We start from the raw sequence: 72,089 nt of genomic DNA, 5'->3' as shown, positions 1-72,089 counted from the left end.
TTAGCATGGAGCAGTGTGTGCAGTCACTGTGATGATTATATAGCAGGGAAAGCACCAGCGGTCACAGCCCCTGTATGACACCAGTAATATGTTAGCATGGAACAGTGTGTGCAGTCAGTGTGATGATTATATAGCAGGGAAAGCACCAGCGGTCACAGCCCCTGAATGACACCAGTAATATGTTAGCATGGAGCAGTGTGTGCAGTCAGTGTGATGATTATATAGCAGGGAAAGCACCAGCGGTCACAGCCCCTGTATGACACCAGTAATATGTTAGCATGGAGCAGTGTGTATAGTCAGTGTGATGATTATCTAGCAGGGAAAGCAGTAGTGAATGTATGTTTCAATAAGAAACAATAAATACAGTATATATTCACATAAATTCAATATATACTGATATTTCATAAACTTGTATATTTACAAGTCGTGAAAATTCATATATACATATATTCATATACTGATATATCATACAGAGCACATATATACATTAGTCAGTATTAGAACCACCCGTCAGCCGTGATGCTGCAGCAGAACTTAGCTATCATGCTCACTGTAAGCACGATATTACCTAACTTGTTTTTCTCAATGTAGGGAGTATAAAGAATACAATAAGATCTTTCCTATTACGCACTGTCTGAGCTATTTACCAAATATAGAGATACAGCCCACAGAGCAAGGATGTTAGCAGGACACGTAGCCTCGTCCATAGTATTCCAAGGACGGGACGGAGGATTCTAATAATATGAATAAGAATAAACTATATCTTCATATTATTATAAATGTGTTATCAAATTATGCCAGAAGTCATCCAGTGCTTGCATGCCATAGAAGGTAGAAGGTATACAAATTCACTCGCTCTGGGGCTCACAACAAAAGGGGCGGCTGTCGTTGTTGATTGACAGCTCGCCCTGTTTTGTAGGCGGGGAGGGGGGGTGGCCGGACAAACGGATGCATTCCTGAAGGAACGCTTGCTGTTTGGGGGTTGCCTTTACTGACATCAGCAGTGATGTCAGTAGGTAGCTTCCTGCTCTGTTAAAACAGGAAGCTACCTGGGGCTTGCGGGAGACGAGACCCTACCCCAAGGGTCTCGTCACAAGCCCTGATGGTCTTGACCATCACATGATCACTTGCTAAAGCTGTGGGTGGTCACAGCTTTTAAAGAAGCTGCCGCCCTCATTGAGTGAGTGCTCGCATTTTGCGAGCGGCTCTGAATGAGGTCCTTAATCTCTTCTTGGAGCACAGTGTAGAGAAAAACATTTGCAGTGTTTACATAATTGGTATCATCACTCTACACCAGGGATGGGGAACCTCAGGCTCGGGGGCCGCATAAGGCCAGTGGAATCATTTGGTCTGGCCCTCTGAGATCTTTTCTGCTAGACTCATCTGGCTAGCTGTGTACCTAGAATGGCACCCTACAGCCAGAATCTATGCAGCAGTGCCACCTGGAGCATCCTTAGGATGCATCAGACGGTCACACCGCTGCCCTTACAGCTCCCTGGAGCATCCTCAGGATGCTCCAGGCATTGCTGTAATCACCGGTAATTGTGGTTCGCCCCCGTGTGACATCACACAGAGGGGGCGTGGCCTGAATAGATCACGCAAATAATGTTATATATATCAAAATGGCCCTCAGCAGAAAAAGTGTCCCTCTCCTCTGCTAAGTGCAGACTGCAAAGGGGGTTGTTCAGCCCACAGTTCCAGTGCGAGATAACACCTTATACCCTATGCTCCCACAGAATACTTGTCCTCCTGCATATTGTCCATTGTTCCCTGACTATATCACTGGTATATCAGATGAACAGTGGCATGATGAATTACAGATGGCAGGAATTACATGTATGGTGGTAAATTCCCTGAGACAAGTACCAGTAATTGCCTCACAGCCTGTATCTGCCTCAGCTCCATTGGTTTATGTAGAAGGAGCACGTCTGTAAATACCTAAGTCAGCACCAGTTGACTCAGATCCGAGTGATTATACTGAGGAATTAATATCAATTGATTATGAAGATGATATTGAACAATCTGTTGGGGAAACAAAGGTTAAAACTGCTTATGAGCTTAAAAAAGAAAAAGCAGCTAAGTTACAATGTGAGGCAATGATTACTAAGGAAACCTTGAGAAGTGCAGGACAAGATAAGGACTATAAGACAGTGACACTACAGCCTGTGCGTGTATATACAGTGCCAGGAGAGCAGGGAGGGAAAGATAAGGACTCTAAGACAGTGACATTACAGCCTGTGCATGTATATACAGTGCCAGGAGAGCAGGGAGGAAAAGATAAGGACTATAAGACAGTGACACTACAGCCTGTGCGTGTATATACAGTGCCAGGAGAGCAGGGAGGGAAAGATAAGGACTCTAAGACAGTGACCTTACAGCCTGTGCGTGTATATACAGTGCCAGGAGAGCAGGGAGGGAAAGATAAGGACTATAAGACAGTGACACTACAGCCTGTGCGTGTATATACAGTGCCAGGAGAGCAGGGAGGGAAAGATAAGGACTCTAAGACAGTGACCTTACAGCCTGTGCATGTATATACAGTGCCAGGAGAGCAGGGAGGGAAAGATAAGGACTATAAGACAGTGACACTACAGCCTGTGCGTGTATATACAGTGCCAGGAGAGCAGGGAGGGAAAGATAAGGACTCTAAGACAGTGACCTTACAGCCTGTGCGTGTATATACAGTGCCAGGAGAGCAGGGAGGGAAAGATAAGGACTATAAGACAGTGACCTTACAGCCTGTGCATGTATATACAGAGCCAGGAGAGCAGGGAGGGAAAGATAAGGACTATAAGACAGTGACACTACAGCCTGTGCGTGTATATACAGTGCCAGGAGAGCAGGGAGGGAAAGATAAGGACTATAAGACAGTGACACTACAGCCTGTGCGTGTATATACAGTGCCAGGAGAGCAGGGAGGGAAAGATAAGGACTCTAAGACAGTGACATTACAGCCTGTGCGTGTATATACAGTGCCAGGAGAGCAGGGAGGGAAAGATAAGGACTCTAAGACAGTGACCTTACAGCCTGTGCGTGTATATACAGTGCCAGGAGAGCAGGGAGGGAAAGATAAGGACTATAAGACAGTGACACTACAGCCTGTGCGTGTATATACAGTGCCAGGAGAGCAGGGAGGGAAAGATAAGGACTCTAAGACAGTGACCTTACAGCCTGTGCGTGTATATACAGTGCCAGGAGAGCAGGGAGGGAAAGATAAGGACTCTAAGACAGTGACCTTACAGCCTGTGCGTGTATATACAGTGCCAGGAGAGCAGGGAGGGAAAGATAAGGACTCTAAGACAGTGACCTTACAGCCTGTGCATGTATATACAGAGCCAGGAGAGCAGGGAGGGAAAGATAAGGACTATAAGACAGTGACACTACAGCCTGTGCGTGTATATACAGTGCCAGGAGAGCAGGGAGGGAAAGATAAGGACTATAAGACAGTGACACTACAGCCTGTGCGTGTATATACAGTGCCAGGAGAGCAGGGAGGGAAAGATAAGGACTATAAGACAGTGACATTACAGCCTGTGCGTGTATATACAGTGCCAGGAGAGCAGGGAGGGAAAGATAAGGACTCTAAGACAGTGACCTTACAGCCTGTGCGTGTATATACAGAGCCAGGAGAGCAGGGAGGGAAAGATAAGGACTATAAGACAGTGACATTACAGCCTGTGCGTGTATATACAGTGCCAGGAGAGCAGGGAGGGAAAGATAAGGACTATAAGACAGTGACATTACAGCCTGTGCGTGTATATACAGTGCCAGGAGAGCAGGGAGGGAAAGATAAGGACTATAAGACAGTGACATTACAGCCTGTGCGTGTATATACAGTGCCAGGAGAGCAGGGAGGGAAAGATAAGGACTATAAGACAGTGACATTACAGCCTGTGCGTGTATATACAGAGCCAGGAGAGCAGGGAGGGAAAGATAAGGACTATAAGACAGTGACATTACAGCCTGTGCGTGTATATACAGAGCCAGGAGAGCAGGGAGGGAAAGATAAGGACTATAAGACAGTGACATTACAGCCTGTGCGTGTATATACAGAGCCAGGAGAGCAGGGAGGGAAAGATAAGGACTATAAGACAGTGACATTACAGCCTGTGCGTGTATATACAGTGCCAGGAGAGCAGGGAGGGAAAGATAAGGACTATAAGACAGTGACATTACAGCCTGTGCGTGTATATACAGTGCCAGGAGAGCAGGGAGGGAAAGATAAGGACTATAAGACAGTGACCTTACAGCCTGTGCGTGTATATACAGTGCCAGGAGAGCAGGGAGGGAAAGATAAGGACTATAAGACAGTGACATTACAGCCTGTGCGTGTATATACAGAGCCAGGAGAGCAGGGAGGGAAAGATAAGGACTCTAAGACAGTGACATTACAGCCTGTGCGTGTATATACAGTGCCAGGAGAGCAGGAAGGGAAAGATAAGGACTCTAAGACAGTGACATTACAGCCTGTGCGTGTATATACAGTGCCAGGAGAGCAGGAAGGGAAAGATAAGGACTCTAAGACAGTGACATTACAACCTGTGCGTGTATATACAGTGCCAGGAGAGCAGGAAGGGAAAGATAAGGACTCTAAGACAGTGACATTACAGCCTGTGCGTGTATATACAGTGCCAGGAGAGCAGGAAGGGAAAGATAAGGACTCTAAGACAGTGACATTACAGCTTGTGCGTGTATATACAGTGCCAGGAGAGCAGGGAGGGAAAGATAAGGACTCTAAGACAGTGACATTACAGCCTGTGCGTGTATATACAGAGCCAGGAGAGCAGGGAGGGAAAGATAAGGACTCTAAGACAGTGACATTACAGCCTGTGCGTGTAAATACAGTGCCAGGAGAGCAGGGAGGGAAAGATAAGGACTCTAAGACAGTGACATTACAGCCTGTGCGTGTATATACAGTGCCAGGAGAGCAGGAAGGGAAAGATAAGGACTCTAAGACAGTGACATTACAGCCTGTGCGTGTATATACAGTGCCAGGAGAGCAGGAAGGGAAAGATAAGGACTATAAGACAGTGACCTTACAGCCTGTGCGTGTATATACAGTGCCAGGAGAGCAGGGAGGGAAAGATAAGGACTATAAGACAGTGACATTACAGCCTGTGCGTGTATATACAGTGCCAGGAGAGCAGGAAGGGAAAGATAAGGACTCTAAGACAGTGACATTACAGCCTGTGCGTGTATATACAGTGCCAGGAGAGCAGGGAGGGAAAGATAAGGACTCTAAGACAGTGACATTACAGCCTGTGCGTGTATATACAGTGCCAGGAGAGCAGGGAGGGAAAGATAAGGACTCTAAGACAGTGACATTACAACCTGTGCGTGTATATACAGTGCCAGGAGAGCAGGGAGGGAAAGATAAGGACTATAAGACAGTGACATTACAGCCTGTGCGTGTATATACAGTGCCAGGAGAGCAGGAAGGGAAAGATAAGGACTCTAAGACAGTGACATTACAGCCTGTGCGTGTATATACAGTGCCAGGAGAGCAGGAAGGGAAAGATAAGGACTATAAGACAGTGACCTTACAGCCTGTGCGTGTATATACAGTGCCAGGAGAGCAGGGAGGGAAAGATAAGGACTATAAGACAGTGACATTACAGCCTGTGCGTGTATATACAGTGCCAGGAGAGCAGGAAGGGAAAGATAAGGACTCTAAGACAGTGACATTACAGCCTGTGCGTGTATATACAGTGCCAGGAGAGCAGGGAGGGAAAGATAAGGACTCTAAGACAGTGACATTACAGCCTGTGCGTGTATATACAGTGCCAGGAGAGCAGGGAGGGAAAGATAAGGACTCTAAGACAGTGACATTACAACCTGTGCGTGTATATACAGTGCCAGGAGAGCAGGGAGGGAAAGATAAGGACTCTAAGACAGTGACATTACAGCCTGTGCGTGTATATACAGTGCCAGGAGAGCAGGGAGGGAAAGATAAGGACTCTAAGACAGTGACATTACAGCCTGTGCGTGTATATACAGAGCCAGGAGAGCAGGGAGGGAAAGATAAGGACTCTAAGACAGTGACATTACAGCCTGTGCGTGTATATACAGAGCCAGGAGAGCAGGGAGGGAAAGATAAGGACTCTAAGACAGTGACATTACAGCCTGTGCGTGTATATACAGTGCCAGGAGAGCAGGGAGGGAAAGATAAGGACTCTAAGACAGTGACATTACAGCCTGTGCGTGTATATAGTGCCAGGAGAGCAGGGAGGGAAAGATAAGGACTATAAGACAGTGACATTACAGCCTGTGCGTGTATATACAGTGCCAGGAGAGCATAGTGACATTACAGCCTGTGCGTGTATATACAGAGCCAGGAGAGCAGGGAGGGAAAGATAAGGACTCTAAGACAGTGACATTACAGCCTGTGCGTGTGTATACAGTGCCAGGAGAGCAGAGAGGGAAAGATAAGGACTCTAAAACAGTGACATTACAGCCTGTGCGTGTGTATACAGTGCCAGGAGAGCAGGGAGGGAAAGATAAGGACTCTAAGACAGTGACATTACAGCCTGTGCGTGTATATACAGTGCCAGGAGAGCAGGAAGGGAAAGATAAGGACTATAAGACAGTGACATTACAGCCTGTGCGTGTATATACAGTGCCAGGAGAGCAGGGAGGGAAAGATAAGGACTATAAGACAGTGACATTACAGCCTGTGCGTGTATATACAGAGCCAGGAGAGCAGGGAGGGATAGATAAGGACTATAAGACAGTGACATTATAGCCTGTGCGTGTATATACAGTGCCTGGAGAGCAGGAAGGGAAAGATAAGGACTATAAGACAGTGACCTTACAGCCTGTGCGTGTATATACAGTGCCAGGAGAGCAGGGAGGGAAAGATAAGGACTATAAGACAGTGACATTACAGCCTGTGCGTGTATATACAGTGCCAGGAGAGCAGGAAGGGAAAGATAAGGACTCTAAGACAGTGACATTACAGCCTGTGCGTGTATATACAGTGCCAGGAGAGCAGGGAGGGAAAGATAAGGACTCTAAGACAGTGACATTACAGCCTGTGCGTGTATATACAGTGCCAGGAGAGCAGGGAGGGAAAGATAAGGACTCTAAGACAGTGACATTACAACCTGTGCGTGTATATACAGTGCCAGGAGAGCAGGGAGGGAAAGATAAGGACTCTAAGACAGTGACATTACAGCCTGTGCGTGTATATACAGTGCCAGGAGAGCAGGGAGGGAAAGATAAGGACTCTAAGACAGTGACATTACAGCCTGTGCGTGTATATACAGAGCCAGGAGAGCAGGGAGGGAAAGATAAGGACTCTAAGACAGTGACATTACAGCCTGTGCGTGTATATACAGAGCCAGGAGAGCAGGGAGGGAAAGATAAGGACTCTAAGACAGTGACATTACAGCCTGTGCGTGTATATACAGTGCCAGGAGAGCAGGGAGGGAAAGATAAGGACTCTAAGACAGTGACATTACAGCCTGTGCGTGTATATACAGTGCCAGGAGAGCAGGGAGGGAAAGATAAGGACTATAAGACAGTGACATTACAGCCTGTGCGTGTATATACAGTGCCAGGAGAGCATAGTGACATTACAGCCTGTGCGTGTATATACAGAGCCAGGAGAGCAGGGAGGGAAAGATAAGGACTCTAAGACAGTGACATTACAGCCTGTGCGTGTGTATACAGTGCCAGGAGAGCAGAGAGGGAAAGATAAGGACTCTAAAACAGTGACATTACAGCCTGTGCGTGTGTATACAGTGCCAGGAGAGCAGGGAGGGAAAGATAAGGACTCTAAGACAGTGACATTACAGCCTGTGCGTGTATATACAGTGCCAGGAGAGCAGGAAGGGAAAGATAAGGACTATAAGACAGTGACATTACAGCCTGTGCGTGTATATACAGTGCCAGGAGAGCAGGGAGGGAAAGATAAGGACTATAAGACAGTGACATTACAGCCTGTGCGTGTATATACAGAGCCAGGAGAGCAGGGAGGGAAAGATAAGGACTATAAGACAGTGACATTATAGCCTGTGCGTGTATATACAGTGCCTGGAGAGCAGGAAGGGAAAGATAAGAACTCTAAGACAGTGACATTACAGCCTGTGCGTGTATATACAGTGCCAGGAGAGCAGAGAGGGAAAGATAAGGACTATAAGACAGTGACATTACAGCCTGTGCGTGTATATACAGAGCCAGGAGAGCAGGGAGGGAAAGATAAGGACTCTAAGACAGTGACATTACAGTGCGTGTATATACAGAGCCAGGAGAGCAGGGAGGGAAAGATAAGGACTCTAAGACAGTGACGTTACAGCCTGTGCGTGTATATACAGAGCCTGGAGAGCAGGGAGGGAAAGATAAGGACTCTAAGACAGTGACATTACAGCCTGTGCGTGTATATACAGAGCCAGGAGAGCAGGGAGGGAAAGTTAAGGACTATAAGACAGTGACATTACAGCCTGTGCGTGTATATACAGTGCTAGGAGAGCAGGAAGGGAAAGATAAGGACTCTAAGACAGTGACATTACAGCCTGTGCGTGTATATACAGAGCCAGGAGAGCAGGGAGGGAAAGATAAGGACTGTAAGACAGTGACATTACAGCCTGTGCGTGTATATACAGAGCCAGGAGAGCAGGAAGGGAAAGATAGATTGGTTCCGCTGTGGGCTCCATGGAGACAGACAGATTTGCAGCCTTAGTGCAGAATTTACCTGACCCGAAAAAGAATTTGCAGAAAAGTTGTAAATATGTTGAAACTTTATCATTATTACATGAGCCCACAGGGAAAGATTGGAAGCAGCTTATGTTGGCTATGTGGCCAGAGAACAGTGTAAAATCTGAAGATATCATTACTGAGGTTATGCTTAATGCTACGCAGCTAACAGCAGAGGAACAGAGAACAGTTGTTAAATAAGTTGAGGAACAGTTGATGCTACGTAGTGTTTCCACAGCAGATTGTATGGTCTAATTGTATCAGACTAACAGGATCTCTTTGAGGAACAGCTGAAGCTACGTAGTGTTTCCACAGCAGATTGCATGGTCTAATTGTATCAGACTAAACAGGAACTCTCTGATGAACAGCTGAAGCTACGTAGTGTTTCCACAGCAGATTGTATGGTCTAATTGTATCAGACTAAACTGGATCTCTCTGAGGAACAGTTGAAGCTACGTAGTGTTTCCACAGCAGATTGTATGGTCTAATTGTATCAGACTAAACAGGAACTCTCTGAGGGACAGTTGAAGCTACGTAGTGTTTCCACAGCAGATTGTATGGTCTAATTGTATCAGACTAACAGGATCTCTTTGAGGAACAGCTGAAGCTACGTAGTGTTTCCACAGCAGATTGTATGGTCTAATTGTATCAGACTAAACAGGAACTCTCTGAGGAACAGCTGAAGCTACGTAGTGTTTCCACAGCAGATTGTATGGTCTAATTGTATCAGACTAAACAGGATCTCTCTGAGGAACAGTTGAAGCTACGTAGTGTTTCCACAGCAGATTGTATGGTCTATTTGTATCAGACTAACAGGATCTCTTTGAGGAACAGCTGAAGCTACGTAATGTTTCCACAGCAGATTGTATGGTCTAATTGTATCAGACTAAACAGGAACTCTCTAAGGAACAGCTGAAGCTACGTAGTGTTTCCACAGCAGATTGTATGGTCTAATTGTATCAGACTAAACAGGAACTCTCTGAGGAACAGTTGAAGCAACGCAGTGTTTCCACAGCAGATTGTTTGTTCTAATTGTATCAGACTAAACAGGAACTCTCTGAGGGACAGTTGAAGCTACGTAGTGTTTCCACAGCAGATTGTATGGTCTAATTGTATCAGACTAACAGGATCTCTTTGAGGAACAGCTGAAGCTACGTAGTGTTTCCACAGAAGATTGTATGGTCTAATTGTATCAGACTAAACAGGAACTCTCTGAGGGACAGTTGAAGCTACGTAGTTTTTCCACAGCAGATTGTATGGTCTAATTGTATCAGACTAACAGGATCTCTTTGAGGAACAGCTGAAGCTACGTAGTGTTTCCACAGCAGATTGTATGGCCTAATTCTATCAGACTAACAGGATCTCTTTGAGGAACAGCTGAAGCTACGTAGTGTTTCCACAGAAGATTGTATGGTCTAATTGTATCAGACTAAACAGGAACTCTCTGAGGAACAGTTGAAGCTACGTAGTGTTTCCACAGCAGATTGTATGGTCTAATTGTATCAGACTAAACGGGAACTCTCTGAGGAACAGTTGAAGCTATGTAGTGTTTCCACAGCAGATTGTATGGTCTAACTGTATCAGACTAAACAGGAACTTTCTGAGGAACAGTTGAAGCTACGTAGTGTTTCCACAGCAGATTGTATGGTCTAAACTGTATCAGACTAACAGGATCTCTCTGAGGAACAGTTGAAGCTACGTAGTGTTTCCACAGAAGATTGTATGGCCTAATTCTATCAGACTAACAGGATCTCTTTGAGGAACAGCTGAAGCTACGTAGTGTTTCCACAGAAGATTGTATGGTCTAATTGTATCAGACTAAACAGGAACTCTCTGAGGAACAGTTGAAGCTACGTAGTGTTTCCACAGCAGATTGTATGGTCTAATTGTATCAGACTAAACGGGAACTCTCTGAGGAACAGTTGAAGCTATGTAGTGTTTCCACAGCATATTGTATGGTCTAACTGTATCAGACTAAACAGGAACTTTCTGAGGAACAGTTGAAGCTACGTAGTGTTTCCACAGCAGATTGTATGGTCTAAACTGTATCAGACTAACAGGATCTCTCTGAGGAACAGTTGAAGCTACGTAGTGTTTCCACAGCAGATTGTATGGTCTAAACTGTATCAGACTAAACAGGATCTCTCTGAGGCAGTTTCTGATTATCATAAGAGGTTAATGGACAACGTAAAAGATTTTGGTGGTATTACGGATGAGAATGTACAGGTTGTATATATGGTAGGGATGAGCAGGTTCGGTTCTACTCGGTTCCATTCGGATTTAAAAAAATGAATCTTATTGGCTATCAGCTGTCACAAGTTTTGGATAGCCAATAAGATTCGGTTTTTAAATCCGAACGAAACCGAGTAGAACCGAACCCGCTCACCCCTAATATATGGTAAAGGGATTGTTTATGGAAGGACTTAATGAGGCATTACGTGAGAGGGTAACAATTCAGTATCCAGAATGGAAAGAGCAGACTTTGAGCTTTTTGGTGACTGCTGCTAAAAGACATGAGGAACATTTTGCAGAGAAAATCAAAAACAAAAGAGAAATTAATGACATTACAGATTAGGAATCTCAAAAATACTGTGCAAGATAATCGTAATAGAAATTGTTTTTCATGTGGAGTTTGGTCACTTTCAAAGGCAGTGCCCGATGTTACTGCTACAACAGAGAAGACCATCCCCAATGTGTCCCCTTCCCAGACTTGTGGGCAGAAACGGGGAGTTCGTTCCTGGATCTAGACCAAGTTTTCACCCTCTTCCTTTCACTAGGTTTTACAGACCAGGTTTTCGCCCCCCTCTTCCTGCTGGGTTTTACACTCCTCGGTTTAAGCTTTACATGCAGAATCCAAACACACGGCCTTTTGTTCCTAGGGAAGGGGTGAATACGTTAGCTCGCCCATAGGATGAGGCGTGCACTCGTATGCTTGCATTACAGGTATCTAGAGTGCCTGAACCCACCATACAAATGCAAGTAAGTGTTGATATTTATCCCTTTACCATAGATACGGGTGCTCAGCGTAGCATCCTAAGGGATTAAGGAATTATTGAAAAAACATTACAGACAGTTCAAGCAGTGGGAATTACTGGTGAAATGATGACTCTCCCAGTTTCTACAAAACAAGACATTACACTAGGACCGATTTCTACAACACAATAATTTATTCCTTCAACAAAAGCTCCATCAAATTTGTTACTGAGAGATTTGCTGTGTAAACTACAATGTACAATTTACTGTACTCCGGATGGAGTTTTTTTTTACAGATTCCAGAAAAACACACAGAGGATGTGCAGGCGTACTTGGATATGGCACACATTCCTACACCTATATATCCGGTGATTCTTACTCCAGAGACTGAACAAATGTTAGAAGTTCCAGAACAGCTCTGGACAACAGATTCACAGGATGTTGGGTTGATGAATGATGCCCCGCCAGTATATGCTGAGTTGTTGCCAGGTGAGTCTCTACCACACGTACCTTAGTACCCATTAAAACCAGTAGCAGAGGTGGGTATAGAACCAGTTATCCAATCTCTCCTAACTAAAGGAATATTGGTGAAATGTATGAGTCCAGCTAATACTTCAGTATATCCAATTCCAAAGCGAAATATAAATACTACTACAGGTAAAAATGTGGATTGGTGTCTATTACAGGATGTAAGAGCTTTAAACAAAGTGGTAAAATCACATTTTCCGGTAGTTCCAAATCCTGCTACTGTTCTGATGCAGATACCTCAGGATACAACTCATTTTTCAGTCATAGATTTATGCAGTGCTTTCTTTTCAGTACTGATACATGGTATCTTTTTGCCGTTACATTTAAAGGTATTCAATATACCTGGACTAGGCTTAGTCATGGGTTTGTGGATTCACCAAGTATTTTTTCCCAGTACTTGCAAAATAACTTACAATCTTAGTTCCAACAGGTGGTTCAGTTCTAATCCAATACGTGGATGATCTGCTATTGTGTTCCAAGTCTTTCCAGACGTCGCTAGAAGATACTAAACAACTACTGTTTTCTTTCAGAAGTAGGTCACAAAGTTTCAAGAGGGAAGATTCAGCTCTGTTCTGAAAAGGTTAAATACCTAGGTCATTGCTTGGCACCAGGCCAGACACCTAGATCCACAAAGGATTGCTTTAATTGATAAGCATCCTTTGCCTAAGACACAAAAGGAGGTGCGTGCATTTCTAGGAATGACTAAATGTTGCAGACAATGGATACCAGGATTATCTTCCGTAGCATTACTTTTACAGAAATTGATTTCTCATGATCAACCTCAACTTGTACAACATACACCTGAGACAATTGAATCATTGAAGAAAATTAAGGAACTTCTGGCTGCATCCCCGGCACTGGGTCTCCCACATTACAAATTGCCCTTTCAACTTTTTTGTACAGATGACAAGAACTCGGACATAGGCGTGTTAGCTCAAATTCATGGGGACATGCATAGACCAATTGGATATTTCATTGCACAGCTCGACGCAGTTGCAAGAGTTCTACCGACTTGTCTCAGAGCAGTGTCGGCTGTGGCTTTACTCGTAGATAAGACACAAGACATTGTGCTCCAGCATGAATTACATTTATACGTTCCACATGCTGTAGCTCAGTTACTACACAACTCTCAGACCAGACATGTCGGCAGCTAGATTTTCACATTGGGAGATTGATCCTTTAACCCCTACTAATGTACATATACACAAGTGTAACACTCTCAATCCTGCTACATTGTTACCCGTATTTTCCTCAAAGCGGGGAGAGGAGAGATTTGAGGAAAAGGGGGTAGATGAGCATTATGGCATGAAATACATGAGACAAAACTTTTCTGTAAGACCAGGCATTTCTGAAGTTCCTTTAGAAAATCCTGAATTGTTTTTGTCACTGATGGCAGCTGTCACAGACAAACACATGATGGCTCTTTGGTGACAGGGTATGCAGTGACTACACAGGATGAGATAGTGGAAGTTAACCCATTGGGTCCACCACATTCAGCACAGGTGGCAGAACTTACAGCATTAATAAGAGCATGCCAGCTAGCTGAAGGTAAAAGAGTTAACATCTATACTGACTCCATATACGGGTTGGGGTTGTTCAGGATTTTGGTGCTATTTGGAGGCATAGGGGTTATCTCACAGCTTCAGGAACCCCAATTGCTCATAACATACAGTCAAAGAACTGATTGAAGCAATACAACTATCAAAAGAAGTCACAGTGATTAAGTGTCAGGCACATACTAAACAGAATGACATAATTTCCTTGGGCAAAAGATTAGCTGACACAGCAGCAAGAGAGTATAAACAAAAAGAAGAAAAAGAAACTTTTGGGTGAGCACTCTTGATCAATATAGACAAAGGGGCAACTAAAACATATATTTGCCCCTAAAATATAACTTTTAATAAGAGCAATTAAAACGATAGGTCATCTATTAATCATTGACCATATCTTACCCAACAGAGATACTAAAATTATAACATACAAAAACACATACAACATATAACAAAATGACACTTGCATCAAATATTGCAATGGTCTCTAATGGAGACAAAGACGCAAGTGTAATACCCTCCTCAGTGGCGAAATATAAAAAAATGTAATACAGTCAATTTTTCAATAAAGAATTAATAAATCTACTGCATATTAGTTTGTGCCCTTTTTGTTACATCATTCATCTGACTTCTGTGTATGAAATCAAAATAGCAAAAGTCAGAGCATAGGGCTGCTACTCCTCATTCTACTTCTCTTCACCTCTGCTAAAAGCTATCTATGAAGAGTGAGAGATTAGCGGAGAGCAGGTTGCCCTTAGAAACAACAGGTAAACGGGGACTTTACTCACATTTCATTTCTGCTTTTGGATGTCATACTAACGCATTGGACACCCAATGAGAGAACTACTCTAATGAGATTGCCCGCAGTTTAATAGAGTGAAAGAAGCAATAACAAACAGTAATATTTATATGTGAAATTCAATAATAGAAAATTAATTAATAAAACACCCTATATAGCTCTCAGGTATCTTTGATAATTGATAAACATACTATGGGAAATTCTGTATGTATATCTCTGTTATTTATGTATACATCTTATAAAGAATCATCTGTGAATACAGAGTAATACCAACAAGGAAATATAAGCACAATTATTGTCCTACTAACTACCTATTTAGGCAGCCAATAGTATTATAACATGAGTTTTGCGGGTTAGTACAATCGTATACGAACACAGAAAAAGCACACACATAACATTATTCATCTCACGGACACGGTGAGAAACCATAAGGCATATAATTATCTTTTGCCGTCGTGTGGCCACTAAATTGAAGGCACAAAGTCTTATATCTGGAAGTATTATAACACAGTGGCTCTTATCTACGTATCACCAAGACATATATAGCTATACCTATAGATTAACTGATCTCATACAAAAGCCCATGGACTATTCAGATGAGATTGTCCGTAGTTTGATGAAGTGGAAGAAACAATAACAGACAGAAATACACATATATAAAATTCAATAAAGAATACTACTGAAACACCCTATATTGCTCTCAGATCTCTCTAATAATCACATAACACAATATGGAAAATGCTGTGTGTATATATCTCTGTCACTTATGCATGCATCTTATCAATATTCATCTGTGAATGCTGCTAGCTACCTATTTACCTCGTGTTATTGAAAGTGACAGGGGAACTCATTTTCCAGGAAAAGTGTTTTAGAAAATGTGTGAAATGATGGGAATAGAATCAAAATTGCATACTCCGTATTATCCAAAGCGTCAGCCAAAGCTGAGAGACAGAATGGGGTTATAAAAAATAGGCTAGCCAAACTTACAAGAGACAGGAATGGCATGGCCCGAAGCCCTACCTTTGGTGCTTCGTAGCATACGAACCACACCTAAACCCCGCTCACTCTATCACCTTATGAGTTACTTTTTGGACTGCAACCATGATACGTTACTAACCCAAAAATGTACCTAAAAATGCAACATGATTTGACTGTTCATTATATCATACAATTGTCTAAACAGTTGCAAGATCGGCGAAAACCTCAACAAGATGTTCAACCAGCATCTGCAATTGGTCCAGCACATGAGATACAGCCTGGAGACTATGTTATGATAAGAAGTTTTTCATGGTCTGGTTCCCTTACAGATCGATGGGATGAACCTTGGCAAGTTCTGCTGACAACAGACATAGCTGTAAAGGTTGCTGAGGACACCTGGATTCACGGCTCTCACTGCAAAAAGGTCAAAGATCTGAGCTTAAAGGGACCAAAAGACTCTGACTCAAGTGCTGAAATCGAGACCGAATTATATCTGAAATAACTATTCAAGCAAGATGGAAGTGATTGCTTACCACAGACTGCAGGCCTATAGACTGATGCAAAAGAGAACTTTTAACATTGTGGTCTGTGTGTTGGGTTTCTTCCAAGTTATTTCAGTAGTGGGACTGATTTTTGCTGGAGAGCGAGCGACCGAGGGTTCATGGTCTGGTTACTACACATCCAGTAATTTGGATGGAGTTTATTCTAATATTTCCTTTTCTAAGCAGGACAAGAGCTAAATGACCGGTGTCAGGAGACTAATTTACCATCCACTGAAAAGTGTATTTGTGACTATTGTACTAAATCACCAGAGGAAAGATGCATATTGTGGTGTATGGACAATATTGGTTATTATTCAGAGGAATATCCCATTCAGCAATATCAAGCATTGGGAGGTATTCAATTACAGGTGAAATCGTCCATCCGATTGGCCGATATCGCGGACGATTTTCGCCAACGACGGCAGGCGAAAATATTAGCAAAATCTCTTTTTGGGTAAAAATGTGGGGATTTCTTACAGAACACTTTGGACAGCCCCCCCTAATGATACTTTAGCGAAAAAAAAATTGTAAGTTGCGGCGCACTTTGGCAAAAAACGACCGCTGAAATTTCAGTTAAAATTTTTTTTTTCCATGAAAAATGCATTTAACGTATTGGGGCTGGTATTTCAGAAGGCCATAAGGATGCGCCAATTGTTTTAAACACCGCACGTGGTTTTTTATAACCACTAAAAAAACGCCTGCGCCAGCCACGTGCGATGCTTAGAACACTTAACGCATCATTATGGCCCTCCGAAAAACCAGCCCCCTTATATTAAATGGATTTTTCATGGAAAAAAAAAATTACCGAAATTTCAGCGGTCGTTTTTCGCCAAAGTGCGCAACTTACGATGGAGAAAACTTTTCTCCAGTTTTTTTCTCCAATTGCGTTTTCACCTGTTTTTTGGTGAGAATGCGTCCGTTTTCGCCGCTAATTGAATACGGTCCATTGTTGGGCAAAATATTAAATGTTACTAACTATTGGATGTGCACCAGAACTCCATTATTAAGTGGAAATATGCCACTGACACCGGTACCAGCTTTTCACACTGAAATTACTAAGATACATACCATAGAGACTTGTGAGGATTGTTTTGCTAAAAGGTCTGGTCAAAAGGTTACTGATACTTATAATCTGACAAATCCTCCAGTGATTACATTAGCTACACATGTAAGTGAATATATTCCTTTTTGTTTTAATAAAACAATTTATGAAATGCAACAAGTTACACCTCAGATTTGGACAACTGCAGGATTGTATACTATTCCTAGGCCAGAACACCCAATACAGCTAGGAAAGGCTGAGACAGGTTACTGCAATAGGATCATTACTATGCACAAGCCCTATGCTCCTCAATGTGAAAAATTCTGTAAGGTCTTCTGAAACCTGATTGTGTAACATGTAGCACCGATTTTTATAATGAATCATTTGATTATAGATTTCCTGTGAGGAAACCCAGGAATACAGAGGATAATGAGAAAGAGACAGGCAGTAAGGTAGAAGGTCAGGTAAACGGTGAGGAAGATACTAGGACAGAAAATGGGCCAGAACAGGAGATATTTCACACGTCACCTGGGAATGATAGTTGCTACTATGGTATAAGGATTTGATGTTCCTTTCCTTTTGTCAAATGATCTCTATTACATATGTGGAAAATATGCTTACAAATGGTTACCAATCAATTCCTAAGGTATTTGTAATTTAGGTCGAGTGATTCCACAATTTTATGCCATAACTCATGATGATTTGCAAAAAGTTCTTTTCTCAGCATCATTAACGGGCCAACAGAGACGGTATGATTGCTCATGCAAAGTCAGCCCTGCTCTGATACCCGCTTATCTTGACTGGAGAAACCGGCTTACATTACATATTGCGGAGCTGTACTGCCTGACACCGATCACGGACAGGATCAACCATAAGGACACCTTGAAAAAGCTGCCCGGATGCAGCAAAACGCGTAGGTCTGCAAACCCTAATACTGCACTGGACATTTACCACTGGATTACAATTTAAACAGGCACTGGTTCATTTGGATTTATTCCATGGCATTTGGACTTTGAGCGCTATACTCCCAGCACATCTACCATCATAAAGTCTTGTTCCTCTGCGTTGGAAGTTCCTCAGTGTGGGACCATCGCTAATGAAGGTTATCCTTGGAACATTTCATCAAAGTGGGTAATTGCACTCTACCTATCAAATGCTGGACTTATACCAGGTGCTCTACTTACCAGTGTTTTGAGTCACTTTATATTGACCAGTGTTTCAGGGTATTACAATCCTTATTGTCTATATATTGCTTTTATTCATTCATGTTTTATATTGTATGTTCAATTCTATGTGATTATATAAAGTTGTTATATTTTAATATTCTCTAGCACTGCTTTTTCTGTATTTTTTTACAATCTGTAGGGAAATAGGTGTTGATACACAAAGATAGGTGCTACATATTGCAAATTGGTCCAGCCCGATTGCAGATGTTCTTGGTGGGCTGTATGATCCAATCACACTGGAAAGTTGGCCGAGGGTTAGGAGGAAGTTAAATTGAAGAAGGAGAAGATGTGATGGGTGTTTACTATGAGAAGAGAGTTAGATAGGGATGCTATAAAAAGGTTAGGTGGGCGGTCCTGGAATCTGATAAGCTTGTCTGAAGAAGTGAGTTTTCAGAGAACGCTTAAATGTTTGGAAACTAGTGGAAAGTCTTATTGTGCGTGGTAAGGCATTCTACAGGGTTGGTGCAGCCCAAAAAAAGTCCTTTAACCGTGCATGGGAACAAGTAATGTGCGGGGATGAGAGACGCAGATCTTGTGCAGAGCGGAGATGTCGGGTTGGAAGATATTTTGAGATAAGTGAAGAGATGTATGTTGGTGTGGTATGGTTAATAGCTTTATGCGTGAGTGTAAGTATTTTAAATTGAATACGGTAGAAGACCGGCAGCCAATGGAGGGACTGACAGAGTGGATCAGCAGACGCTGAACGTTTGGTGAGAAAGGTCAACCTCGCAGCTGCATTCAAAATGGATTGTAGTGGGGAGAGCCTTTTTTTGTGAAGACCAATAAGCAGACTATTGCAATAATCAATGTGGGAAATAATGAGTGCATGTATTAGAGTTTTTGCAGTGTCTTGCGTAAGATATGGTTGAATTTTGACTATGTTTTTTAGATGTATGTAACAGGATTTAGAGACAGATTGAATGTGGGGAACAAAAGACAGTTCAGACTCAAGGATGACACCTATGCAGCGAGCTTGTGGGGTGGGGTTGATTGTCAAGTTGTCAACAGTGATAGAGATATCAGGTTGGTAATGACTATTGGCCGGTGGAAATATAATTAATTCTGTTTTGGATATATTAAGTTTGAGGTGGCGAGATGACATCCAAGATGAAATGGCAGAGAGACAGTCAGTGACACGGACCAGTACAGATGGTGATAAATCTGGGGAGGATAAGAAAATTTGAGTATCGTCCGCATACAGATGATACTGAAAACCAGAGCTAATTAGTTTGCCAAGAGAGGTGGTATAGATTGAGAAAAGCAGAGGACCTAATACTGAGCCTTGTGGTACTCCCACTGAGGTAGCGAAGTGGAGGTAGAATCAGAGAAGTGAACAGTGTAAGAGTGATTAGTTAGAATGAGAACCAAGAAAGGGCTGTGTCTTGAAGACCTAGGGAAGCGAGTAGTCAACAGTGTCAAAGGCAGCAGAGATCTAGAAGAATTAGGAGTAATGGCCTTTAGCCTTGGCAGTGACCAGATCATTTACTACCTTAGTGCTGTCTCTGTGGAGTGTTGGGAACGAAAGCCTGACTGAAGTGGGTCCAATAAGTTGTGGGTGTTAAGAAAGTGTGTGAGGCGAGTGTAGGCAAGTCTCTCCAGTAGCTTGGAAGGGCAAGGTAGCTGGGAGATAGGACGGTAATTTGAGAGTGTTAGGGTCAGAATATTGTTTTTTCAAAATAGGAGTGATCACTGCATGCTTGAACAGTGATGGAAAGATACCAGTAGAGAAAGCGAGATTACAGATTTTAGTTAAGTGTGGGATGAGCACAGGAGACAGAGCTTTACTGATTTGTGAAGGCATAGGATCAAGAGGAGAGGTAGTAGAGTAGGAGGATGAGAAGAGTGTAGATAGTTCATCTTCATTAGTGGGGTCAAATGATGAGAACATGTCACTGGGTTCAGGTAGTGAATTGAACAAGTCTGTGGCTGAGGAAGTGCATACCATTTCATTTTGGATATTATCTATCTTGTTCTTGAAATAGGAAGCAAGATCTTGTGCACTGATAGTAGCAGGCGGGTTGGGTGACGGAGGGATAAGTAGCGATTTAAATGTATTAAAAAGTCGCTTGGGCTTAGAGGCTTGGGCAGAGATGACAGATTGGAAATATGTCTGTTTGGCTTTATCCAGTGCATTACGATAAGAGTGGTAGATAGTCTTACATTATGATGCATTATGATATTCAGAAAACAACTCATGGTGGTCCTGGTTAGATCATAGTAAATGGGTTTCAGGATTTGGAAAATGGTTTACCGATTTGTGTCATGCTATGACAAAGTTTATTCTTGCTATTGTGATCTTGGTTCTTCTCATCTATGCAGTCTACCGATGTGGCCTATGCTGTATTCAAGGGCTACACAGAGAGGTAGCAACAGGACGAGGGAAACAGCAACACAGGACAATAAAGAGACACCTGGGATAGATATGTAGGAGCTTTATGTTCCAGTGTAATCTATAAATATGTCACATGTACAACACAGACACCAGTGATAGATATGGAGGAGCTTTATGTTCCAGTGTAATCTATAAATATGTCACATGTACAACACAGACACCTGGGATAGATATGGAGGAGCTTTATGTTCCAGTGTAATCTATACATATGTCACATCTACAATAAAGAGACACCTGGGATAGATATGGAGGAGCTTTATGTTCCAGTGTAATCTATAAATATGACATATGTACAATAAAGAGACACCTGGGATAGATATGGAGGAGCTTTATGTTCCAGTGTAATCTATACATATGACATATGTACAATAACGAGACACCTGCGATAGATATGGAGGAGGTTTATGTTCCAGTGTAATCTATAAATATGACACATGTACAATACAGAGACACCTGGGATAGATATGGAGGAGCTTTATGTTCCAGTGTAATCTATAAATATCACATATGTACAAAACAGAGACACCTGGGATAGATATGGAGGAGCTTTATGTTCCAGTGTAATCTATAAATATGTCACATGTACAACACAGACACCTGGGATAGATATGGAGGAGCTTTATGTTCCAGTGTAATCTATACATATGTCACATCTACAATAAAGAGACACCTGGGATAGATATGGAGGATCTTTATGTTCCAGTGTAATCTATACATATGACACATGTACAATAAAGAGACACCTGGGATAGATATGGAGGAGCTTTATGTTCCAGTGTAGTCTATACATGTCACATGTACAATAGACACCTGGGATAGATATGGAGGAGCTTTATGTTCCAGTGTAATCTATAAATATGTCACATGTACAATACAGAGACACCTGGGATAGATATGGAGGAGCTTTATGTTCCAGTGTAATCTATAAATATGACACATGTACAATACAGAGACACCTGGGATAGATATGGAGGAGCTTTATGTTCCAGTGTAATCTATACATATGACACATGTACAATACAGAGACACATGGGATAGATATGGAGGAGCTTTATGTTCCAGTGTAATCTATACATGTCACATGTACAATACAGAGACACCTGGGATAGATATGGAGGAGCTTTATGTTCCAGTGTAATCTATACAAATGACACATGTACAATACATAGACACCTGGGATAGATATGGAGGAGCTTTATGTTCCAGTGTAATCTATAAATATGACATATGTACAATAAAGAGACACCTGGGATAGATATGGAGGAGCTTTATGTTCCAGTGTAATCTATAAATATGTCACATGTACAATACAGACACACCTGGGATAGATATGGAGGAGCTTTATGTTCCAGTGTAATCTATAAATATCACATATGTACAATACAGAGACACCTGGGATAGATATGGAGGAGCTTTATGTTCCAGTGTAATCTATACATGTCACAAGTACAATAGACACCTGGGATAGGGAGGAGCTTTATGTTCCAGTGTAATCTATAAATATGTCACATGTACAATACAGAGACACCTGGGATTGATATGGAGGAGCTTTATGTTCCAGTGTAATCTATAAATATGACACATGTACAATACAGAGACACCTGGGATAGATATGGAGGAGCTTTATGTTCCAGTGTAATCTATACATATGACACATGTACAATACAGAGACACCTGGGATAGATATGGAGGAGATTTATGTTCCAATGTAATCTATAAATATGTCACATGTACAACACAGACACCTGGGATAGATATGGAGGAGCTTTATGTTCCAGTGTAATCTATACATATATCACATCTACAATAAAGAGACACCTGGGATAGATATGGAGGAGCTTTATGTTTCAGTGTAATCTATACATATGACACATGTACAATAAAGAGACACCTGGGATAGATATGGAGGAGCTTTATGTTCCAGTGTAGTCTATACATGTCACATGTACAATAGACACCTGGGATATGGAGGAGCTTTATGTTCCAGTGTAATCTATAAATATGACACATGTACAATACAGAGACACCTGGGATAGATATGGAGGAGCTTTATGTTCCAGTGTAATCTATACATATGACACATGTACAATACAGAGACACCTGGGATAGATATGGAGGAGCTTTATGTTCCAGTGTAATCTACAAATATGACATATGTACAATAAAGAGACACCTGGGATAGATATGGAGGAGCTTTATGTTCCAGTGTAATCTATAAATATGTCACATGTACAATACAGAGACACATGGGATAGATATGGAGGAGCTTTATGTTCCAGTGTAATCTATACATGTCACATGTACAATACAGAGACACCTGGGATAGATATGGAGGAGCTTTATGTTCCAGTGTAATCTATACAAATGACACATGTACAATACATAGACACCTGGGATAGATATGGAGGAGCTTTATGTTCCAGTGTAATCTATAAATATGACATATGTACAATAAAGAGACACCTGGGATAGATATGGAGGAGCTTTATGTTCCAGTGTAATCTATAAATATGTCACATGTACAATACAGACACACCTGGGATAGATATGGAGGAGCTTTATGTTCCAGTGTAATCTATAAATATCACATATGTACAATACAGAGACACCTGGGATAGATATGGAGGAGCTTTATGTTCCAGTGTAATCTATACATGTCACAAGTACAATAGACACCTGGGATAGGGAGGAGCTTTATGTTCCAGTGTAATCTATAAATATGTCACATGTACAATACAGAGACACCTGGGATAGATATGGAGGAGCTTTATGTTCCAGTGTAATCTATAAATATGACACATGTACAATACAGAGACACCTGGGATAGATATGGAGGAGCTTTATGTTCCAGTGTAATCTATACATATGACACATGTACAATACAGAGACACCTGGGATAGATATGGAGGAGATTTATGTTCCAATGTAATCTATAAATATGTCACATGTACAACACAGACACATGGGATAGATATGGAGGAGCTTTATGTTCCAGTGTAATCTATACTTATATCACATCTACAATAAAGAGACACCTGGGATAGATATGGAGGAGCTTTATGTTTCAGTGTAATCTATACATATGACACATGTACAATAAAGAGACACCTGGGATAGATATGGAGGAGCTTTATGTTCCAGTGTAGTCTATACATGTCACATGTACAATAGACACCTGGGATAGGGAGGAGCTTTATGTTCCAGTGTAATCTATAAATATGTCACATGTACAATACAGAGACACCTGGGATAGATATGAGGGAGCTTTATGTTCCAGTGTAATCTATACATATGACACATGTACAATACAGAGACACCTGGGATAGATATGGAGGAGCTTTATGTTCCAGTGTAATCTATAAATATGACATATGTACAATAAAGAGACACCTGGGATAGATATGGAGGAGCTTTATGTTCCAGTGTAATCTATAAATATGTCACATGTACAATAAAGAGACACCTGGGATAGATATGGAGGAGCTTTTTGTTCCAGTGTAATCTATACATGTCACATGTACAATACAGAGACACCTGGGATAGATATGGAGGAGTTTTATGTTCCAGTGTAATCTATACAAATGACACATGTACAATACATAGACACCTGGGATAGATATGGAGGAGCTTTATGTTCCAGTATAATCTATAAATATGACATATGTACAATAAAGAGACACCTGGGATAGATATGGAGGAGCTTTATGTTCCAGTGTAATCTATAAATATGTCACATGTACAATACAGACACACCTGGGATAGATATGGAGGAGCTTTATGTTCCAGTGTAATCTATAAATATCACATATGTACAATACAGAGACACCTGGGATAGATATGGAGGAGCTTTATGTTCCTGTGTAATCTATACATGTCACATGTACAATAGACACCTGGGATAGGGAGGAGCTTTATGTTCCAGTGTAATCTATAAATATGTCACATGTACAATACAGAGACACCTGGGATAGATATGGAGGAGCTTTATGTTCCAGTGTAATCTATAAATATGACACATGTACAATACAGAGACACCTGGGATAGATATGGAGGAGCTCTATGTTCCAGTGTAATCTATACATATGACACATGTACAATACAGAGACACCTGGGATAAATATGGAGGAGCTTTATGTTCCAGTGTAATCTATAAATATGACATATGTACAATAAAGAGACACCTGGGATAGATATGGAGGAGCTTTATGTTCCAGAGCAATCTATACATGTCACATGTACAATAGACACCTGGGATAGGGAGGAGCTTTATGTTCCAGTGTAATCTATAAATATGTCACATGTACAGTACAGAGACACCTGGGATAGATATGGAGGAGCTTTATGTTCCAGTGTAATCTATAAATATGAAACATGTACAATACAGAGACACCTGGGATAGATATTGAGGAGCTTTATGTTCCAGTGTAATCTATACATATGACACATGTACAATACAGAGACACCTGGGGTAGATATGGAGGAGCTTTATGTTCCAGTGTAATCTATACATGTCACATGTACAATAGAAACCTGGGATAGGGAGAAGCTTTATGTTCCAGGGTAATCTATAAATATCACATATGTACAATACAGAGACACCTGGGATAGATATGGAGGAGCTTTATGTTCCAGTGTAATCTATACATATGACACATGTACAATACAGAGACACCTGGGATAGATATGGAGGAGCTTTATGTTCCAGTGTAATCTATAAATATGACATATGTACAATAAAGAGACACCTGGGATAGATATGGAGGAGCTTTATGTTCCAGTGTAATCTATAAATATGTCACATGTACAATACAGAGACACCTGGGATAGATATGGAGGAGCATTATGTTCCAGTGTAATCTATACATTTCACATGTACAATACAGAGACATCTGGGATAGATATGGAGGAGATTTATGTTCCAGTGTAATCTATACAAATAAAACATGTACAATACAGAGACACCTGGGATAGATATGGAGGAGCTTTATGTTCCAGTGTAATCTATAAATATGACATATGTACAATAAAGAGACACCTGGGATAGATATGGAGGAGCTTTATGTTCCAGTGTAATCTATAAATATGTCACATGTACAATAAAGACACACCTGTGGTAGATATGGAGGAGCTTTATGTTCCAGTGTAATCTATACATATGACACATGTACAATACAGAGACACCTGGGGTAGATATGGAGGAGCTTTATGTTCCAGTGTAATCTGTACATGTGACATGTACAATAGAAACCTGGGATAGGGAGGAGCTTTATGTTCCAGTGTAATCTATAAATATGTCACATGTACAATACAGAGACACCTGGGATAGATATGGAGGAGCTTTATGTTCCAGTGTAATCTATACATGTCACATGTACAATACAGAGACATCTGGGATAGATATGGAGGAGCTTTATGTTCCAGTGTAATCTATACAAATGACACATGTACAATACAGAGACACCTGGGATAGATATGGAGGAGCTTTATGTTCCAGTGTAATCTATAAATATGACATATGTACAATAAAGAGACACCTGAGATAGATATGGAGGAGCTTTATGTTCCAGTGTAATCTATAAATATGTCACATGTACAATACAGACACACCTCTGATAGATATGGAGGAGCTTTATGTTCCAGTGTAATCTATAAATATGACATATGTACAATAAAGAGACACCTGGGATAGATATGGAGGAGCTTTATGTTCCAGTGTAATCTATACATGTCACATGTACAATAGACACCTGGGATAGGGAGGAGCTTTAAGTTCCAGTGTAATCTATAAATATGTCACATGTACAATACAGACACACCTGGGATAGATATGGAGGAGCTTTATGTTCCAGTGTAATCTTAAAATATGACACATGTGCAATACAGAGACACCAGGGATAGATATGGAGGAGCTTTATGTTCCAGTGTAATCTATACATATGACACATGTACAATACAGAGACACCTGGGATAGATATGGAGGAGCTTTATGTTCCAGTGTAATCTATAAATATGACATATGTACAATAAAGAAACACCTGGGATAGTTATGGAGGAGCTTTATGTTCCATTGTAATCTATAAATATGTCACATGTACAATACAGAGACACCTGGGATAGATATGGAGGAGCTTTATGTTCCATTGTAATCTATACATGTCACATGTACAATACAGAGACACCTGGGATAGATATGTTGGAGCTTTATATTCCAGTGTAATCTATACATATGACACTTGTACAATACAGAGACACCTGGGATATATATGGAGGAGCTTTATGTTCCAGTGTAATCTATAAATATGACACATGTACAATACAGACACACCTGGGATAGATATGGAGGAGCTTTATGTTCCAGTGTAATCTATACATATGACATATGTACAATAACGAGACACCTGCGATAGATATGGAGGAGGTTTATGTTCCAGTGTAATCTATAAATATGACACATGTACAATACAGAGACACCTGGGATAGATATGGAGGAGCTTTATGTTCCAGTGTAATCTATAAATATCACATATGTACAAAACAGAGACACCTGGGATAGATATGGAGGAGCTTTATGTTCCAGTGTAATCTATAAATATGTCACATGTACAACACAGACACCTGGCATAGATATGGAGGAGCTTTATGTTCCAGTGTAATCTATACATATGTCACATCTACAATAAAGAGACACCTGGGATAGATATGGAGGATCTTTATGTTCCAGTGTAATCTATACATATGACACATGTACAATAAAGAGACACCTGGGATAGATATGGAGGAGCTTTATGTTCCAGTGTAGTCTATACATGTCACATGTACAATAGACACCTGGGATAGATATGGAGGAGCTTTATGTTCCAGTGTAATCTATAAATATGTCACATGTACAATACAGAGACACCTGGGATAGATATGGAGGAGCTTTATGTTCCAGTGTAATCTATAAATATGACACATGTACAATACAGAGACACCTGGGATAGATATGGAGGAGCTTTATGTTCCAGTGTAATCTATACATATGACACATGTACAATACAGAGACACATGGGATAGATATGGAGGAGCTTTATGTTCCAGTGTAATCTATACATGTCACATGTACAATACAGAGACACCTGGGATAGATATGGAGGAGCTTTATGTTCCAGTGTAATCTATACAAATGACACATGTACAATACATAGACACCTGGGATAGATATGGAGGAGCTTTATGTTCCAGTGTAATCTATAAATATGACATATGTACAATAAAGAGACACCTGGGATAGATATGGAGGAGCTTTATGTTCCAGTGTAATCTATAAATATGTCACATGTACAATACAGACACACCTGGGATAGATATGGAGGAGCTTTATGTTCCAGTGTAATCTATAAATATCACATATGTACAATACAGAGACACCTGGGATAGATATGGAGGAGCTTTATGTTCCAGTGTAATCTATACATGTCACAAGTACAATAGACACCTGGGATAGGGAGGAGCTTTATGTTCCAGTGTAATCTATAAATATGTCACATGTACAATACAGAGACACCTGGGATTGATATGGAGGAGCTTTATGTTCCAGTGTAATCTATAAATATGACACATGTACAATACAGAGACACCTGGGATAGATATGGAGGAGCTTTATGTTCCAGTGTAATCTATACATATGACACATGTACAATACAGAGACACCTGGGATAGATATGGAGGAGATTTATGTTCCAATGTAATCTATAAATATGTCACATGTACAACACAGACACCTGTGATAGATATGGAGGAGCTTTATGTTCCAGTGTAATCTATACATATATCACATCTACAATAAAGAGACACCTGGGATAGATATGGAGGAGCTTTATGTTTCAGTGTAATCTATACATATGACACATGTACAATAAAGAGACACCTGGGATAGATATGGAGGAGCTTTATGTTCCAGTGTAGTCTATACATGTCACATGTACAATAGACACCTGGGATAGGGAGGAGCTTTATGTTCCAGTGTAATCTATAAATATGACACATGTACAATACAGAGACACCTGGGATAGATATGGAGGAGCTTTATGTTCCAGTGTAATCTATACATATGACACATGTACAATACAGAGACACCTGGGATAGATATGGAGGAGCTTTATGTTCCAGTGTAATCTACAAATATGACATATGTACAATAAAGAGACACCTGGGATAGATATGGAGGAGCTTTATGTTCCAGTGTAATCTATAAATATGTCACATGTACAATACAGAGACACATGGGATAGATATGGAGGAGCTTTATGTTCCAGTGTAATCTATACATGTCACATGTACAATACAGAGACACCTGGGATAGATATGGAGGAGCTTTATGTTCCAGTGTAATCTATACAAATGACACATGTACAATACATAGACACCTGGGATAGATATGGAGGAGCTTTATGTTCCAGTGTAATCTATAAATATGACATATGTACAATAAAGAGACACCTGGGATAGATATGGAGGAGCTTTATGTTCCAGTGTAATCTATAAATATGTCACATGTACAATACAGACACACCTGGGATAGATATGGAGGAGCTTTATGTTCCAGTGTAATCTATAAATATCACATATGTACAATACAGAGACACCTGGGATAGATATGGAGGAGCTTTATGTTCCAGTGTAATCTATACATGTCACAAGTACAATAGACACCTGGGATAGGGAGGAGCTTTATGTTCCAGTGTAATCTATAAATATGTCACATGTACAATACAGAGACACCTGGGATAGATATGGAGGAGCTTTATGTTCCAGTGTAATCTATAAATATGACACATGTACAATACAGAGACACCTGGGATAGATATGGAGGAGCTTTATGTTCCAGTGTAATCTATACATATGACACATGTACAATACAGAGACACCTGGGATAGATATGGAGGAGATTTATGTTCCAATGTAATCTATAAATATGTCACATGTACAACACAGACACATGGGATAGATATGGAGGAGCTTTATGTTCCAGTGTAATCTATACATATGACACATGTACAATACAGAGACACCTGGGATAGATATGGAGGAGCTTTATGTTCCAGTGTAATCTACAAATATGACATATGTACAATAAAGAGACACCTGGGATAGATATGGAGGAGCTTTATGTTCCAGTGTAATCTATAAATATGTCACATGTACAATACAGAGACACATGGGATAGATATGGAGGAGCTTTATGTTCCAGTGTAATCTATACATGTCACATGTACAATACAGAGACACCTGGGATAGATATGGAGGAGCTTTATGTTCCAGTGTAATCTATACAAATGACACATGTACAATACATAGACACCTGGGATAGATATGGAGGAGCTTTATGTTCCAGTGTAATCTATAAATATGACATATGTACAATAAAGAGACACCTGGGATAGATATGGAGGAGCTTTATGTTCCAGTGTAATCTATAAATATGTCACATGTACAATACAGACACACCTGGGATAGATATGGAGGAGCTTTATGTTCCAGTGTAATCTATAAATATCACATATGTACAATACAGAGACACCTGGGATAGATATGGAGGAGCTTTATGTTCCAGTGTAATCTATACATGTCACAAGTACAATAGACACCTGGGATAGGGAGGAGCTTTATGTTCCAGTGTAATCTATAAATATGTCACATGTACAATACAGAGACACCTGGGATAGATATGGAGGAGCTTTATGTTCCAGTGTAATCTATAAATATGACACATGTACAATACAGAGACACCTGGGATAGATATGGAGGAGCTTTATGTTCCAGTGTAATCTATACATATGACACATGTACAATACAGAGACACCTGGGATAGATATGGAGGAGATTTATGTTCCAATGTAATCTATAAATATGTCACATGTACAACACAGACACATGGGATAGATATGGAGGAGCTTTATGTTCCAGTGTAATCTCTACTTATATCACATCTACAATAAAGAGACACCTGGGATAGATATGGAGGAGCTTTATGTTTCAGTGTAATCTATACATATGACACATGTACAATAAAGAGACACCTGGGATAGATATGGAGGAGCTTTATGTTCCAGTGTAGTCTATACATGTCACATGTACAATAGACACCTGGGATAGGGAGGAGCTTTATGTTCCAGTGTAATCTATAAATATGTCACATGTACAATACAGAGACACCTGGGATAGATATGAGGGAGCTTTATGTTCCAGTGTAATCTATACATATGACACATGTACAATACAGAGACACCTGGGATAGATATGGAGGAGCTTTATGTTCCAGTGTAATCTATAAATATGACATATGTACAATAAAGAGACACCTGGGATAGATATGGAGGAGCTTTATGTTCCAGTGTAATCTATAAATATGTCACATGTACAATACAGAGACACCTGGGATAGATATGGAGGAGCTTTTTGTTCCAGTGTAATCTATACATGTCACATGTACAATACAGAGACACCTGGGATAGATATGGAGGAGTTTTATGTTCCAGTGTAATCTATACAAATGACACATGTACAATACATAGACACCTGGGATAGATATGGAGGAGCTTTATGTTCCAGTGTAATCTATAAATATGACATATGTACAATAAAGAGACACCTGGGATAGATATGGAGGAGCTTTATGTTCCAGTGTAATCTAAAAATATGTCACATGTACAATACAGACACACCTGGGATAGATATGGAGGAGCTTTATGTTCCAGTGTAATCTATAAATATCACATATGTACAATACAGAGACACCTGGGATAGATATGGAGGAGCTTTATGTTCCTGTGTAATCTATACATGTCACATGTACAATAGACACCTGGGATAGGGAGGAGCTTTATGTTCCAGTGTAATCTATAAATATGTCACATGTACAATACAGAGACACCTGGGATAGATATGGAGGAGCTTTATGTTCCAGTGTAATCTATAAATATGACACATGTACAATACAGAGACACCTGGGATAGATATGGAGGAGCTCTATGTTCCAGTGTAATCTATAAATATGACACATGTACAATACAGAGACACCTGGGATAGATATGGAGGAGCTTTATGTTCCAGTGTAATCTATAAATATCACATATGTACAAAACAGAGACACCTGGGATAGATATGGAGGAGCTTTATGTTCCAGTGTAATCTATAAATATGTCACATGTACAACACAGACACCTGGGATAGATATGGAGGAGCTTTATGTTCCAGTGTAATCTATACATATGTCACATCTACAATAAAGAGACACCTGGGATAGATATGGAGGATCTTTATGTTCCAGTGTAATCTATACATATGACACATGTACAATAAAGAGACACCTGGGATAGATATGGAGGAGCTTTATGTTCCAGTGTAGTCTATACATGTCACATGTACAATAGACACCTGGGATAGATATGGAGGAGCTTTATGTTCCAGTGTAATCTATAAATATGACACATGTACAATACAGAGACACCTGGGATAGATATGGAGGAGCTTTATGTTCCAGTGTAATCTATACATATGACACATGTACAATACAGAGACACCTGGGATAGATATGGAGGAGATTTATGTTCCAATGTAATCTATAAATATGTCACATGTACAACACAGACACCTGGGATAGATATGGAGGAGCTTTATGTTCCAGTGTAATCTATACATATATCACATCTACAATAAAGAGACACCTGGGATAGATATGGAGGAGCTTTATGTTCCAGTGTAGTCTATACATGTCACATGTACAATAGACACCTGGGATAGATATGGAGGAGCTTTATGTTCCAGTGTAATCTATAAATATGTCACATGTACAATACAGAGACACCTGGGATAGATATGGAGGAGCTTTATGTTCCAGTGTAATCTATAAATATGACACATGTACAATACAGAGACACCTGGGATAGATATGGAGGAGCTTTATGTTCCAGTGTAATCTATACATATGACACATGTACAATACAGAGACACATGGGATAGATATGGAGGAGCTTTATGTTCCAGTGTAATCTATACATGTCACATGTACAATACAGAGACACCTGGGATAGATATGGAGGAGCTTTATGTTCCAGTGTAATCTATACAAATGACACATGTACAATACATGGACACCTGGGATAGATATGGAGGAGCTTTATGTTCCAGTGTAATCTATAAATATGACATATGTACAATAAAGAGACACCTGGGATAGATATGGAGGAGCTTTATGTTCCAGTGTAATCTATAAATATGTCACATGTACAATACAGACACACCTGGGATAGATATGGAGGAGCTTTATGTTCCAGTGTAATCTATAAATATCACATATGTACAATACAGAGACACCTGGGATAGATATGGAGGAGCTTTATGTTCCAGTGTAATCTATACATGTCACAAGTACAATAGACACCTGGGATAGGGAGGAGCTTTATGTTCCAGTGTAATCTATAAATATGTCACATGTACAATACAGAGACACCTGGGATTGATATGGAGGAGCTTTATGTTCCAGTGTAATCTATAAATATGACACATGTACAATACAGAGACACCTGGGATAGATATGGAGGAGCTTTATGTTCCAGTGTAATCTATACATATGACACATGTACAATACAGAGACACCTGGGATAGATATGGAGGAGATTTATGTTCCAATGTAATCTATAAATATGTCACATGTACAACACAGACACCTGGGATAGATATGGAGGAGCTTTATGTTCCAGTGTAATCTATACATATATCACATCTACAATAAAGAGACACCTGGGATAGATATGGAGGAGCTTTATGTTTCAGTGTAATCTATACATATGACACATGTACAATAAAGAGACACCTGGGATAGATATGGAGGAGCTTTATGTTCCAGTGTAGTCTATACATGTCACATGTACAATAGACACCTGGGATAGGGAGGAGCTTTATGTTCCAGTGTAATCTATAAATATGACACATGTACAATACAGAGACACCTGGGATAGATATGGAGGAGCTTTATGTTCCAGTGTAATCTATACATATGACACATGTACAATACAGAGACACCTGGGATAGATATGGAGGAGCTTTATGTTCCAGTGTAATCTACAAATATGACATATGTACAATAAAGAGACACCTGGGATAGATATGGAGGAGCTTTATGTTCCAGTGTAATCTATAAATATGTCACATGTACAATACAGAGACACATGGGATAGATATGGAGGAGCTTTATGTTCCAGTGTAATCTATACATGTCACATGTACAATACAGAGACACCTGGGATAGATATGGAGGAGCTTTATGTTCCAGTGTAATCTATACAAATGACACATGTACAATACATAGACACCTGGGATAGATATGGAGGAGCTTTATGTTCCAGTGTAATCTATAAATATGACATATGTACAATAAAGAGACACCTGGGATAGATATGGAGGAGCTTTATGTTCCAGTGTAATCTATAAATATGTCACATGTACAATACAGACACACCTGGGATAGATATGGAGGAGCTTTATGTTCCAGTGTAATCTATAAATATCACATATGTACAATACAGAGACACCTGGGATAGATATGGAGGAGCTTTATGTTCCAGTGTAATCTATACATGTCACAAGTACAATAGACACCTGGGATAGGGAGGAGCTTTATGTTCCAGTGTAATCTATAAATATGTCACATGTACAATACAGAGACACCTGGGATAGATATGGAGGAGCTTTATGTTCCAGTGTAATCTATAAATATGACACATGTACAATACAGAGACACCTGGGATAGATATGGAGGAGCTTTATGTTCCAGTGTAATCTATACATATGACACATGTACAATACAGAGACACCTGGGATAGATATGGAGGAGATTTATGTTCCAATGTAATCTATAAATATGTCACATGTACAACACAGACACATGGGATAGATATGGAGGAGCTTTATGTTCCAGTGTAATCTATACATATGACACATGTACAATACAGAGACACCTGGGATAGATATGGAGGAGCTTTATGTTCCAGTGTAATCTACAAATATGACATATGTACAATAAAGAGACACCTGGGATAGATATGGAGGAGCTTTATGTTCCAGTGTAATCTATAAATATGTCACATGTACAATACAGAGACACATGGGATAGATATGGAGGAGCTTTATGTTCCAGTGTAATCTATACATGTCACATGTACAATACAGAGACACCTGGGATAGATATGGAGGAGCTTTATGTTCCAGTGTAATCTATACAAATGACACATGTACAATACATAGACACCTGGGATAGATATGGAGGAGCTTTATGTTCCAGTGTAATCTATAAATATGACATATGTACAATAAAGAGACACCTGGGATAGATATGGAGGAGCTTTATGTTCCAGTGTAATCTATAAATATGTCACATGTACAATACAGACACACCTGGGATAGATATGGAGGAGCTTTATGTTCCAGTGTAATCTATAAATATCACATATGTACAATACAGAGACACCTGGGATAGATATGGAGGAGCTTTATGTTCCAGTGTAATCTATACATGTCACAAGTACAATAGACACCTGGGATAGGGAGGAGCTTTATGTTCCAGTGTAATCTATAAATATGTCACATGTACAATACAGAGACACCTGGGATAGATATGGAGGAGCTTTATGTTCCAGTGTAATCTATAAATATGACACATGTACAATACAGAGACACCTGGGATAGATATGGAGGAGCTTTATGTTCCAGTGTAATCTATACATATGACACATGTACAATACAGAGACACCTGGGATAGATATGGAGGAGATTTATGTTCCAATGTAATCTATAAATATGTCACATGTACAACACAGACACATGGGATAGATATGGAGGAGCTTTATGTTCCAGTGTAATCTATACTTATATCACATCTACAATAAAGAGACACCTGGGATAGATATGGAGGAGCTTTATGTTTCAGTGTAATCTATACATATGACACATGTACAATAAAGAGACACCTGGGATAGATATGGAGGAGCTTTATGTTCCAGTGTAGTCTATACATGTCACATGTACAATAGACACCTGGGATAGGGAGGAGCTTTATGTTCCAGTGTAATCTATAAATATGTCACATGTACAATACAGAGACACCTGGGATAGATATGAGGGAGCTTTATGTTCCAGTGTAATCTATACATATGACACATGTACAATACAGAGACACCTGGGATAGATATGGAGGAGCTTTATGTTCCAGTGTAATCTATAAATATGACATATGTACAATAAAGAGACACCTGGGATAGATATGGAGGAGCTTTATGTTCCAGTGTAATCTATAAATATGTCACATGTACAATACAGAGACACCTGGGATAGATATGGAGGAGCTTTTTGTTCCAGTGTAATCTATACATGTCACATGTACAATACAGAGACACCTGGGATAGATATGGAGGAGTTTTATGTTCCAGTGTAATCTATACAAATGACACATGTACAATACATAGACACCTGGGATAGATATGGAGGAGCTTTATGTTCCAGTGTAATCTATAAATATGACATATGTACAATAAAGAGACACCTGGGATAGATATGGAGGAGCTTTATGTTCCAGTGTAATCTAAAAATATGTCACATGTACAATACAGACACACCTGTTATAGATATGGAGGAGCTTTATGTTCCAGTGTAATCTATAAATATCACATATGTACAATACAGAGACACCTGGGATAGATATGGAGGAGCTTTATGTTCCTGTGTAATCTATACATGTCACATGTACAATAGACACCTGGGATAGGGAGGAGCTTTATGTTCCAGTGTAATCTATAAATATGTCACATGTACAATACAGAGACACCTGGGATAGATATGGAGGAGCTTTATGTTCCAGTGTAATATATAAATATGACACATGTACAATACAGAGACACCTGGGATAGATATGGAGGAGCTCTATGTTCCAGTGTAATCTATAAATATGACACATGTACAATACAGAGACACCTGGGATAGATATGGAGGAGCTTTATGTTCCAGTGTAATCTATAAATATCACATATGTACAAAACAGAGACACCTGGGATAGATATGGAGGAGCTTTATGTTCCAGTGTAATCTATAAATATGTCACATGTACAACACAGACACCTGGGATAGATATGGAGGAGCTTTATGTTCCAGTGTAATCTATACATATGTCACAATAAAGAGACACCTGGGATAGATATGGAGGATCTTTATGTTCCAGTGTAATCTATACATATGACACATGTACAATAAAGAGACACCTGGGATAGATATGGAGGAGCTTTATGTTCCAGTGTAGTCTATACATGTCACATGTACAATAGACACCTGGGATAGATATGGAGGAGCTTTATGTTCCAGTGTAATCTATAAATATGTCACATGTACAATACAGAGACACCTGGGATAGATATGGAGGAGCTTTATGTTCCAGTGTAATCTATAAATATGACACATGTACAATACAGAGACACCTGGGATAGATATGGAGGAGCTTTATGTTCCAGTGTAATCTATACATATGACACATGTACAATACAGAGACACATGGGATAGATATGGAGGAGCTTTATGTTCCAGTGTAATCTATACATGTCACATGTACAATACAGAGACACCTGGGATAGATATGGAGGAGCTTTATGTTCCAGTGTAATCTATACAAATGACACATGTACAATACATAGACACCTGGGATAGATATGGAGGAGCTTTATGTTCCAGTGTAATCTATAAATATGACATATGTACAATAAAGAGACACCTGGGATAGATATGGAGGAGCTTTATGTTCCAGTGTAATCTATAAATATGTCACATGTACAATACAGACACACCTGGGATAGATATGGAGGAGCTTTATGTTCCAGTGTAATCTATAAATATCACATATGTACAATACAGAGACACCTGGGATAGATATGGAGGAGCTTTATGTTCCAGTGTAATCTATACATGTCACAAGTACAATAGACACCTGGGATAGGGAGGAACTTTATGTTCCAGTGTAATCTATAAATATGTCACATGTACAATACAGAGACACCTGGGATTGATATGGGGGAGCTTTATGTTCCAGTGTAATCTATAAATATGACACATGTACAATACAGAGACACCTGGGATAGATATGGAGGAGCTTTATGTTCCAGTGTAATCTATACATATGACACATGTACAATACAGAGACACCTGGGATAGATATGGAGGAGATTTATGTTCCAATGTAATCTATAAATATGTCACATGTACAACACAGACACCTGGGATAGATATGGAGGAGCTTTATGTTCCAGTGTAATCTATACATATATCACATCTACAATAAAGAGACACCTGGGATAGATATGGAGGAGCTTTATGTTTCAGTGTAATCTATACATATGACACATGTACAATAAAGAGACACCTGGGATAGATATGGAGGAGCTTTATGTTCCAGTGTAGTCTATACATGTCACATGTACAATAGACACCTGGGATAGGGAGGAGCTTTATGTTCCAGTGTAATCTATAAATATGACACATGTACAATACAGAGACACCTGGGATAGATATGGAGGAGCTTTATGTTCCAGTGTAATCTATACATATGACACATGTACAATACAGAGACACCTGGGATAGATATGGAGGAGCTTTATGTTCCAGTGTAATCTACAAATATGACATATGTACAATAAAGAGACACCTGGGATAGATATGGAGGAGCTTTATGTTCCAGTGTAATCTATAAATATGTCACATGTACAATACAGAGACACATGGGATAGATATGGAGGAGCTTTATGTTCCAGTGTAATCTATACATGTCACATGTACAATACAGAGACACCTGGGATAGATATGGAGGAGCTTTATGTTCCAGTGTAATCTATACAAATGACACATGTACAATACATAGACACCTGGGATAGATATGGAGGAGCTTTATGTTCCAGTGTAATCTATAAATATGACATATGTACAATAAAGAGACACCTGGGATAGATATGGAGGAGCTTTATGTTCCAGTGTAATCTATAAATATGTCACATGTACAATACAGACACACCTGGGATAGATATGGAGGAGCTTTATGTTCCAGTGTAATCTATAAATATCACATATGTACAATACAGAGACACCTGGGATAGATATGGAGGAGCTTTATGTTCCAGTGTAATCTATACATGTCACAAGTACAATAGACACCTGGGATAGGGAGGAGCTTTATGTTCCAGTGTAATCTATAAATATGTCACATGTACAATACAGAGACACCTGGGATAGATATGGAGGAGCTTTATGTTCCAGTGTAATCTATAAATATGACACATGTACAATACAGAGACACCTGGGATAGATATGGAGGAGCTTTATGTTCCAGTGTAATCTATACATATGACACATGTACAATACAGAGACACCTGGGATAGATATGGAGGAGATTTATGTTCCAATGTAATCTATAAATATGTCACATGTACAACACAGACACATGGGATAGATATGGAGGAGCTTTATGTTCCAGTGTAATCTATACTTATATCACATCTACAATAAAGAGACACCTGGGATAGATATGGAGGAGCTTTATGTTTCAGTGTAATCTATACATATGACACATGTACAATAAAGAGACACCTGGGATAGATATGGAGGAGCTTTATGTTCCAGTGTAGTCTATACATGTCACATGTACAATAGACACCTGGGATAGGGAGGAGCTTTATGTTCCAGTGTAATCTATAAATATGTCACATGTACAATACAGAGACACCTGGGATAGATATGGAGGAGCTCTATGTTCCAGTGTAATCTATAAATATGACACATGTACAATACAGAGACACCTGGGATAGATATGGAGGAGCTTTATGTTCCAGTGTAATCTATAAATATCACATATGTACAAAACAGAGACACCTGGGATAGATATGGAGGAGCTTTATGTTCCAGTGTAATCTATAAATATGTCACATGTACAACACAGACACCTGGGATAGATATGGAGGAGCTTTATGTTCCAGTGTAATCTATACATATGTCACATCTACAATAAAGAGACACCTGGGATAGATATGGAGGATCTTTATGTTCCAGTGTAATCTATACATATGACACATGTACAATAAAGAGACACCTGGGATAGATATGGAGGAGCTTTATGTTCCAGTGTAGTCTATACATGTCACATGTACAATAGACACCTGGGATAGATATGGAGGAGCTTTATGTTCCAGTGTAATCTATAAATATGTCACATGTACAATACAGAGACACCTGGGATAGATATGGAGGAGCTTTATGTTCCAGTGTAATCTATAAATATGACACATGTACAATACAGAGACACCTGGGATAGATATGGAGGAGCTTTATGTTCCAGTGTAATCTATACATATGACACATGTACAATACAGAGACACATGGGATAGATATGGAGGAGCTTTATGTTCCAGTGTAATCTATACATGTCACATGTACAATACAGAGACACCTGGGATAGATATGGAGGAGCTTTATGTTCCAGTGTAATCTATACAAATGACACATGTACAATACATAGACACCTGGGATAGATATGGAGGAGCTTTATGTTCCAGTGTAATCTATAAATATGACATATGTACAATAAAGAGACACCTGGGATAGATATGGAGGAGCTTTATGTTCCAGTGTAATCTATAAATATGTCACATGTACAATACAGACACACCTGGGATAGATATGGAGGAGCTTTATGTTCCAGTGTAATCTATACATATGACACATGTACAATACAGAGACACCTGGGATAGATATGGAGGAGATTTATGTTCCAATGTAATCTATAAATATGTCACATGTACAACACAGACACATGGGATAGATATGGAGGAGCTTTATGTTCCAGTGTAATCTATACTTATATCACATCTACAATAAAGAGACACCTGGGATAGATATGGAGGAGCTTTATGTTTCAGTGTAATCTATACATATGACACATGTACAATAAAGAGACACCTGGGATAGATATGGAGGAGCTTTATGTTCCAGTGTAGTCTATACATGTCACATGTACAATAGACACCTGGGATAGGGAGGAGCTTTATGTTCCAGTGTAATCTATAAATATGTCACATGTACAATACAGAGACACCTGGGATAGATATGAGGGAGCTTTATGTTCCAGTGTAATCTATACATATGACACATGTACAATACAGAGACACCTGGGATAGATATGGAGGAGCTTTATGTTCCAGTGTAATCTATAAATATGACATATGTACAATAAAGAGACACCTGGGATAGATATGGAGGAGCTTTATGTTCCAGTGTAATCTATAAATATGTCACATGTACAATACAGAGACACCTGGGATAGATATGGAGGAGCTTTTTGTTCCAGTGTAATCTATACATGTCACATGTACAATACAGAGACACCTGGGATAGATATGGAGGAGTTTTATGTTCCAGTGTAATCTATACATATGACACATGTACAATACAGAGACACCTGGGATAGATATGGAGGAGATTTATGTTCCAATGTAATCTATAAATATGTCACATGTACAACACAGACACCTGGGATAGATATGGAGGAGCTTTATGTTCCAGTGTAATCTATACATATATCACATCTACAATAAAGAGACACCTGGGATAGATATGGAGGAGCTTTATGTTTCAGTGTAATCTATACATATGACACATGTACAATAAAGAGACACCTGGGATAGATATGGAGGAGCTTTATGTTCCAGTGTAGTCTATACATGTCACATGTACAATAGACACCTGGGATAGGGAGGAGCTTTATGTTCCAGTGTAATCTATAAATATGACACATGTACAATACAGAGACACCTGGGATAGATATGGAGGAGCTTTATGTTCCAATGTAATCTATACATATGACACATGTACAATACAGAGACACCTGGGATAGATATGGAGGAGCTTTATGTTCCAGTGTAATCTACAAATATGACATATGTACAATAAAGAGACACCTGGGATAGATATGGAGGAGCTTTATGTTCCAGTGTAATCTATAAATATGTCACATGTACAATACAGAGACACATGGGATAGATATGGAGGAGCTTTATGTTCCAGTGTAATCTATACATGTCACATGTACAATACAGAGACACCTGGGATAGATATGGAGGAGCTTTATGTTCCAGTGTAATCTATACAAATGACACATGTACAATACATAGACACCTGGGATAGATATGGAGGAGCTTTATGTTCCAGTGTAATCTATAAATATGACATATGTACAATAAAGAGACACCTGGGATAGATATGGAGGAGCTTTATGTTCCAGTGTAATCTATAAATATGTCACATGTACAATACAGACACACCTGGGATAGATATGGAGGAGCTTTATGTTCCAGTGTAATCTATAAATATCACATATGTACAATACAGAGACACCTGGGATAGATATGGAGGAGCTTTATGTTCCAGTGTAATCTATACATGTCACAAGTACAATAGACACCTGGGATAGGGAGGAGCTTTATGTTCCAGTGTAATCTATAAATATGTCACATGTACAATACAGAGACACCTGGGATAGATATGGAGGAGCTTTATGTTCCAGTGTAATCTATAAATATGACACATGTACAATACAGAGACACCTGGGATAGATATGGAGGAGCTTTATGTTCCAGTGTAATCTATACATATGACACATGTACAATACAGAGACACCTGGGATAGATATGGAGGAGATTTATGTTCCAATGTAATCTATAAATATGTCACATGTACAACACAGACACATGGGATAGATATGGAGGAGCTTTATGTTCCAGTGTAATCTATACTTATATCACATCTACAATAAAGAGACACCTGGGATAGATATGGAGGAGCTTTATGTTTCAGTGTAATCTATACATATGACACATGTACAATAAAGAGACACCTGGGATAGATATGGAGGAGCTTTATGTTCCAGTGTAGTCTATACATGTCACATGTACAATAGACACCTGGGATAGGGAGGAGCTTTATGTTCCAGTGTAATCTATAAATATGTCACATGTACAATACAGAGACACCTGGGATAGATATGGAGGAGCTCTATGTTCCAGTGTAATCTATAAATATGACACATGTACAATACAGAGACACCTGGGATAGATATGGAGGAGCTTTATGTTCCAGTGTAATCTATAAATATCACATATGTACAAAACAGAGACACCTGGGATAGATATGGAGGAGCTTTATGTTCCAGTGTAATCTATAAATATGTCACATGTACAACACAGACACCTGGGATAGATATGGAGGAGCTTTATGTTCCAGTGTAATCTATACATATGTCACATCTACAATAAAGAGACACCTGGGATAGATATGGAGGATCTTTATGTTCCAGTGTAATCTATACATATGACACATGTACAATAAAGAGACACCTGGGATAGATATGGAGGAGCTTTATGTTCCAGTGTAGTCTATACATGTCACATGTACAATAGACACCTGGGATAGATATGGAGGAGCTTTATGTTCCAGTGTAATCTATAAATATGTCACATGTACAATACAGAGACACCTGGGATAGATATGGAGGAGCTTTATGTTCCAGTGTAATCTATAAATATGACACATGTACAATACAGAGACACCTGGGATAGATATGGAGGAGCTTTATGTTCCAGTGTAATCTATACATATGACACATGTACAATACAGAGACACATGGGATAGATATGGAGGAGCTTTATGTTCCAGTGTAATCTATACATGTCACATGTACAATACAGAGACACCTGGGATAGATATGGAGGAGCTTTATGTTCCAGTGTAATCTATACAAATGACACATGTACAATACATAGACACCTGGGATAGATATGGAGGAGCTTTATGTTCCAGTGTAATCTATAAATATGACATATGTACAATAAAGAGACACCTGGGATAGATATGGAGGAGCTTTATGTTCCAGTGTAATCTATAAATATGTCACATGTACAATACAGACACACCTGGGATAGATATGGAGGAGCTTTATGTTCCAGTGTAATCTATACATATGACACATGTACAATACAGAGACACCTGGGATAGATATGGAGGAGATTTATGTTCCAATGTAATCTATAAATATGTCACATGTACAACACAGACACATGGGATAGATATGGAGGAGCTTTATGTTCCAGTGTAATCTATACTTATATCACATCTACAATAAAGAGACACCTGGGATAGATATGGAGGAGCTTTATGTTTCAGTGTAATCTATACATATGACACATGTACAATAAAGAGACACCTGGGATAGATATGGAGGAGCTTTATGTTCCAGTGTAGTCTATACATGTCACATGTACAATAGACACCTGGGATAGGGAGGAGCTTTATGTTCCAGTGTAATCTATAAATATGTCACATGTACAATACAGAGACACCTGGGATAGATATGAGGGAGCTTTATGTTCCAGTGTAATCTATACATATGACACATGTACAATACAGAGACACCTGGGATAGATATGGAGGAGCTTTATGTTCCAGTGTAATCTATAAATATGACATATGTACAATAAAGAGACACCTGGGATAGATATGGAGGAGCTTTATGTTCCAGTGTAATCTATAAATATGTCACATGTACAATACAGAGACACCTGGGATAGATATGGAGGAGCTTTTTGTTCCAGTGTAATCTATACATGTCACATGTACAATACAGAGACACCTGGGATAGATATGGAGGAGTTTTATGTTCCAGTGTAATCTATACAAATGACACATGTACAATACATAGACACCTGGGATAGATATGGAGGAGCTTTATGTTCCAGTGTAATCTATAAATATGACATATGTACAATAAAGAGACACCTGGGATAGATATGGAGGAGCTTTATATTCCAGTGTAATCTATAAATATGTCACATGTACAATACAGACACACCTGGGATAGATATGGAGGAGCTTTATGTTCCAGTGTAATCTATAAATATCACATATGTACAATACAGAGACACCTGGGATAGATATGGAGGAGCTTTATGTTCCTGTGTAATCTATACATGTCACATGTACAATAGACACCTGGGATAGGGAGGAGCTTTATGTTCCAGTGTAATCTATAAATATGTCACATGTACAATACAGAGACACCTGGGATAGATATGGAGGAGCTTTATGTTCCAGTGTAATCTATAAATATGACACATGTACAATACAGAGACACCTGGGATAGATATGGAGGAGCTCTATGTTCCAGTGTAATCTATACATATGACACATGTACAATACAGAGACACCTGGGATAAATATAGAGGAGCTTTATGTTCCAGTGTAATCTATAAATATGACATATGTACAATAAAGAGACACCTGGGATAGATATGGAGGAGCTTTATGTTCCAGTGCAATCTATACATGTCACATGTACAATAGACACCTGGGATAGGGAGGAGCTTATGTTCCAGTGTAATCTATAAATATGTCACATGTACAGTACAGAGACACCTGGGATAGATATGGAGGAGCTTTATGTTCCAGTGTAATCTATAAATATGAAACATGTACAATACAGAGACACCTGGGATAGATATTGAGGAGCTTTATGTTCCAGTGTAATCTATACATATGACACATGTACAATACAGAGACACCTGGGGTAGATATGGAGGAGCTTTATGTTCCAGTGTAATCTATACATGTCACATGTACAATAGAAACCTGGGATAGGGAGAAGCTTTATGTTCCAGGGTAATCTATAAATATCACATATGTACAATACAGAGACACCTGGGATAGATATGGAGGAGCTTTATGTTCCAGTGTAATCTATACATATGACACATGTACAATACAGAGACACCTGGGATAGATATGGAGGAGCTTTATGTTCCAGTGTAATCTATAAATATGACATATGTACAATAAAGAGACACCTGGGATAGATATGGAGGAGCTTTATGTTCCAGTGTAATCTATAAATATGTCACATGTACAATACAGAGACACCTGGGATAGATATGGAGGAGCATTATGTTCCAGTGTAATCTATACATTTCACATGTACAATACAGAGACATCTGGGATAGATATGGAGGAGATTTATGTTCCAGTGTAATCTATACAAATAAAACATGTACAATACAGAGACACCTGGGATAGATATGGAGGAGCTTTATGTTCCAGTGTAATCTATAAATATGACATATGTACAATAAAGAGACACCTGGGATAGATATGGAGGAGCTTTATGTTCCAGTGTAATCTATAAATATGTCACATGTACAATAAAGACACACCTGTGGTAGATATGGAGGAGCTTTATGTTCCAGTGTAATCTATACATATGACATATGTACAATACAGAGACACCTGGGGTAGATATGGAGGAGCTTTATGTTCCAGTGTAATCTGTACATGTGACATGTACAATAGAAACCTGGGATAGGGAGGAGCTTTATGTTCCAGTGTAATCTATAAATATGTCACATGTACAATACAGAGACACCTGGGATAGATATGGAGGAGCTTTATGTTCCAGTGTAATCTATACATGTCACATGTACAATACAGAGACATCTGGGATAGATATGGAGGAGCTTTATGTTCCAGTGTAATCTATACAAATGACACATGTACAATACAGAGACACCTGGGATAGATATGGAGGAGCTTTATGTTCCAGTGTAATCTATAAATATGACATATGTACAATAAAGAGACACCTGAGATAGATATGGAGGAGCTTTATGTTCCAGTGTAATCTATAAATATGTCACATGTACAATACAGACACACCTCTGATAGATATGGAGGAGCTTTATGTTCCAGTGTAATCTATAAATATGACATATGTACAATAAAGAGACACCTGGGATAGATATGGAGGAGCTTTATGTTCCAGTGTAATCTATACATGTCACATGTACAATAGACACCTGGGATAGGGAGGAGCTTTAAGTTCCAGTGTAATCTATAAATATGTCACATGTACAATACAGACACACCTGGGATAGATATGGAGGAGCTTTATGTTCCAGTGTAATCTTAAAATATGACACATGTGCAATACAGAGACACCAGGGATAGATATGGAGGAGCTTTATGTTCCAGTGTAATCTATACATATGACACATGTACAATACAGAGACACCTGGGATAGATATGGAGGAGCTTTATGTTCCAGTGTAATCTATAAATATGACTGATGTACAATAAAGACACACCTGGGATAGTTATGGAGGAGCTTTATGTTCCAGTGTAATCTATAAATATGTCACATGTACAATACAGAGACACCTGGGATAGATATGGAGGAGCTTTATGTTCCATTGTAATCTATACATGTCACATGTACAATACAGAGACACCTGGGATAGATATGTTGGAGCTTTATATTTCAGTGTAATCTATACATATGACACTTGTACAATACAGAGACACCTGGGATAGATATGGAGGAGCTTTATGTTCCAGTGTAATCTATAAATATGACACATGTACAATACAGACACACCTGGGATAGATATGGAGGAGCTTTATGTTCCAGTGTAATCTATACATATGACATATGTACAATAACGAGACACCTGCGATAGATATGGAGGAGGTTTATGTTCCAGTGTAATCTATAAATATGACACATGTACAATACAGAGACACCTGGGATAGATATGGAGGAGCTTTATGTTCCAGTGTAATCTATAAATATCACATATGTACAAAACAGAGACACCTGGGATAGATATGGAGGAGCTTTATGTTCCAGTGTAATCTATAAATATGTCACATGTACAACACAGACACCTGGCATAGATATGGAGGAGCTTTATGTTCCAGTGTAATCTATACATATGTCACATCTACAATAAAGAGACACCTGGGATAGATATGGAGGATCTTTATGTTCCAGTGTAATCTATACATATGACACATGTACAATAAAGAGACACCTGGGATAGATATGGAGGAGCTTTATGTTCCAGTGTAATCTATACATGTCACATGTACAATACAGAGACACCTGGGATAGATATGGAGGAGCTTTATGTTCCAGTGTAATCTATACAAATGACACATGTACAATACATAGACACCTGGGATAGATATGGAGGAGCTTTATGTTCCAGTGTAATCTATAAATATGACATATGTACAATAAAGAGACACCTGGGATAGATATGGAGGAGCTTTATGTTCCAGTGTAATCTATAAATATGTCACATGTACAATACAGAGACACCTGGGATAGATATGGAGGAGCTTTATGTTCCAGTGTAATCTATAAATATCACATATGTACAATACAGAGACACCTGGGATAGATATGGAGGAGCTTTATGTTCCAGTGTAATCTATACATGTCACAAGTACAATAGACACCTGGGATAGGGAGGAGCTTTATGTTCCAGTGTAATCTATAAATATGTCACATGTACAATACAGAGACACCTGGGATTGATATGGAGGAGCTTTATGTTCCAGTGTAATCTATAAATATGACACATGTACAATACAGAGACACCTGGGATAGATATGGAGGAGCTTTATGTTCCAGTGTAATCTATACATATGACACATGTACAATACAGAGACACCTGGGATAGATATGGAGGAGATTTATGTTCCAATGTAATCTATAAATATGTCACATGTACAACACAGACACCTGGGATAGATATGGAGGAGCTTTATGTTCCAGTGTAATCTATACATATATCACATCTACAATAAAGAGACACCTGGGATAGATATGGAGGAGCTTTATGTTTCAGTGTAATCTATACATATGACACATGTACAATAAAGAGACACCTGGGATAGATATGGAGGAGCTTTATGTTCCAGTGTAGTCTATACATGTCACATGTACAATAGACACCTGGGATAGGGAGGAGCTTTATGTTCCAGTGTAATCTATAAATATGACACATGTACAATACAGAGACACCTGGGATAGATATGGAGGAGCTTTATGTTCCAGTGTAATCTATATATATGACACATGTACAATACAGAGACACCTGGGATAGATATGGAGGAGCTTTATGTTCCAGTGTAATCTACAAATATGACATATGTACAATAAAGAGACACCTGGGATAGATATGGAGGAGCTTTATGTTCCAGTGTAATCTATAAATATGTCACATGTACAATACAGAGACACATGGGATAGATATGGAGGAGCTTTATGTTCCAGTGTAATCTATACATGTCACATGTACAATACAGAGACACCTGGGATAGATATGGAGGAGCTTTATGTTCCAGTGTAATCTATACAAATGACACATGTACAATACATAGACACCTGGGATAGATATGGAGGAGCTTTATGTTCCAGTGTAATCTATAAATATGACATATGTACAATAAAGAGACACCTGGGATAGATATGGAGGAGCTTTATGTTCCAGTGTAATCTATAAATATGTCACATGTACAATACAGACACACCTGGGATAGATATGGAGGAGCTTTATGTTCCAGTGTAATCTATAAATATCACATATGTACAATACAGAGACACCTGGGATAGATATGGAGGAGCTTTATGTTCCAGTGTAATCTATACATGTCACAAGTACAATAGACACCTGGGATAGGGAGGAGCTTTATGTTCCAGTGTAATCTATAAATATGTCACATGTACAATACAGAGACACATGGGATAGATATGGAGGAGCTTTATGTTCCAGTGTAATCTATAAATATGACACATGTACAATACAGAGACACCTGGGATAGATATGGAGGAGCTTTATGTTCCAGTGTAATCTATACATATGACACATGTACAATACAGAGACACCTGGGATAGATATGGAGGAGATTTATGTTCCAATGTAATCTATAAATATGTCACATGTACAACACAGACACATGGGATAGATATGGAGGAGCTTTATGTTCCAGTGTAATCTATACTTATATCACATCTACAATAAAGAGACACCTGGGATAGATATGGAGGAGCTTTATGTTTCAGTGTAATCTATACATATGACACATGTACAATGAAGAGACACCTGGGATAGATATGGAGGAGCTTTATGTTCCAGTGTAGTCTATACATGTCACATGTACAATAGACACCTGGGATAGGGAGGAGCTTTATGTTCCAGTGTAATCTATAAATATGTCACATGTACAATACAGAGACACCTGGGATAGATATGAGGGAGCTTTATGTTCCAGTGTAATCTATACATATGACACATGTACAATACAGAGACACCTGGGATAGATATGGAGGAGCTTTATGTTCCAGTGTAATCTATAAATATGACATATGTACAATAAAGAGACACCTGGGATAGATATGGAGGAGCTTTATGTTCCAGTGTAATCTATAAATATGTCACATGTACAATACAGAGACACCTGGGATAGATATGGAGGAGCTTTTTGTTCCAGTGTAATCTATACATGTCACATGTACAATACAGAGACACCTGGGATAGATATGGAGGAGTTTTATGTTTCAGTGTAATCTATACAAATGACACATGTACAATACATAGACACCTGGGATAGATATGGAGGAGCTTTATGTTCCAGTGTAATCTATAAATATGACATATGTACAATAAAGAGACACCTGGGATAGATATGGAGGAGCTTTATGTTCCAGTGTAATCTAAAAATATGTCACATGTACAATACAGACACACCTGGGTTAGATATGGAGGAGCTTTATGTTCCAGTGTAATCTATAAATATCACATATGTACAATACAGAGACACCTGGGATAGATATGGAGGAGCTTTATGTTCCTGTGTAATCTATACATGTCACATGTACAATAGACACCTGGGATAGGGAGGAGCTTTATGTTCCAGTGTAATCTATAAATATGTCACATGTACAATACAGAGACACCTGGGATAGATATGGAGGAGCTTTATGTTCCAGTGTAATCTATAAATATGACACATGTACAATACAGAGACACCTGGGATAGATATGGAGGAGCTCTATGTTCCAGTGTAATCTATACATATGACACATGTACAATACAGAGACACCTGGGATAAATATGGAGGAGCTTTATGTTCCAGTGTAATCTATAAATATGACATATGTACAATAAAGAGACACCTGGGATAGATATGGAGGAGCTTTATGTTCCAGTGCAATCTATACATATCACATGTACAATAGACACCTGGGATAGGGAGGAGCTTTATGTTCCAGTGTAATCTATAAATATGTCACATGTACAGTACAGAGACACCTGGGATAGATATGGAGGAGCTTTATGTTCCAGTGTAATCTATAAATATGAAACATGTACAATACAGGGACACCTGGGATAGATATTGAGGAGCTTTATGTTCCAGTGTAATCTATACATATGACACATGTACAATACAGAGACACCTGGGGTAGATATGGAGGAGCTTTATGTTCCAGTGTAATCTATACATGTCACATGTACAATAGAAACCTGGGATAGGGAGAAGCTTTATGTTCCAGGGTAATCTATAAATATCACATATGTACAATACAGAGACACCTGGGATAGATATGGAGGAGCTTTATGTTCCAGTGTAATCTATACATATGACACATGTACAATACAGAGACACCTGGGATAGATATGGAGGAGCTTTATGTTCCAGTGTAATCTATAAATATGACATATGTACAATAAAGAGACACCTGGGATAGATATGGAGGAGCTTTATGTTCCAGTGTAATCTATAAATATGTCACATGTACAATACAGAGACACCTGGGATAGATATGGAGGAGCATTATGTTCCAGTGTAATCTATACATATCACATGTACAATACAGAGACATCTGGGATAGATATGGAGGAGATTTATGTTCCAGTGTAATCTATACAAATAAAACATGTACAATACAGAGACACCTGGGATAGATATGGAGGAGCTTTATGTTCCAGTGTAATCTATAAATATGACATATGTACAATAAAGAGACACCTGGGATAGATATGGAGGAGCTTTATGTTCCAGTGTAATCTATAAATATGTCACATGTACAATAAAGACACACCTGTGGTAGATATGGAGGAGCTTTATGTTCCAGTGTAATCTATACATATGACACATGTACAATACAGAGACACCTGGGGTAGATATGGAGGAGCTTTATGTTCCAGTGTAATCTGTACATGTCACATGTACAATAGAAACCTGGGATAGGGAGGAGCTTTATGTTCCAGTGTAATCTATAAATATGTCACATGTACAATACAGAGACACCTGGGATAGATATGGAGGAGCTTTATGTTCCAGTGTAATCTATACATGTCACATGTACAATACAGAGACATCTGGGATAGATATGGAGGAGCTTTATGTTCCAGTGTAATCTATACAAATGACACATGTACAATACAGAGACACCTGGGATAGATATGGAGGAGCTTTATGTTCCAGTGTAATCTATAAATATGACATATGTACAATAAAGAGACACCTGAGATAGATATGGAGGAGCTTTATGTTCCAGTGTAATCTATAAATATGTCACATGTACAATACAGACACACCTCTGATAGATATGGAGGAGCTTTATGTTCCAGTGTAATCTATAAATATGACATATGTACAATAAAGAGACACCTGGGATAGATATGGAGGAGCTTTATGTTCCAGTGTAATCTATACATGTCACATGTACAATAGACACCTGGGATAGGGAGGAGCTTTAAGTTCCAGTGTAATCTATAAATATGTCACATGTACAATATAGACACACCTGGGATAGATATGGAGGAGCTTTATGTTCCAGTGTAATCTTAAAATATGACACATGTGCAATACAGAGACACCAGGGATAGATATGGAGGAGCTTTATGTTCCAGTGTAATCTATACATATGACACATGTACAATACAGAGACACCTGGGATAGATATGGAGGAGCTTTATGTTCCAGTGTAATCTATAAATATGACATATGTACAATAAAGACACACCTGGGATAGTTATGGAGGAGCTTTATGTTCCAGTGTAATCTATAAATATGTCACATGTACAATACAGAGACACCTGGGATAGATATGGAGGAGCTTTATGTTCCATTGTAATCTATACATGTCACATGTACAATACAGAGACACCTGGGATAGATATGTTGGAGCTTTATATTCCAGTGTAATCTATACATATGACACTTGTACAATACAGAGACACCTGGGATAGATATGGAGGAGCTTTATGTTCCAGTGTAATCTATAAATATGACACATGTACAATACAGACACACCTGGGATAGATATGGAGGAGCTTTATGTTCCAGTGTAATCTATAAATATCACACATGTACAATACAGAGACACCTGGGATAGATATGGAGGAGCTTTATGTTCCAGTGTAATCTATAAATATGACACATGTACAATAAAGTGACACCTGGGATAGATATGGAGGAGCTTTATGTTCCAGTGTAATCTATACATGTCACATGTACAATAGACACTTGGAATAGGGAGGAGCTTTATGTTCCAGTGTAATCTATAAATATGTCACATGTACAATACAGAGACACCTGGGATAGGGAGGAGCTTTATGTTCCAGTGTAATCTATAAATATGTCACATGTACAATACAGAGACACCTGGGATAGATATGGAGGAGCTTTATGCTCCAGTGTAATCTATACATGTCACATGTACAATACAGAGACACCTGGGATAGATATGGAGGAGCTTTATGTTCCAGTGCAATCTATACATGTCACATGTACAATAGACACCTGGGATAGGGAGTAGCTTTATGTTCCAGTGTAATCTATAAATTTGTCACATGTACAATACAGAGACACCTGGGTTAGATATGGAGGAGCTTTATGTTCCAGTGTAAACTATAAATATGACACATGTACAATACAGAGACACCTGGGATAGATATGGAGGAGCTTTATGTTCCAGTGTAATCTATACATATGACACATGTACAATACAGAGACACCTGGGATAGATATGGAGGAGCTTTATGTTCCAGTGTAATCTATAAATATGACATATGTACAATAAAGAGACACCTGGGATAGATATGGAGGAGCTTTATGTTCCAGTGTAATCTATACATATGACACATGTACAATACAGAGACACCTGGGATAGATATGGAGGAGCTTTATGTTCCAGTGTAATCTATAAATATGACATATGGACAATAAAGAGACACCTGGGATAGATAAGGAGGAGCTTTACGTTCCAGTGTAATCTATAAATATGACATATGGACAATAAAGAGACACCTGGGATAGATATGGAGGAGCTTTATGTTGCAGTGTAATCTATACATGTCACATGTACAATAGACACCTGGGAGAGGGAGGAGCTTTATGTTCCAGTGTAATCTATAAATATGTCACATGTACAATACAGAGACACCTGGGATAGATATGGAGGAGCTTTATGTTCCATTGTAATCTATAAATATGACACATGTACAATACAGAGACACCTGGGATAGATATGGAGGAGCTTTATGTTCCAGTGTAATCTATACATATGACACATGTACAATACAGAGACACCTGGGATAGATATGGAGGAGCTTTATGTTCCAGTGTAATCTATAAATATGACATATGTACAATAAAGAGACACCTGGGATAGATATGGTGGAGCTTTATGTTCCAGTGTAATCTATAAATATGTCACATGTACAATACAGAGACACCTGGGATAGATATGGAGGAGCTTTATGCTCCAGTGTAATCTATACATGTCACATGTACAATACAGAGACACCTGGGATAGATATGGAGGAGCTTTATGTTCCAGTGTAATCTATACATATGACACATGTACAAAACACAGACACCTGGGATAGATATGGAGGAGCTTTATGTTCCAGTGTCATCTATAAATATGACACATGTACAATAAAGAGACACCTGGGATAGATATGGAGGAGCTTTATGTTCCAGTGTAATCTATACATGTCACATGTACAATAGACAAATGGGATAGGGAGGAGCTTTATGTTCCAGTGTAATCTATAAATATGTCACATGTACAATACAGAGACACCTGGGATAGATATGGAGGAGCTTTATGTTCCAGTGCAATCTATACATGTCACATGTACAATAGACACCTGGGATAGGGAGGAGCTTTATGTTCCAGTGTAATCTATAAATATGAAACATGTACAATACAGAGACACCTGGGATAGATATGGAGGAGCTTTATGTTCCAGTGTAATCTATACATATGACACATGTACAATACAGAGACACCTGGGACAGATATGGAGGAGCTTTATGTTCCAGTGTAATCTATAAATATGTCACATGTACAATACAGAGACACCTGGGATAGATATGGAGGAGCTTTATGTTCCAGTGTATTCTATAAATATGTCACATGTACAATACAGAGACACCTGGGATAGATATGGAGGAGCTTTATGTTCCAGTGTAATCTATACATGTCACATGTACAATACAGAGACATCTGGGATAGATATGGAGGAGCTTTATGTTCCAGTGTAATCTATACAAATGACACATGTACAATACAGAGACACCTGGGATAGATATGGAGGAGATTTATGTTCCAGTGTAATCTATAAATATGACATATGTACAATAAAGAGACACCTGGGATAGATATGGAGGAGCTTTATGTTCCAGTGTAATTTATAAATATGTCACATGTAGAATACAGACACACCTGTGATAGATATGGAGGAGATTTATGTTCCAGTGTAATCTATACATATGACACATGTACAATACAGAGACACCTGGGATAGATATGGAGGAGCTTTATGTTCCAATGTAATCTATAAATATGACATATGTACAATAAAGAGACACCTGGGATAGATATGGAGGAGCTTTATGTTCCAGTGTAATCTATACATGTCACATGTACAATTCAGAGACATCTGGGATAGATATGGAGGAGCTTTATGTTCCAGTGCAATCTATACATGTCACATGTACAATAGACACCTGGGATAGGGAGGAGCTTTATGTTCCAGTGTAATCTATAAATATGTCACATGTACAATACAGAGACACCTGGGATAGATATGGAGGAGCTTTATGTTCCAGTGCAATCTATACATGTCACATGTACAATAGACACCTGGGATAGGGAGGAGCTTTATGTTCCAGTGTAATCTATAAATATGTCACATGTACAATACAGAGACACCTGGGATAGATATGGAGGAGCTTTATGTTCCAGTGTAATCTATAAATATGAAACATGTACAATACAGAGACACCTGGGATAGATATGGAGGAGCTTTATGTTCCAGTGTAATCTATACATATGACACATGTACAATACAGAGACACCTGGGACAGATATGGAGGAGCTTTATGTTCCAGTGTAATTTATAAATATGTCACATGTACATTACAGAGACTCCTGGGATAGATATGGAGGAGCTTTATGTTCCAGTGTAATCTATAAATATGACACATGTACAATACAGAGACACCTGGGATAGATATGGAGGAGCTTTATGTTCCAGTGTAATCTATACATATGACACATGTACAATACAGAGACACCTGGGATAGATATGGAGGAGCTTTATGTTCCAGTGTAATCTATAAATATGACATATGTACAATAAAGAGACACCTGGGATAGATATGGAGGAGCTTTATGTTCCAGTGTATTCTATAAATATGTCACATGTACAATACAGAGACACCTGGGATAGATATGGAGGAGCTTTATGTTCCAGTGTAATCTATACATGTCACATGTACAATACAGAGACATCTGGGATAGATATGGAGGAGCTTTATGTTCCAGTGTAATCTATACAAATGACACATGTACAATACAGAGACACCAGGGATAGATATGGAGGAGATTTATGTTCCAGTGTAATCTATAAATATGACATATGTACAATAAAGATACACCTGGGATAGATATGGAGGAGCTTTATGTTCCAGTGTAATTTATAAATATGTCACATGTACAATACAGACACACCTGTGATAGATATGGAGGAGCTTTATGTTCCAGTGTAATCTATACATATGACACATGTACAATACAGAGACACCTGGGATAGATATGGAGGAGCTTTATGTTCCAGTGTAATCTATAAATATGACATATGTACAATAAAGAGACACCTGGGATAGATATGGAGGAGCTTTATGTTCCAGTGTAATCTATACATGTCACATGTACAATAGACACCTGGGATAGGGAGGAGCTTTATGTTCCAGTGTAATCTATAAATATGTCACATGTACAATACAGACACACCTGGGATAGATATGGAGGAGCTCTAATCTTAAAATATGACACATGTACAATACAGAGACACCTGGGATAGATATTTAGGAGCTTTATGTTCCAGTGTAATCTATACATATGACACATATACAATACAGAGACACCTGGGATAGATATGCAGGAGCTTTATGTTCCAGTGTAATCTATAAATATGACATATGTACAATAAAGACACACCTGGGATAGATATGGAGGAGCTTTATCTTCCATTGTAATCTATAAATATGTCACATGTACAATACAGAGACACCTGGTATAGATATGGAGGAGCTTTATGTTCCAGTGTAATCTATACATGTCACATGTACAATACAGAGACACCTGGGATAGATATGTTGGAGCTTTATGTTCCAGTGTAATCTATAAATATGTCACATGTACAATACAGAGACACATGGGATAGATATGGAGGAGCTTTATGTTCCAGTGTAATCTATACATGTCACATGTACAATACAGAGACACCTGGGATAGATATGGAGGAGCTTTATGTTCCAGTGTAATCTATACAAATGACACATGTACAATACATAGACACCTGGGATAGATATGGAGGAGCTTTATGTTCCAGTGTAATCTATAAATATGACATATGTACAATAAAGAGACACCTGGGATAGATATGGAGGAGCTTTATGTTCCAGTGTAATCTATAAATATGTCACATGTACAATACAGACACACCTGGGATAGATATGGAGGAGCTTTATGTTCCAGTGTAATCTATAAATATCACATATGTACAATACAGAGACACCTGGGATAGATATGGAGGAGCTTTATGTTCCAGTGTAATCTATACATGTCACAAGTACAATAGACACCTGGGATAGGGAGGAGCTTTATGTTCCAGTGTAATCTATAAATATGTCACATGTACAATACAGAGACACATGGGATAGATATGGAGGAGCTTTATGTTCCAGTGTAATCTATAAATATGACACATGTACAATACAGAGACACCTGGGATAGATATGGAGGAGCTTTATGTTCCAGTGTAATCTATACATATGACACATGTACAATACAGAGACACCTGGGATAGATATGGAGGAGATTTATGTTCCAATGTAATCTATAAATATGTCACATGTACAACACAGACACATGGGATAGATATGGAGGAGCTTTATGTTCCAGTGTAATCTATACTTATATCACATCTACAATAAAGAGACACCTGGGATAGATATGGAGGAGCTTTATGTTTCAGTGTAATCTATACATATGACACATGTACAATGAAGAGACACCTGGGATAGATATGGAGGAGCTTTATGTTCCAGTGTAGTCTATACATGTCACATGTACAATAGACACCTGGGATAGGGAGGAGCTTTATGTTCCAGTGTAATCTATAAATATGTCACATGTACAATACAGAGACACCTGGGATAGATATGAGGGAGCTTTATGTTCCAGTGTAATCTATACATATGACACATGTACAATACAGAGACACCTGGGATAGATATGGAGGAGCTTTATGTTCCAGTGTAATCTATAAATATGACATATGTACAATAAAGAGACACCTGGGATAGATATGGAGGAGCTTTATGTTCCAGTGTAATCTATAAATATGTCACATGTACAATACAGAGACACCTGGGATAGATATGGAGGAGCTTTTTGTTCCAGTGTAATCTATACATGTCACATGTACAATACAGAGACACCTGGGATAGATATGGAGGAGTTTTATGTTTCAGTGTAATCTATACAAATGACACATGTACAATACATAGACACCTGGGATAGATATGGAGGAGCTTTATGTTCCAGTGTAATCTATAAATATGACATATGTACAATAAAGAGACACCTGGGATAGATATGGAGGAGCTTTATGTTCCAGTGTAATCTAAAAATATGTCACATGTACAATACAGACACACCTGGGTTAGATATGGAGGAGCTTTATGTTCCAGTGTAATCTATAAATATCACATATGTACAATACAGAGACACCTGGGATAGATATGGAGGAGCTTTATGTTCCTGTGTAATCTATACATGTCACATGTACAATAGACACCTGGGATAGGGAGGAGCTTTATGTTCCAGTGTAATCTATAAATATGTCACATGTACAATACAGAGACACCTGGGATAGATATGGAGGAGCTTTATGTTCCAGTGTAATCTATAAATATGACACATGTACAATACAGAGACACCTGGGATAGATATGGAGGAGCTCTATGTTCCAGTGTAATCTATACATATGACACATGTACAATACAGAGACACCTGGGATAAATATGGAGGAGCTTTATGTTCCAGTGTAATCTATAAATATGACATATGTACAATAAAGAGACACCTGGGATAGATATGGAGGAGCTTTATGTTCCAGTGCAATCTATACATATCACATGTACAATAGACACCTGGGATAGGGAGGAGCTTTATGTTCCAGTGTAATCTATAAATATGTCACATGTACAGTACAGAGACACCTGGGATAGATATGGAGGAGCTTTATGTTCCAGTGTAATCTATAAATATGAAACATGTACAATACAGGGACACCTGGGATAGATATTGAGGAGCTTTATGTTCCAGTGTAATCTATACATTTGACACATGTACAATACAGAGACACCTGGGGTAGATATGGAGGAGCTTTATGTTCCAGTGTAATCTATACATGTCACATGTACAATAGAAACCTGGGATAGGGAGAAGCTTTATGTTCCAGGGTAATCTATAAATATCACATATGTACAATACAGAGACACCTGGGATAGATATGGAGGAGCTTTATGTTCCAGTGTAATCTATACATATGACACATGTACAATACAGAGACACCTGGGATAGATATGGAGGAGCTTTATGTTCCAGTGTAATCTATAAATATGACATATGTACAATAAAGAGACACCTGGGATAGATATGGAGGAGCTTTATGTTCCAGTGTAATCTATAAATATGTCACATGTACAATACAGAGACACCTGGGATAGATATGGAGGAGCATTATGTTCCAGTGTAATCTATACATGTCACATGTACAATACAGAGACATCTGGGATAGATATGGAGGAGATTTATGTTCCAGTGTAATCTATACAAATAAAACATGTACAATACAGAGACACCTGGGATAGATATGGAGGAGCTTTATGTTCCAGTGTAATCTATAAATATGACATATGTACAATAAAGAGACACCTGGGATAGATATGGAGGAGCTTTATGTTCCAGTGTAATCTATAAATATGTCACATGTACAATAAAGACACACCTGTGGTAGATATGGAGGAGCTTTATGTTCCAGTGTAATCTATACATATGACACATGTACAATACAGAGACACCTGGGGTAGATATGGAGGAGCTTTATGTTCCAGTGTAATCTGTACATGTCACATGTACAATAGAAACCTGGGATAGGGAGGAGCTTTATGTTCCAGTGTAATCTATAAATATGTCACATGTACAATACAGAGACACCTGGGATAGATATGGAGGAGCTTTATGTTCCAGTGTAATCTATACATGTCACATGTACAATACAGAGACATCTGGGATAGATATGGAGGAGCTTTATGTTCCAGTGTAATCTATACAAATGACACATGTACAATACAGAGACACCTGGGATAGATATGGAGGAGCTTTATGTTCCAGTGTAATCTATAAATATGACATATGTACAATAAAGAGACACCTGAGATAGATATGGAGGAGCTTTATGTTCCAGTGTAATCTATAAATATGTCACATGTACAATACAGACACACCTCTGATAGATATGGAGGAGCTTTATGTTCCAGTGTAATCTATAAATATGACATATGTACAATAAAGAGACACCTGGGATAGATATGGAGGAGCTTTATGTTCCAGTGTAATCTATACATGTCACATGTACAATAGACACCTGGGATAGGGAGGAGCTTTAAGTTCCAGTGTAATCTATAAATATGTCACATGTACAATATAGACACACCTGGGATAGATATGGAGGAGCTTTATGTTCCAGTGTAATCTTAAAATATGACACATGTGCAATACAGAGACACCAGGGATAGATATGGAGGAGCTTTATGTTCCAGTGTAATCTATACATATGACACATGTACAATACAGAGACACCTGGGATAGATATGGAGGAGCTTTATGTTCCAGTGTAATCTATAAATATGACATATGTACAATAAAGACACACCTGGGATAGTTATGGAGGAGCTTTATGTTCCAGTGTAATCTATAAATATGTCACATGTACAATACAGAGACACCTGGGATAGATATGGAGGAGCTTTATGTTCCATTGTAATCTATACATGTCACATGTACAATACAGAGACACCTGGGATAGATATGTTGGAGCTTTATATTCCAGTGTAATCTATACATATGACACTTGTACAATACAGAGACACCTGGGATAGATATGGAGGAGCTTTATGTTCCAGTGTAATCTATAAATATGACACATGTACAATACAGACACACCTGGGATAGATATGGAGGAGCTTTATGTTCCAGTGTAATCTATAAATATCACACATGTACAATACAGAGACACCTGGGATAGATATGGAGGAGCTTTATGTTCCAGTGTAATCTATAAATATGACACATGTACAATAAAGTGACACCTGGGATAGATATGGAGGAGCTTTATGTTCCAGTGTAATCTATACATGTCACATGTACAATAGACACTTGGGATAGGGAGGAGCTTTATGTTCCAGTGTAATCTATAAATATGTCACATGTACAATACAGAGACACCTGGGATAGGGAGGAGCTTTATGATCCAGTGTAAACTATAAATATGACACATGTACAATACAGAGACACCTGGGATAGATATGGAGGAGCTTTATGTTCCAGTGTAATCTATACATACGACACATGAACAATACAGAGACACCTGGGATAGATATGGAGGAGCTTTATGTTCCAGTGTAATCTATAAATATGACATATGAACAATAAAGAGACACCTGGGATAGATATGGAGGAGCTTTATGTTCCAGTGTAATCTATAAATATGTCACATGTACAATACAGAGACACCTGGGATAGATATGGAGGAGCTTTATGTTCCAGTGTAATCTATACATGTCACATGTACAATACAGAGACACCTGGGATAGATATGGAGGAGCTTTATGTTCCAGTGTAATCTATAAATATGACAAATGGTCTATAAAGAGACACCTGGGATAGATATGGAGGAGCTTTACGTTCCAGTGTAATCTATAAATATGTCACATGTACAATACAGACACACCTGGGAAAGATATGGAGGAGCTTTATGTTCCATTGTAATCTATAAATATCACATATGTACAATACAGAGACACCTGGGATAGATATGGAGGAGCTTTATGTTCCAGTGTAATCTATAAATATGACACATGTACAATACAGAGACACCTGGGATAGATATGGAGGAGCTTTATGTTCCAGTGTTATCTATACATATGACACATGTACAATACAGAGACACCTGGGATAGATATGGAGGAGCTTTATGTTCCAGTGTAATCTATAAATATGACATATGTACAATAAAGAGACACCTGGGATAGATTTGGAGGAGCTTTATGTTGCAGTGTAATCTATACATGTCACATGTACAATAGACACCTGGGATAGGGAGGAGCTTTATGTTCCAGTGTAATCTATAAATATGTCACATGTACAATACAGAGACACCTGGGATAGCTATGGAGGAGCTTTATGTTCCATTGTAATCTATAAATATGACACATGTACAATACAGAGACACCTGGGATAGATATGGAGGAGCTTTATGTTCCAGTGCAATCTATACATGTCACATGTACAATAGACACCTGGGATAGGGAGTAGCTTTATGTTCCAGTGTAATCTATAAATTTGTCACATGTACAATACAGAGACACCTGGGTTAGATATGGAGGAGCTTTATGTTCCAGTGTAAACTATAAATATGACACATGTACAATACAGAGACACCTGGGATAGATATGGAGGAGCTTTATGTTCCAGTGTAATCTATACATATGACACATGTACAATACAGAGACACCTGGGATAGATATGGAGGAGCTTTATGTTCCAGTGTAATCTATAAATATGACATATGTACAATAAAGAGACACCTGGGATAGATATGGAGGAGCTTTATGTTCCAGTGTAATCTATACATATGACACATGTACAATACAGAGACACCTGGGATAGATATGGAGGAGCTTTATGTTCCAGTGTAATCTATAAATATGACATATGGACAATAAAGAGACACCTGGGATAGATAAGGAGGAGCTTTACGTTCCAGTGTAATCTATAAATATGACATATGGACAATAAAGAGACACCTGGGATAGATATGGAGGAGCTTTATGTTGCAGTGTAATCTATACATGTCACATGTACAATAGACACCTGGGAGAGGGAGGAGCTTTATGTTCCAGTGTAATCTATAAATATGTCACATGTACAATACAGAGACACCTGGGATAGATATGGAGGAGCTTTATGTTCCATTGTAATCTATAAATATGACACATGTACAATACAGAGACACCTGGGATAGATATGGAGGAGCTTTATGTTCCAGTGTAATCTATACATATGACACATGTACAATACAGAGACACCTGGGATAGATATGGAGGAGCTTTATGTTCCAGTGTAATCTATAAATATGACATATGTACAATAAAGAGACACCTGGGATAGATATGGTGGAGCTTTATGTTCCAGTGTAATCTATAAATATGTCACATGTACAATACAGAGACACCTGGGATAGATATGGAGGAGCTTTATGCTCCAGTGTAATCTATACATGTCACATGTACAATACAGAGACACCTGGGATAGATATGGAGGAGCTTTATGTTCCAGTGTAATCTATACATATGACACATGTACAAAACACAGACACCTGGGATAGATATGGAGGAGCTTTATGTTCCAGTGTCATCTATAAATATGACACATGTACAATAAAGAGACACCTGGGATAGATATGGAGGAGCTTTATGTTCCAGTGTAATCTATACATGTCACATGTACAATAGACAAATGGGATAGGGAGGAGCTTTATGTTCCAGTGTAATCTATAAATATGTCACATGTACAATACAGAGACACCTGGGATAGATATGGAGGAGCTTTATGTTCCAGTGCAATCTATACATGTCACATGTACAATAGACACCTGGGATAGGGAGGAGCTTTATGTTCCAGTGTAATCTATAAATATGAAACATGTACAATACAGAGACACCTGGGATAGATATGGAGGAGCTTTATGTTCCAGTGTAATCTATACATATGACACATGTACAATACAGAGACACCTGGGACAGATATGGAGGAGCTTTATGTTCCAGTGTAATCTATAAATATGTCACATGTACAATACAGAGACACCTGGGATAGATATGGAGGAGCTTTATGTTCCAGTGTATTCTATAAATATGTCACATGTACAATACAGAGACACCTGGGATAGATATGGAGGAGCTTTATGTTCCAGTGTAATCTATACATGTCACATGTACAATACAGAGACATCTGGGATAGATATGGAGGAGCTTTATGTTCCAGTGTAATCTATACAAATGACACATGTACAATACAGAGACACCTGGGATAGATATGGAGGAGATTTATGTTCCAGTGTAATCTATAAATATGACATATGTACAATAAAGAGACACCTGGGATAGATATGGAGGAGCTTTATGTTCCAGTGTAATTTATAAATATGTCACATGTAGAATACAGACACACCTGTGATAGATATGGAGGAGATTTATGTTCCAGTGTAATCTATACATATGACACATGTACAATACAGAGACACCTGGGATAGATATGGAGGAGCTTTATGTTCCAATGTAATCTATAAATATGACATATGTACAATAAAGAGACACCTGGGATAGATATGGAGGAGCTTTATGTTCCAGTGTAATCTATACATGTCACATGTACAATTCAGAGACATCTGGGATAGATATGGAGGAGCTTTATGTTCCAGTGCAATCTATACATGTCACATGTACAATAGACACCTGGGATAGGGAGGAGCTTTATGTTCCAGTGTAATCTATAAATATGTCACATGTACAATACAGAGACACCTGGGATAGATATGGAGGAGCTTTATGTTCCAGTGCAATCTATACATGTCACATGTACAATAGACACCTGGGATAGGGAGGAGCTTTATGTTCCAGTGTAATCTATAAATATGTCACATGGACAATACAGAGACACCTGGGATAGATATGGAGGAGCTATATGTTCCAGTGTAATCTATAAATATGAAACATGTACAATACAGAGACACCTGGGATAGATATGGAGGAGCTTTATGTTCCAGTGTAATCTATACATATGACACATGTACAATACAGAGACACCTGGGACAGATATGGAGGAGCTTTATGTTCCAGTGTAATTTATAAATATGTCACATGTACATTACAGAGACTCCTGGGATAGATATGGAGGAGCTTTATGTTCCAGTGTAATCTATAAATATGACACATGTACAATACAGAGACACCTGGGATAGATATGGAGGAGCTTTATGTTCCAGTGTAATCTATACATATGACACATGTACAATACAGAGACACCTGGGATAGATATGGAGGAGCTTTATGTTCCAGTGTAATCTATAAATATGACATATGTACAATAAAGAGACACCAGGGATAGATATGGAGGAGCTTTATGTTCCAGTGTATTCTATAAATATGTCACATGTACAATACAGAGACACCTGGGATAGATATGGAGGAGCTTTATGTTCCAGTGTAATCTATACATGTCACATGTACAATACAGAGACATCTGGGATAGATATGGAGGAGCTTTATGTTCCAGTGTAATCTATACAAATGACACATGTACAATACAGAGACACCAGGGATAGATATGGAGGAGATTTATGTTCCAGTGTAATCTATAAATATGACATATGTACAATAAAGATACACCTGGGATAGATATGGAGGAGCTTTATGTTCCAGTGTAATTTATAAATATGTCACATGTACAATACAGACACACCTGTGATAGATATGGAGGAGCTTTATGTTCCAGTGTAATCTATACATATGACACATGTACAATACAGAGACACCTGGGATAGATATGGAGGAGCTTTATGTTCCAGTGTAATCTATAAATATGACATATGTACAATAAAGAGACACCTGGGATAGATATGGAGGAGCTTTATGTTCCAGTGTAATCTATACATGTCACATGTACAATAGACACCTGGGATAGGGAGGAGCTTTATGTTCCAGTGTAATCTATAAATATGTCACATGTACAATACAGACACACCTGGGATAGATATGGAGGAGCTCTAATCTTAAAATATGACACATGTACAATACAGAGACACCTGGGATAGATATTTAGGAGCTTTATGTTCCAGTGTAATCTATACATATGACACATATACAATACAGAGACACCTGGGATAGATATGCAGGAGCTTTATGTTCCAGTGTAATCTATAAATATGACATATGTACAATAAAGACACACCTGGGATAGATATGGAGGAGCTTTATCTTCCATTGTAATCTATAAATATGTCACATGTACAATACAGAGACACCTGGTATAGATATGGAGGAGCTTTATGTTCCAGTGTAATCTATACATGTCACATGTACAATACAGAGACACCTGGGATAGATATGTTGGAGCTTTATGTTCCAGTGTAATCTATACATATGACACATGTACAATACAGAGACACCTGGGATAGATATGGAGGAGCTTTTTGTTCCAGTGTAATCTATAAATATGACACATGTACAATACAGACACACCTGGGATAGATATGGAGGAGCTTTATGTTCCAGTTTAATCTATAAATATCACACATGTACAATACAGAGACAACTGGGATAGATATGGAGGAGCTTTATGTTCCAGTGTAATCTATAAATATGTCACATGTACAATACAGAGACACCTTTGATAGATATGGAGGAGCTTGATGTTCCAGTGTAATCTATAAATATCACATATGTACAAAACAGAGACACCTGGGATAGATATGGAGGAGCTTTATGCTCCAGTGTAATCTATAAATATGACACATGTACAATAAAGAGACACCTGGGATAGATATGGAGGAGCTTTATGTTCCAATGTAATCTATACATATAACACATGTACAATACAGAGACACCTGGGATAGATATGGAGGAAATTTAAGTTCCAATGTAATCTATAAATAAGTCACATGTACAACACAGACACCTGGGATAGACATGGAGGAGCTTTATGTTCCAGTGTAATCTATACATATGACACATGTACAATAAAGAGACACCTGGGATAGATATTTTGGAGCTTTATGTTCCAGTGTTGTCTATACATGTCACATGTACAATAGACACCTGGGATAGGGAGGAGCTTTATGTTCCAGTGTAATCTATAAATATGTCACAAGTACAATACAGAGACACCTGGGATAGATATGGAGGAGCTTTATGTTCCAGTGTAAACTATAAATATGACACATGTACAATACAGAGACACCTGGGATAGATATGGAGGAGCTTTATGTTCCAGTGTAATCTATACATATGACACATGTACAATGCAGAGACACCTGGGATAGATATGGAGGAGCTTTATGTTCCAGTGTAATCTATAAATATGACATATGTACAATAAAGAGACACCTGGGATAGATATGGAGGAGCTTTATGTTCCAGTGTAATCTATAAATATGTCACATGTACAATACAGAGACACCTGGGATAGATATGGAGGAGCTTTATGTTCCAGTGTAATCTATACATGTCACATGTACAATACAGAGACACCTGGGATAGATATGGAGGAGTTTTATGTTCCAGTGTAATCTATACAAATGACACATGTACAATACATAGACACCTGGGATAGATATGGAGGAGCTTTATGTTCCAGTGTAATCTATAAAGATGATATATGTACAATAAAGAGACACCTGGGATAGATATGGAGGAGCTTTATGTTCCAGTGTAATCTATAAATATGTCACATGTACAATACAGACAGACCTGGGATAGATATGGAGGAGCTTTATGTTCCAGTGTAATCTATAAATATCACATATGTACAATACAGAGACACCTGGTATAGATATGGAGGAGCTTTATGTTCCAGTGTAATCTATACATGTCACATGTACAATACAGAGACACCTGGGATAGATATGGAGGAGCTTTATGTTCCAGTGTAATCTATAAATATGACATATGGTCTATAAAGAGACACCTGGGATAGATATGGAGGAGCTTTACGTTCCAGTGTAATCTATAAATATGTCACATGTACAATACAGACACACCTGGGATAGATATGGAGGAGCTTTATGTTCCATTGTAATCTATAAATATCACATATGTACAATACAGAGACACCTGGGATAGATATGGAGGAGCTTTATGTTCCAGTGTAATCTATAAATATGACACATGTACAATACAGAGACACCTGGGATAGATATGGAGGAGCTTTATGTTCCAGTGTTATCTATACATATGACACATGTACAATACAGAGACACCTGGGATAGATATGGAGGAGCTTTATGTTCCAGTGTAATCTATAAATATGACATATGTACAATAAAGAGATACCTGGGATAGATATGGAGTAGCTTTATGTTGCAGTGTAATCTATACATGTCACATGTACAATAGACACCTGGGATAGGGAGGAGCTTTATGTTCCAGTGTAATCTATAAATATGTCACATGTACAATACAGAGACACCTGGGATAGCTATGGAGGAGCTTTATGTTCCATTGTAATCTATAAATATGACACATGTACAATACAGAGACACCTGGGATAGATATGGAGGAGCTTTATGTTCCAGTGCAATCTATACATGTCACATGTACAATAGACCCCTGGGATAGGGAGTAGCTTTATGTTCCAGTGTAATCTATAAATTTGACACATGTACAATACAGAGACACCTGGGTTAGATATGGAGGAGCTTTATGTTTCAGTGTAAACTATAAATATGACACATGTACAATACAGAGACACCTGGGATAGATATGGAGGAGCTTTATGTTCCAGTGTAATCTATACATATGACACATGTACAATACAGAGACACCTGGGATAGATATGGAGGAGCTTTATGTTCCAGTGCAATCTATAAATATGACATATGTACAATAAAGAGACACCTGGGATAGATATGGAGGAGTTTTATGTTCCAGTGTAATCTATACATATGACAAATGTACAATACAGAGACACCTGGGATAGATATGGAGGTGATTTATGTTCCAGTGTAATCTATAAATATGACATATGGACAATAAAGAGACACCTGGGATAGATATGGAGGAGCTTTACGTTCCAGTGTAATCTATAAATATGACATATGGACAATAAAGAGACACCTGGGATAGATATGGAGGAGCTTTATGTTGCAGTGTAATCTATACATGTCACATGTACAATAGACACGTGGGAGAGGGAGGAGCTTTATGTTCCAGTGTAATCTATAAATATGTCACATGTACAATACAGAGACACCTGGGATAGATATGGAGGAGCTTTATGTTCCATTGTAATCTATAAATATGACACATGTACAATACAGAGACACCTGGGATAGATATGGAGGAGCTTTATGTTCCAGTGTAATCTATACATATGACACATGTACAATACAGAGACACCTGGGATAGATATGGAGGAGCTTTATGTTCCTGTGTAATCTATAAATATGACATATGTACAATAAAGAGACACCTGGGATAGATATGGAGGAGCTTTATGTTCCAGTGTAATCTAAAAATATGTCACATGTACAATACAGAGACACCTGGGATAGATATGGAGGAGCTTTATGCTCCAGTGTAATCTATACAAGTCACATGTACAATACAGAGACACCTGGGATAGATATGGAGGAGCTTTATGTTCCAGTGTAATCTATACATATGACACATGTACAAAACACAGACACCTGGGATAGATATGGAGGAGCTTTATGTTCCAGTGTAATCTATAAATATGACACATGTACAATAAAGAGACACCTGGGATAGATATGGAGGAGCTTTATGTTCCAGTGTAATCTATACATGTCACATGTACAATAGACAAATTGGATAGGGAGGAGCTTTATGTTCCAGTGTAATCTATAAATATGTCACATGTACAATACAGAGACACCTGGGATAGATATGGAGGAGCTTTATGTTCCAGTGTAATCTATAAATATGACACATGTACAATACAGAGACACCTGGGATAGATATGGAGGAGCTTTATGTTCCAGTGTAATCTATACATATGACACATGTACAATACAGAGACACCTGGGATAGATATGGAGGAGCTTTATGTTCCAGTGTAATCTATAAATATGACATATGTACAATAAAGAGACACCTGGGATAGATATGGAGGAGCTTTATGTTCCAGTGTAATCTATAAATATGTCACATGTACAATACAGAGACACCTGGGATAGATATGGAGGAGCTTTATGTTCCAGTGTAATCTATACATGTCACATGTACAATACAGAGACATCTGGGATAGATATGGAGGAGCTTTATGTTCCAGTGTAATCTATACAAATGACACATGTACAATACAGATACACCTGGGATAGATATGGAGGAGATTTATGTTCCAGTGTAATCTATAAATATGACATATGTACAATAAAGAGACACCTGGGATAGATATGGAGGAGCTTTATGTTCCAGTGTAATTTATAAATATTTCACATGTACAATACAGACACACCTGTGATAGATATGGAGGAGCTTTATGTTCCAGTGTAATCTATACATATGACACATGTACAATACAGAGACACCTGGGATAGATATGGAGGAGCTTTATGTTCCAGTGTAATCTATAAATATGACATATGTACAATAAAGAGACACCTGGGATAGATATGGAGGAGCTTTATGTTCCAGTGTAATCTATACATGTCACATGTACAATAGACACCTGGGATAGGGAGGAGCTTTATGTTCCAGTGTAATCTATAAATATGTCACATGTACAATACAGACACACCTGGGATAGATATGGAGGAGCTTTGATCTTAAAATATGACACATGTTCAATACAGAGACACCTGGGATAGATATTTAGGAGCTTTATGTTCCAGTGTAATCTATACATATGACACATATACAATACAGAGACACCTGGGATAGATATGGAGGAGCTTTATGTTCCAGTGTAATCTATAAATATGACATATGTACAATAAAGACACACCTGGGATAGATATGGAGGAGCTTTATCTTCCATTGTAATCTATAAATATGTCACATGTACAATACAGAGACACCTGGGATAGATATGGAGGAGCTTTATGTTCCAGTGTAATCTATACATGTCACAAGTACAATACAGAGACACCTGGGATAGATATGTTGGAGCTTTATGTTCCAGTGTAATCTATACATATGACACAAGTACAATACAGAGACACCTGGGATAGATATGGAGGAACTTTTTGTTCCAGTGTAATCTATAAATATGACACATGTACAATACAGACACACCTGGGATAGATATGGAGGAGCTTTATGTTCCAGTGTAATCTATAAATATCACACATGTACAATACAGAGACAACTGGGATAGATATGGAGGAGCTTTATGTTCCAGTGTAATCTATAAATATGTCACATGTACAATACAGAGACACCTTTGATAGATATGGAGGAGCTTTATGTTCCAGTGTAATCTATAAATATCACATATGTACAAAACAGAGACACCTGGGATAGATATGGAGGAGCTTTATGCTCCAGTGTAATCTATAAATATGACACATGTACAATAAAGAGACACCTGGGATAGATATGGAGGAGCTTTATGTTCCAGTGTAATCTATACATATGACACATGTACAATACAGAGACACCTGGGATAGATATGGAGGAGATTTAAGTTCCAATGTAATCTATAAATATGTCACATGTACAACACAGACACCTGGGATAGACATGGAGGAGCTTTATGTTCCAGTGTAATCTATACATATGTCACATCTACAATAAAGAGACAC

This window comes from Taudactylus pleione, unplaced genomic scaffold, assembly GCF_031769625.1.
Source record: "Taudactylus pleione unplaced genomic scaffold, aTauple2 ptg001018l, whole genome shotgun sequence".
NCBI lineage: Eukaryota > Metazoa > Chordata > Amphibia > Anura > Myobatrachidae > Taudactylus > Taudactylus pleione.
The sequence above is the reverse complement of the archived record's forward strand: the minus strand, read 5'-3'. Positions refer to the sequence as shown.